At 42.0% G+C, this 72,089-nt stretch overlaps 2 pseudogenes; both read left to right on the top strand.

Annotated features, from left to right (window-relative positions):
- The first annotated feature begins 40,835 nt into the window (after positions 1-40,835).
- On the top strand, positions 40,836-40,955 carry LOC135051954 (5S ribosomal RNA; annotated as a pseudogene).
- Positions 40,956-41,278: 323 nt separating this feature from the next.
- On the top strand, positions 41,279-41,398 carry LOC135052134 (5S ribosomal RNA; annotated as a pseudogene).
- Positions 41,399-72,089: the final 30,691 nt, after the last annotated feature.

The raw sequence follows: 72,089 nt of genomic DNA, 5'->3' as shown, positions 1-72,089 counted from the left end.
TCTTTCTGAGATGGTTCCCTCTTGTTGTGCCTGTTTAAGTATATTATCCAATTCGCTTTTATACTTGTTTGCAGGATCCCTTGGTAACTGGGTATATACAGACATGTCACTGAGTTGCTTCTGGATCTCCTTACGATAGTCGGATATATCCTGGACCACAATGGCCCCGCCCTTATCCGCCGGGCGGATAGTAATGTCCGTATAATTGCTCAATTTTTTGAGCGCTTCGCGTTCTCCTTTGGGAAGGTTGTATCTGGTAAATTTATTCTCACTATTGTATTTATGCATGGAGTCATCAAGTAATCTTGTGAAGCATTTAAGAGATGGATTAGGGACTGGTGGATCAAATGAAGATTTAATATTACTTCTGCAGAATTTTTCAATGGGATCAGGTTCACTTGTGCTGATAGGTCTGTCACCTGTTTTGCCCGTAAAGAATTCCTGTAACCTAAGTTTTCTGCTAAACTGATGCAGATCCTTGCCCCAGTCGTATTCAACATGATGATTAGTAGGGACAAATGCTAGTCCCCTACTTAATACTGAGATCTCATCCGCTGTGAGGATCCGCTGTGACAGATTGAAGACTGGCTCTATGTCTTTTTCCAAGGTGGCCGTCCTACCCCTCTTCGTTTGACCACCCCTTCTTGTGTGGAGCCTTCTATGTTTGGGCCCCCAGTGCGGGTGCGTGCTCCTAAAGGGACAGCTGGTGGATGCGCGTTGTCCTCACTTTCAGATATCACAAAGTCACTGTCACTCTGCGATGCGGGTGTTTCATTGGTTTTCCTGTATTCCCTTCGTCCCCTGTATTGGGTGTAGGGTCTCCTATAATTCCTCTTAGGTTCTCCTCCTGTAGTCCAGCGGTATACACTGTTCTCTTCATAGTCTTGTACGACTTTGGCACGTTTGAGTCTTTTGAACTTGATGAGGTCTGTGCGGTATTTGTCACACTGATTCTGCAACTTCACAAGCCAATCAGTGTGAGCATCTTCCCGTAAAGTGTCAATGTGCATGGATTCGAATGTGCTAATCTTTGTTTTCACACTTTCTAGTTCTCTGGTGGCCTCCTCTATCACTAGTATCATTAGATCGAATGAGCACTTGTTGAGTATGGCGATCCACTTGCGGCAAAATGTTTGATTATATCTGCCTATTGTGGGGGCATTTTTGACCCGGAATCCCCGTGGGATAAATTTGTCCCGGTAATAGTCTGATAAGGTGATTCCATGCAGGGTGAAATCTATCTCCCGCTTTTTCATTTTATACAGGCTTTGATATAATACTTCACATGAGTCTGCCTCTGCACAATATTGTGGATTCTCATCAACCAGAATTTTTTTAATTTGTTCATCTGTAAAACTCAATGTCTCTCCCAGAGGTGGAATGGGTAATGGCAGCTGTGGTTGCGTCATTGTGTCTCGGGAGGGGCACCAGTAAAAGTGTGAAAATAATATATATTGGGTACATACGTTTCCTTGGATGTCCAGTAAAAGCAAGGTGTGTCAATGAAAATTTTCCATGGTGCCTTGAAAGATGAAGAGATGACTTCTTCCAAATAATAAAGCTGAGTCCGGCACTCAATAAATGATTCAATTACCCCGGTGTCCTGATCCAGAAACGGAATTCACAGCTGATGTAGATTTCTAAATGGAACGGCACTCAGAGGCTTTTTCTTTGCAGCAATAGTGTATTAAAAATTTCAATAATACATCAATTCATTATCAACGTTTCGGTGCCGACACGCACCGTCGTCAGGATATGATGCATAGAATCAACATGTAACGACAAACACATACAACATAAAGTGCTCAACTCACCCTCCTAAATACCTGTTGTGATCAACAATCACCTGAGCTCCGGGCGGGTGTTCGGCGCCCTGGCGTGCGGGGGCGCTCGGCAATGACGTCATCCCATTGTACAGACCCTGCTGTAGCTAACGAGGCGCCTGTGCTCTGCGTCAACCCGTCGCGATGAGACGCGTAGGCGTCCCTAGTTACCACACACGCTTGCAGGAGTTTCCCTGACGACGGGTTGACGCAGAGCACAGGCGCCTCGTTAGCTACAGCAGGGTCTGTACAACGGGATGACGTCATTGCCGAGCGCCCCCGCACGCCAGGGCGCCGAACACCCGCCCGGAGCTCAGGTGATTGTTGATCACAACAGGTATTTAGGAGGGTGAGTTGAGCACTTTATGTTGTATGTGTTTGTCGTTACATGTTGATTCTATGCATCATATCCTGACGACGGTGCGTGTCGGCACCGAAACGTTGATAATGAATTGATGTATTATTGAAATTTTTAATACACTATTGCTGCAAAGAAAAAGCCTCTGAGTGCCGTTCCATTTAGAAATCTACATCAGCGGTGAATTCCGTTTCTGGATCAGGACACCGGGGTAATTGAATCATTTATTGAGTGCCGGACTCAGCTTTATTATATATATATATATATATATATATATTTATTTATAATGTATATATTTACTATCTGAATACCTGTGCTTCACTACGGAATTTAAAGAATAATGACAATCTTTGTCAGGCCGCACCTCTGGGCTTCCCCGGATTGATGCTGTCAAAATGCTGGTGCTACGGAGAATAATCTGCCTCCTTCTCTGCCCCGTCCCACCTCTGATTCTGCCCTGCTCATTGCTGTAACTGCTGGTGCTGAGGAGAATAATCCGCCTCCTTCTCTGCCCCGTCCCACCTCTGATTCTGCCCTGCTCATTGCTGTAACTGCTGGTGCTGAGGAGAATAATCCGCCTCCTTCTCTGCCCCGTCCCACCTCTGATTCTGCCCTGCTCATTGCTGTAAATGCTGGAATGACAGACCAAGCTCGGCCTGCTGTATGTTATATATGTTAGTTTTGCAGGCTGACTCTATGTCAAAGGGCCCTAGGTATCCTTGCTTAGCTTCGACACTAAAGTATGCCTCTGCCCCCACCCGTGTGTGCCTCTGCGCCTACTCATGTGTGCATCTGCACTTACCCGTAGGTGCCTCTCCTCTTACCTGAATGCCTATGCCCCTACCCATGTGTGCCTATGCTCCTACCCATGTGTGCCTCTTTCCTTACCCGTGGGTGCCTCTGCCCTTACCCATGGGTGCCTCTGCCCCTACCCGTGGGTGCCTCTGCCCCTACCCGTGTGTTTCTATCATTACCTATAAGTGCCTCTGCGCCTACCCTCTGCCGCTACCCGTGTGTGCCTCTGCCCATACCCGTGGATGCCTCTATCCTTACCTGTGGGTGCCTCTGCCCCTACACATGTGTACCTCTGCCCTTACACGTGGGTGCCTCCTCCCCTACCCATATGTGCCTCTGTGTAAATTGCTCCAGGTATTCCAGAGTTATGTCAAAAACTATGCATTTTTACATGTCACCCCTTTCCCACCCCCACCCCTAGGGGTTCTAGGGGTGTCTTACCCCCACAATATTTTTTTATAGATTGTAAGACATATGTCTACCAAGTTTGGTGTAAATTGCTCCAGGCATCCCAGAGTTATGCTGGAACATACTGTATATATATACATATATACATACAGAACAAACATCATGTTTATATACAGGTGAAACTCAGAAAATTAGAATATCGTGCAAAAGTTCATTTTTTTCAGTAATTCAACTTAAATGGTGAAACTAATATATTATATAGACTCATTATAGGCAAAGTGAGATATTTTAAGCCTTTATTTGTTATAATTGAGAGTTTATAAAACACATATATATAGAAAAAGGGGGGGTACAGAAAGAAGAAAAGGGGTTTGGGGGGGAGCAAATACACAGATACAAGGTTGTTAGGCGTTTTGCCTACCTAGAATCAACAGGCATAAAAAGGCATATAGAAACTTATATACACACATAAACAGAAACATATATATATATATATATATATATATATATATATATATATATACTTGTCAGTGATCAAATACAACAAACAGTTGTGGAGGAAAACAGACTCTTGATAAAACCCAGGTGTAGACACCATACGAATAAGATGTCCTGGGTCTATCATGGTACTGTAACAGACCTATAGGCACACCAGGAAGCCCAGCGGAACGAATGGTCCGATTGGCGGCTGGAGAAGGGCAAGGCTGGAGTCTCAAATTCGTAGTGAGATTGAACTGCACGTTCGACCTCCATTATAGTTGGAATCTGAGCTGTACGCCAATATTGAGCAATCAATGATTTTGATGAAATCAGGATATGGCCTATAACATATTGATCGGTTGGAGAAACACTACCTGGGAATATATGAAGGAGGGCTAATTTAGAGAATGGGGGAATATGAAATCCTAATACATTAGAGATAAGGACGAATACCACTGACCAAAGATTTGTGAGAGCTGGGCAGCACCAGAACGTATGGAGCAAAGTACCAATATTATTACAATTGCGCCAACACATGTTGGAGCTGGATGGCCAGATGGAATGAAGTCTAGACGGGGTTAAATATAGGCGATGGAGAAGTTTGTAGAAAAGTTCAACATGGGACATGCATTTGGATAAATGAAAACACGCATAAAATACCCCTCGCCATTCATCTTCTGAAATCATGCTGGCTAAATCTGTCTCCCATTTTTTCAAAGTGTTTAATTTCAGGGGGGAATAGAGACCAATTATAAAATTGTACCACCGACTTATACCACCTTTAGTGTCAAATCTATCCAATAATACTCGTAACCGGCTAGGGAGGGGGGAAACTCTGTGGGGGGTCATCGTAACACTATGTAGCCAGTGACGCAACTGTAAATATTTATAGAAATCTCTTTGTGGGAGGGAAAATCTAGATTGTAGCTGACTAAACTGTAGAAGGGCTCTATCCTGGAATGCTCCACCTAGCGAGGACAGACCATGGGATACCCATTCATCTAGGTTTAAATTTGGGATGAGGGAGGCTACACCAATTAATGAAAGGTCCGTCGTTGGGAGATAGACGTCCTTCATTTTGGAAACCAATTCGAGCCACGCCTTACGTGCTGATAACGCCCCAGCTGAGCGTGACACAAAACGTAGACCCTCTGATTCCGGGAGCCGTAGTACATCAGCTAAGGGAAGCGGAGAGACTAAGCCCCTTTCTAGAATAACCCAGGATTTGGGGTTATCTTCAACCATCCAAGCACCGGTTTGGGAAAGGATACATGCTATTTGATAGGATCGAATATTAGGGAATGCTAACCCCCCTTCCGATTTGGGGAGTGCCAATGTGGTCCGGGCCAATCTAGGTTTCTTCCCCTTCCAGACGTAATGAATAAACGCTGAGTTAAATTTAGCATACAAGGCCTTAGGAATCAAAAGAGGAATCGCCCTAGACAAATATAACAACTTAGGGAGTACCATTATTTTTAAAGCCGCAATGCGGCCCATCCAGGACACGTGATACATCATCCAATCAGACAGTAACCGAGAAATGTTACTGAGAAGGGGCAAATAATTACTCGATACAAGGTCTGAGACCTTCGGGGTGATCTGGATCCCCAGATATTTTATACTCCTATCCTGCCATGCATAATTATATTTAGCTTTCAATGAAAGTAACTGAGGTGGGGGAAGGTTAATCGGTAATGCCTCCGTTTTGGAGGTATTCAACTTATAATATGAGACCAAGGAATACTCCTCCAACGTCAACTGTAATTGCCGAAGTGATGAGTCTGGCTGTATCAGCGTGAGGAGAACGTCGTCGGCGAATAGGCTAATCTTGTCTCACGGCCATGTACGACCGGGCCTTGCACTGAGCTGTTAGATCGAATTGCTTCCGCCAGGTGCTCAATCGCTAAGCGCAAAGACTAACGGGGATAACGGGCAGCCCTGACGGGTGCCATTGGTGATTTGGAATGCAGAAGAGAGGACGCCGTTCACGAAAACTCTAGCCGATGGGTTCGAGTAAAGCGCTGCTATAGAGGAGAGAGCCCTGCCTCCTATTCCAAGCTTCCCAAGAACCGCAAAGAGGTATCCCCAGTGAAGTCTATCGAATGCCTTCTCCGCATCCAGCGAATGCAAAAGGAGCGGCCGCGGGTACGCGGAGGAGGCATCCAACACATCAATTATCCTCCTGGTATTATCTGGGGCCTGCCTGCCCTGAACAAACCCAACCTGATCACTAGTCACCAAGGTAGGGATCAGAGGATTTAACCTAGTAGCTATCAGCTTCGCATAAATCTTCACATCGGTGTTCTAACCTTGAGAAGTTCTCGGTACAGGGATTTATCCGAAGGGGTAGATTTAAGCTTATTCTCGAGAATGGCCAGCCTGTTCTCCACATCCTTCTGGTGGGCTGCCCTTTGCTTGCGCAACCGGGCCGCCGCTTGAATCGCTGACCCACGAGTGACCGCTTTGAGAGCACACCAGTGTGTGAAGACAGATGTGTCAGACGGGTCATTAGTGGCAAGGTACATGGCGAGTGTTTGAGCTATGGAGGCCTTGGCCTCTTCATTAGAAAGAAGATGGTCTCCGAGGCGCCATGGAAAGGGCGGTGCACCCAACATTATAGGGATCCCATCTAAGGGATAGGGCGGAATGATCAGACCATGCAACCGGCAGGATAGTAGCTTTTTTAATCTGTTGGAGGGTCCATTTATCCGAGAACATCAGATCGATCCTGGAGTATGATCCATGAACCGGAGAATAGAAAGTATAGTCCCTACCAGTGGGGTTTTTGGCTCTCCTGACATCATACAATTCGTATTCGTGTGTTAAATGTCTAAACGCTGCGGAATGGTCACATTTAGATAACGCTTTCGGATAACGGTGCTTGGATGTTTTATCTAGGGTCGGATCTAGTACCATATTGAAGTCTCCTAAAAGAAGCAAAGATCCCGTTAAGCAGGATTGGAGGACGTTACAGAACTTCCGAAGAAAGGGGATCTGTTTGGAATTAGGGGCATAGACTACTGCTAAGGTGACGGGTTTATCATCTAATTTGCCTATCAATATCAGATACCTGCCATCGGAGTCAGAGAGTTGCTTGGTCCATACAAAATTGCAGGAGTGGGATAGTAAAATGGCCACCCCTGCCTTTTTGCTAGGGCCATTGAACATGTAACATATCGGAAATGTATTATTATGAAACGTAGGAGGAGAAGGAGACATGAAGTGGGTTTCCTGTAGGGTTACAATGTGGTCCTTCAACTTAGCAAAGTGGGAGAGTGCTAACTTTCGCTTATTAGGGGAGTTCAGACCCTTGACATTTAGAGATAGTATATTAATCATTGGGAAACACAAAAAAAACACGACTCGGCACTGACCAGTAATAAGCTATTAAAGCGGGAGTGTATAAATGGCCGCATGCTGAGGAGCATATTCCAAAACCTGTTACCTTGTGCTGTCTTGTAACAACCATAAGTTGAGAATAGGAACAAAAAACGGGGGGTAATAGGGCAAATAGAGAGAAAAGCGGGACTAGAAAAAGGAGACAAACCATGCACCGTATAGGTGCACCCTTAGACCACCAAAAGTGGTGGCACATTGGGGGAAGTGGCATCTGCAGCCACCACCACCACTCTAAAAAGACAAAAAAAAAAGGGTAGGAACGGGACTAGGTACAATGGAAGTTGGAATCCCCCGGTGCTCCGCCCCCGATCAAAACAACTCAGGGTCGGGACACCGGAGGAGACACATATCTGTGAAATACATAGCCCATCCTCCACTGACTGCAACCAGAAAAAACAAAACAAACCATGGCAATATGGAGAACAGTTATCAGACAGACGAACCAGAGAATGGAGTACATATAAAACAGAAACAAGAATCTATTCACATAGACAGACCCTGCATTAAACGATAGTATCAATTAGAGTTCGTGTTGCAGTCCGCCAAATAAAGTCCTTGTTTGAAAGACTGAAATACCACTCTTGGGGGATTCCGGGTATACTTGGGTGGCCATCGGAGATCGCCTCTAAGTTCCAGGAAGCTAGAACCCGGAAGCCCTCATCCGGTGAAGAGATGATATTTGTATTACCATTTCGCCTGACAATCAGATGTGTGGGGAAACCCCAGCGGTACTGGATATTTGCCTTCCAAAGAGCTCTTGTGATTTGGGTAATCGACCTCCGGAGTGCTAGCGTAGCTGCCGATAAGTCCCCAAAGACTTGAAGATCTCCCAAGTGTGAGCCCGAGGCATCTGCAGCTCTCGCAGCATGGAGCACCTTTTCTTTAACATGGTAATAATGGAACCGCATGAGAGTGTCCCTGGGTGCGTCCTTCGGGGCCGAACGTGCCTTGGGTAGGCGGTGGATATGGTCTAGCAGGAAATCTGAGAGATGGACTGTTGGCAACAGTTTCGTGAAGAGGTCGGTAACAAACTCTGTTAGGTCGGAATTAGCCACGGACTCCGGGATCCCCCTAATCTTCACATTATTCCGTTGCAATCTATCTTCGAGATCTCCAACTTTACTACGTAGCGCCGTTACCTCTACTTGCAGGTCTTCATGTAAAGAAATGAGGTCATTGTGGGATTTGACCACCTCTTCCAATTTGCGTTCTAAATGGTCAGTTCGTTGACCTACAGCGTCGACAGATTGTTGGCAGCCTTGCAATGCCAGTTTAAATTCTTGCGAAATGTCCGATTTGAAGGAGGCCAACAGCTGCTTCATGGAGCCAATCATCAACGGGGCATCATCCCCCATCCCGGCCGCCAGTACCACAGTCGACGGAGATGGGTCTGAAGAGGAATGATTTGCAGCAAGTGGTTTGGATGCCATATCGGTCACGGGCTTGCCTTTGCCACTTTGCGATGAAGGCGACTGCTTGAAGAAGCTCACCGCTTGGACCCCGGATGAATCTTTTTGACGTTTAGGTGGCATTCCGTCTCAGAGAAAAAGAAGATCTGTGGACGTTGAGCACAACAGACCCGGATATGGTGCTATGTTGCAAGTACTGTCCCGTTCCTAGAGTGCCACATTAAGTATTTATAGACATAGAGAGCGGTGGTGGTGTGAATACATCAATCTACCACGGGGGCATCACATCCGCGTGTCACGGTCGGTCTGCATAAACCTGCGTCTACTCGGAGCCTGCAACAGTGTACGTATTATATATCAGACACGCTGTGGGAAAGGCTTGTAGTTGCGACCAGAGACCCCTAGATGGTGCTGATCCTGCATGAAATATACTGATACAGGGAAATCCTGTCGGTCTGGAATGGAGGGGTTCACAATCTTCTAAACAATGGCCCTCACAGGGGTGTCAGGGGTCATACAGAGGTGGAAGGATCCCAGACTTGGTCCAGCCAAAGGCCTGTTCCTCCCACAGCAGGGAGATCCAAGATGGCCGCTGCGTCTCCTGGCTGGCTGCCCTGTTGCAGACTCCTGCAGCCAGATGTCCTCAAGGCCGGCTGCAGCCCCTGTGTCCGCTCTGGGGGGGGGGGTCTGGGGAGGCTTGTAGGGCTTGCAAGGTGAGCTGTTGGTCAGAGGGGGTCCCGCACCGCTTCCCGGCGGCGCGACCGCGCGACGGAGCTCCGAACGCGGGTACCTGATTCACACGAGGCCCCGGCTTCTGGGAGCGACTAGGCTGCAACCTGCGGGAACAGGCCGAGCTGTTCCCCGGCTCCGCAGCACTCAGCGCCTGGCACAGGGGGTCCCCAGGGAGGCAGAGAGAGCTGATCCAGGAGGATAGAGCCTATATTAACCCCTAAGGAGGCTGAAATCAGGGGAGCTCTGTAAAAACGCTGCTGTACTCCTCCACTGCTAGGCCACGCCCTATTTGTTATAATTTTAATGATTGTGTCTTACAGCTTAAGAAAACCCCAAATCCAAAATCTCAGAAAATTAGAATATTACATAAAATCAATAAAAAAATGATTTTAAATACAGAAATGTTGGCCCTCTGAAAAGCATAATCATGCATATGTACTCAGTACTTGGCTTTTGCATGATCTACTGCCTCAATGCAGCATGGCATGGATTCTATCAGCCTGTGGCACTGCTGAGGTGTTATGGAAGACCACAATGCTTCAATAGTGGCTTCAGCTCTTCTGCATTGTTCAGTCTCATGTCTCTCATCGTTCTCTTGGCAATGCCCCATAGATTTTCCTTTTTCTTTAGCCCAGGTAAGATGCTTCTACCATTGTTTGTTGTTCAGGAGCGGCTTGACAAGAGGAATATGACAATTGAAGTCCATGTCTAGTATCTGTCTGTGTGTGGTGGCTCTTGATGCACTAACTCCAGCCTCAGTCCACTCCTTGTGAAGCTCCCACACACTTTTGAATGGCCTTTTCTTGTCAAGAAAAAAAGAACTGGTCTGTTGCTCAGTGGTCCAAAGTCCTCTTTTCTGATATGAGCAAATTTTGCATCTCATTTGGAAACCAAGGTCTCAGAGTATGGAGGAAGAATGGAGAGGTACACAATCCAAGATGCTTGAAGTCCAGTGTGAAGTTTCCATAGTCTGTGTTGATTTGGGGAGCCATGTCATCTGCTGATGTTGGTCCACTGTGCTTTATTAGGTCCAGAGTAAATGCAGCCGTCTACCATGACATTTTAGAGCACTTCATGCTTCCTTCAGCAACCAAGCTTTATGGAGATGCTGACTTAATTTTCCAGCAGGACTTGACACCTGCCCACACTGCCTACAGTACCAAAACATGGTTTAATGACCATGGAATTACTGTGCTGGATTAGCCAGCAAACTTGCCTGACCTGAACCCACAGAGAAACTATGGGGCATTGCCAAGAGAAAGATGAGAGACATGAGACCGAACAATGCAGAAGAGCTGAAGGCCGCTATTGAAGCATCTTGGTCTTCCATAACACCTCAGCAGTGCCACAGGCTGACAGAATCAATGCCACACCGCTTTGAGGCAGTAATTCATGCAAAAGCCAAGTACTGAGTACATATGCATGATTATACTTTTCAGAGGGCGACATTTCTGTATTTAAAATCCTTTTTTATTGATTTTATGTACTATTCTAATTTTCTGAGATTTTGGATTTGGGGTTTTCTTAAGGTGTAAACGACAATCATGAAAATTATAACAAATAAAGGTTTGAAATATCTCCCTTTGCATGTAATGAGTCTATATCAGGCGTAGCCAGCCCTGGTCCTCGAGAGCTACCAACAGTGCACATTTTCCAGGTGTCCTCGCAGAATCCACCTGTGGATCTTTTAAAATGTGACAGTTAGTAATAACTGCACATGTGCACCTGCCAGGTGAGCTGGAAAATGTGAACTGTTGGTAGCTCTCGAGGACCAGGGTTGGCTACCACTGGTCTATATAATATATACAGTAACAGAGCTAGAAAGAGACACTCTCCTCACATACAAAAACAAAGAAGATACTAGTGATAAATTTAAGACAGTGTTCTTGACACAGTACAGCATCAATAACAAGCAACTAGAGAGAATACTGGACAAACACTGGCACATCCTCTTAGAAGATGAAGCACTGGCAAATACACTTCCACCCAGACCCAAAGTAGTGTATAGAAGAGCCCCGGATCTAAAATCTAGATTATCACACAGTCATCTCAGAAAGTTAGAACCAACACAGAGTACAATAACAGGGGAGAAACTCAGCAAAGGTTTCTTCCATTGCGGAACATGTGCTTATTGCAAAAAGCACAAGAGTAGCACCAAGAAAACAATCAGCTTAGGTTCAAAGAAGACGGGTGAAAAATTTGACATACAAGAACACATATCTTGCCAAAGTAAAGGGATAATCTACCTTATAGAATGCCCATGCCATCTATAGTATGTAGGGAGAACCATAAGACCCCTAAAAACAAGAATATCAGAACATATAAGGAATGTAAAAAAGGGACTAGAGACCCACAACTTATCCAATCATTTCAGAGAGACACATGGGAGCAATCCTGCAGGCATGAAGATCCTAGGCATCAAGCTGGTATCAGCCAATTGGAGAGGGGGGGACTTCACTAAACAAATTAATAGAGAAGAGCTGAAGTGGATTTACACACTGAAGACTTTGAAACCCCACGTCCTGAATGTAGATAATGAGGAGAGGGCAGTGATAATGAGTTAATTATTCCACATCAAATCATTTTAATCTACATGTAATATATACACTATTGTTCACTTTATTCCCGCAATATAATTAATAAAGGGACATCTTACTTTTAAACCATTAAATTGTAGTATAGATTTCAATTTTAGAGCAAACTATTGTAAAATTAAGATACCTAAATAATGTAGCTGTCAACTAAGAAAGGAAAACATTATTATTGATGGCACTCTGCTATCACAGACATCAAGTTCTGTATATATTTTGTATCTAATTTATTTTCAGTTTGAGCATATATGCTATATTTACTTTTCAAGTGAATTCTATTTAATTTATCTATTGTTTACTATTTAACTCTACATTTAATTTTTAATTTTATTTTTATTTCTATTCAATTTATCTTAATACATCTCTGTAATCAGTGTTTTTATTCATTTCTTCATCACTGATACTTTCTGCTATGCCTGTATGACAATTCTAACACACTCCCCTTTTTGATGATGTAATGAGTTTTGGGCACAAAAAGCCCACATCCAACATGGCCACTAAGGACTCCATGACGAAGACCCACACGGGTCGATACGTGTAGGAGCAGCACGAACTGCAGCAGTGTGTATTCTTTTCACTGCACAACCATATAGAAACAGTTGGTATTTATCACAGCCCAGCCGTTTGACGATCAGTAACCCCGGAGGTTTACAGGAAAGAGCCGAGACCGGAGTCACGTGACCGCAAACTCCGTAACCAGGAAGAAGATTCAGCACCAGGAGCCACAGGAACGAAAGTGAAACCGAGTGGAGACGGACGCTGGGAAGCAACCTCAGGAGACGCAGGTAACAGCTCTGTTCAGGGGGAGTGGCGCGGCTGACAGTCCCGGTTGGGTCTGAAAGCCAGTGTCACTTTCCCCGCAGAGACAGGCCCGCTTCCCTTTGTTCTTGCTGACGGACGGCGTCTGTAGTAACGGGCGCTTTCCGGCAGCACAGTCGTAGGTACATAGCTGCCAGTTCAGAGCGGTCAGCATACCTATCCCTTTGAGTTCTTTCCCCCCGTTCATCCACCAGGGGTACCCCGCTCACTGTTATACGCCGCTGGAACCAAGGATCCCTTCAAAGTTGTTCTGCTTCAGTAGACTTTTTTCCACAACAGACTCTTATACTCAGTTGGAGCATTACCAGGCTGGGACTGTGTTAAATATATACAAACACATGCAGATATAGACAGTGATTTCATTCGTGGTGCAAAGCGAGGAGGTGGGACACCATGCTTCATCGCAGCACCAAGTTTAGACTTTACAAGCAGCATTTTGCTTCTTCAAAAAAAAATTTTTCTTATCTTTTCCTTCTGTTCTATTTTCTTTTCGTCCTTTTCAGATATTATTATATTATAATAAATTTTTCTTTTCTCTTTTTGGAAATACAGTCACGTTATTTATATATTTAGTTATTAGACATTGCTAGTGCTACACTCTCAGGCGCAGTTGCATAACCCCCTTTTCTTCTGTTCATGACGTGTGAGGCTGCGGGTTTAGCCTCATTTGCAATTTTGCTGCCACCATCAATACCCTTAATAGGAGAGCGCAGGATACCGAAGGATTGTGCTTATATAATATATTAGTTTCACCTTTTAAGTTGAATTACTGAACTAAATGAACTTTTGCACGATATTCTAATTTTCTGAGTTTCACCTGTAAATAGATTATGACATATATCTGATTGTGTCTTCGTGTTCCTTTTGTTCAGAAAAGTAATTACCTGTGTCACAGTAAAAAAAAATAAGTACCAAGGGAGCATCTCTTTGACAAAGTAAAAAAAAAAAAAAACATATTGGTTAGTGGAGCACTTCTGAGTTATTATTATTTTGACTCATTTGCCCTTATCTACACACTTCTACACTTCCCAATTTGCTTATAAGTACCGCACGCTGACCAATTGCACCACTGGAGGAATTACACTTCCCACTTTGTTAAGTTAGCAGTGTCTGATGTGCCACTTCATACTATAGATATTGTTTTATGTAGACTGTTTTTGGAAAACATATAATCTATTTTCATTTGTAAATCTAAATATGTTAATTTGGGTAATTTGATTTCCCTTATAATAGGGGAGTGGTCTGACCATGCAATACTTCCTGTGTTTTAGATTTGTAATGAGTGTGACTGTTACGGAACTCCAGCACAATCTACGTAAGACCCCTAGAGCTACTGTGAGCGTCTTCTGCCTGCAACAGTCGTTGTTCCCTTAGTGTACGATTCACACACCGGTACTTAGGGTGCCGCTACAGCTTAAACCTGTGGCTGTAGAGTCTTATGCAATTGGCTAGAGACTACTGGACTGGAGGCTGGAGTAATATATGGAGAAGGTCAGACTGGAACACGAAGGGTAAGGTTAGTACGGGAGCCAGGTGAGATACAGTGAGTTTAAATGGAACACTGTGAGGATGGTTTAACTCATAGGCCGAGCACAGGATATATACTGGGAAGCATACAAGAGGTTAATAGCACAGGCACAAGCAAGGTACAGACTGGACAAGGAGACAAAGTCTTCAGGCAGACAGAGTATCCACTAGACATCAGAGTATCACCAGGACAGGCACTAGGTACAGGAACCTGGGACACAGACCAGCAGCTTACACTACAGCATAATCTATACCTGGAAGGGCTTCACAGTCTGAATGTCTTTCAAAATAAACCAGGATCACGTAACAATGACCAATGAATATGTAGACATAGACCAAAGGAAAAATGAATCAGTTACCAAGAGAGCACTCCAATCCCTTATTAAATGTAAAAACTATTTTCATTAGATATGCTTTAAAAAGACATCAATACAATCATTTCACAGAGTAAATGCTATTTATTGCTTAGAAATCATTTTAATATCTGATTTTACAGGTGTGCCCTATAATAAGGCCCTTGCAAGCAGCACGGTGCTAAACGCTCAGCAAAGGGATGCAAAGCAGGTTGGCGCCAGGCTGGGAGAGACACTCTCCCTGCTCTGTATCCCTGTGCTGAGTTCCCCTGCTGATGCCAGCTGCTGCGCATGTCACACTCTATAACAGGCAGCGGCGCCGGCATCATGAAGCCTTCTCTCCCCCTCCCCTGTCACAGACTCACCTCACAGTGCAGTGTGCTGGGCGGATCTAAAAGGGGCAGAGCTACATGGGAATAAGGGGCGGAGCTACACTGGACCAGGCTGCAGCCTGCAACACAGGAGGACGAGCTGCCAGACTTCTTTATGTACTGTAAGTGGCTGGAAAGAGTGAGTGAAAGTGTGTGTGACTATATATGTATGTGTGTATACAGTATGTGTGTGTGTATACAATATCTGTGTGTATGTGTAACTGTATGTGTGTAATGTATGTACAGTATGTGCGTGTGTGTATGTATAAGTGTATGTGGTATATGTGTGACTGCAGCATAATGTGTGTAAGCGTCACTGCTACATGGGGCGTTGCGTCTTGTATAAGCGTCACTGCTATGGGGGCATTACATGGGTAAACATCACTGGTACAGGGGACATTACGTGTGTAAGCGGCACTGCTACAGAGGGCGTTGCATCTTGTATAAGCATCACTGGTACAGGGGGCGTTATGTGTGTAAACGTCACTGGTACAGGGGGCGTTATGTGTGTAAACGTCACTGGTACAGGGGTCGTTACCAGGGACGTGCGGTGAGCTAAAAGGCTAAGGAGGCACTAGCTAGCACCAGAGCCAGATTTACACACAAAATATGAGCCAAAGGGTACATCTGGACATTATACACAGGTGCAGCAATATAAACTTCTGGAAATTTGGTGAGTTTTGATCAGAGATGTGCGGAAAAGATAAGCAGGTGAGGCACTGCCTCACCTGCCATAGACTTTTTACTCCAGAGTTTTGGCTATAAAAATTATTATAATAATGCATATTCTTTGTATTTTTCATATACTTTATACAATCAAAACTCTGGTACACACGTTAGTATGACAGGAAAGGCTGTGCCTCACCACACCACACGTCACTGGTCATTACGTGTGTAAACATCACGGGTACAGGGGGCGTTAGGTGTGTAAGCGTCACTGGTACAGGGTGCGTTATGTGTGTAAATGTCACTGGTACAGGGGGCATTACATGTGTAAGGGTCACTGCTACAGGAGGCGTTACGTGTGTAAAAGTCACTGGTACAGGATGCGTTACGTGTGTAAGCGTCACTGGTACAGGAGGCATTACGTGTGTAAGCATCACTGGTACAGGGGGCGTTACGTGTAAGCGTCACTGCTACAGGGGGCGTTACATGTGTAAATGTCATTGGTACAGGGGGTGTTACATGTGTGAGCGTCACTGGTACAGGGGGCATTATGTGTGTAAATTTCACTGGTACAGGAGGCGTTACGTGTGTAAGCATCACTGGTACAGGGGGCGTTACGTGTGTAAGCATCACTGGTACAGGGGGCGTTACGTGTAAGCGTCACTGCTACAGGGGGCGTTACATGTGTAAATGTCATTGGTACAGGGGGTGTTACATGTGTAAGCGTCACTGGTACAGGGGGCATTATGTGTGTAAGTGTCACTGGTACAGGGGGCGTTGCGTGTGTAAGCGTCAATGGTACAACGACCTAACAGAAGGTCTAGAGAGCATGGTGTCAATTTTTGCAGATGATACCAAATTATGTAAAGTTATAAATGTGGAGGGGGATGCTGAGACGCTTCAGAACGACTTAGTTAAATTAGAAGCTTGGGCAGCGAAATGGAGAATGCGCTTCAATACAGACAAGTGTAAGGTAATGCACTGTGGTACCAAGAACAAAAATAACACCTACCTACTAAATGGGTTAAAATTAGGGGATTCTGTACTGGAAAAGGACTTAGGTGTCCTCATAGATAACAAACTAAGCAGTAGTACCCAAAGTAGGACTGCAGCAAAGAAGGCTAATAGGATATTAGCATGCATAAAACGAGGAATTGATGCTAGGGACGAGAGTATTATACTCCCGTTATATAAATTACTTGTGAGGCCACACCTTGAATACTGTGTACAATTCTGGGCACCTTACTACATAAATGATATCCTGGAGCTAGAAAAGGTTCAAAGGCGGGCGACCAAACTAATTAATGGTATGGAGACGCTGGAATACGAGGAAAGGCTTGCAAGACTATGCATGTTTACACTGCAAAAGAGGAGATTAAGAGGGGACATGATCAACATTTACAAATATATAAGGGGACATTATACAGATCTTGCACAGGACCTGTTTTTGGCTAGATCAACACAGAGAACTCATGGACACTCGCTCAGGTTAGAGGAGAGGAGATTCCGCACAATACGGCGTAAAGGCTTTTTTACGGTAAGGACGATACGTGTTTGGAATTCCCTGCCTGAGGGAGTTGTAATGGCAGACTCAGTCAACACCTTTAAGAATGGGTTAGATAAATTCCTAATGGATAATGATATCCAGGGTTACGGGGCATAGTCACGCATTATGGTTATTATAAAAAAGAGGGGTAAAACGTAACGGCAGTCATCAACTTCAGTCATAATTTTCTACAAAATAATCGTGCATAGGAGACCACAAATAGGTTGAACTCGATGGACAATTGTCTTTTTTTCAACCTTAGATACTATGGTGGTCATTCCGAGTTGTTCGCTCGTTATTTATTTTTTGCAACGGAGCGATTAGGCGCTAATGCGCATGCGCAATGTCTGCAGTGCGACTGCGCCAAGTAAATTTGCTAGTAAGTTAGGTATTTTACTCACGACATTACGAGGTTTTTTCTTCGTTCTGGTGATCGTAGTGTGATTGACAGGAAGTGGGTGTTTCTGGGCGGAAACTGGCCGTTTTATGGGTGTGTGCGGAAAAACGCTGCCGTTTCTGGGAAAAACGCGGGAGTGTCTGAAGAAACTGGGGAGTGTCTGGGTGAACGCTGGGTGTGTTTGTGACGTCAAACCAGGAACGAAACTGACTGAACTGATCGCAGTGGCAGTGTAAGTCTCGAGCTACTCAGAAACTGCTAAGAACTGTCTATTCGCAATTTTGAGAATCTTTCGTTCGCAATTTTGCTAAGCTAAGATTCACTCCCAGTAGGTGGCGGCTTAGCGTGTGCAATGCTGCTAAAAGCAGCTTGCGAGCGAACAACTCGGAATGAGGGCCTATGTTACTATGTACAGGTGGGCGTTACGTGTGTAAGCGTCACTGGTACAGGGGGCATTACGTGTGTAAGCGTCACTGGTACAGGGGGCATTGCGTGTAAGCGTCACTGCTACAGGGGGCGTTACATGTGTAAACGTCATTGGTACAGTGGGTGTTGCGTGTGTAAGCATCACTGGTACAGGTGGGCGTTACGTGTGTAAGCGTCACTGGTACAGGGGGCATTACGTATGTAAGCATCACTGGTACAGGGGGCGTTGCGTGTGTAAGCGTCACTGGTAAACGGGGCGTTACGTGTGTAAGCGTCACTGGTACAGGAGGCGTTACGTGTGTAAGCGTCACTGGTACAGGAGGCGTTACGTGTGTAAGCATCACTGGTACAGGAAGCGTTACATGTGTAAGCGTCACTGGTACAGGGGGCGTTAAGTGTGTAAGCGTCACTGGTACAGGGGGTGTTACGTATAAGCGTCACTGCTACAGGGGGCGTTACATGTGTAAACGTCATTGGTACAGGGGGTGTTACATGTGTAAGCGTCACTGGTACAGGGGGTGTTACGTGTGTAAGCGTCACTGGTACAGGGGGCGTTATGTGTGTAAGTGTCACTGGTACAGGGGGCGTTATGTGTGTAAGTGTCACTGGTACAGGGGGCGTTGTGTGTGTAAGTGTCACTGGTACAGGTGCGCGTTACGTGTGTAAGCGTCACTGGTACAGGGGGCATTACGTGTGTCAGCGTCACTGGTACAGGGGGCGTTACATGTGTAAGCGTCACTGGTACAGGGGGCGTTGCGTGTAAGCATCACTGCTACAGGGGGCGTTACATGTGTAAACGTCATTGGTTCAGGGGGTGTTGCATGTGTAAGCGTCACTGGTACAGGTGGCCGTTACGTGTGTAAGCGCCACTGGTACAGGGGGCATTACATGTGTAAGCATCACTGGTACAGGGGGCGTTGCGTGTGTTAGCGCCACTGGTAAAGAGGGCAATACGTGTATAAGCATTATGTGCGCTGTCCCTTTGTAAAGTATGGGAGGGCGCAAATTTATAGTTTGCAGAGGGGCCCCGAACATCCTAGCACCGGCCCTGCTTGCAAGTGAAATATAAAGAAAATAAACAGTAAGAATAACATGATAGAAAAAGAAAGATCATTTTGTGAACTAAAGATTAATTAAAAACAAGGCTGTGCACCGTCTCCATTCATAAATGTAATAAATAGAAGTCTTTGCTCTCAGATTCTTTGTAACTTATGAATTGTAACAAGTCTTCTATGGTTATACAAATATGCTCCTCTAATGCTAACAGCAGGTGACCTGATATTCTCAACTCTGGCTTCTTCAGCTACTCGTGTTCACTGAATATACAGTAAGCTTTATACTAGCCCTTATATAGAAATATTGTAGAGCTGTTACGATAGACACATTCATTAAAAGTCCATATCTGTCCAGATCAGTATACCAGCAAATAGGTATTAATACCCTTTTAAAGCATATCTAATAAAAAAAAGGGGTGTTTTTTTTAAGAAGGGATTGAGCGCAACCTCTTGGTAACTGATTCCTTTTTTCTTTGGTCTATTTGAATATATGCATTAAACATTGGGTAGCACCAACAGAATACATTCAGGTTTGAATACAATAACACCATTTGTGATATATATCTGTAAGGTCCCTTATCAGAAATACTTATTTACATTATTCCTGGTGCAGGATCTCCTTCCATTGTCAATAAATATGCAATCCAGGAGGTTATACAATTGGTAGATGCCTGCTTGAATTGTTTAGTCTTTCTGATCTGGATATAGCATTTTCCAGGACCGATTAAAACGGTTATGAATCAGTGGGTCAACCTGAAAAAGGTTGACAGTGTCTAGGTCGATACCAAAAGACATGGTAAAAAGGTTGACATGGCAAAAAGGTCGACATGGAAAAGGTTGACACAGGAAAAGATCAACATGGTTTTTTTGGCATTTTTTTTTTGCGTCGTTTATTTCTGTAAAATAACAAGGAACCCCAATTGGTACACTGCGTCCCCTTGCATGGTTCGCTTTGCTCATGGATGGTAAAGTATAAAAAAGTTGAAATTGAAATAAAATTGTAAAGAACTCATGTTGACCTTTTTATGTGTTGGCCATTGCCATGTCGACCTTTAGACAATGTTGACATGTCAACCTAATGTATGTCAACCAATAGTGGTTGACCTATTGACTGTCGACCTTAGTACTGTCTACCTACACCGAATACCCATCTAAACATGAGCCTTCCAAAATCGATTCAAATGAGCTAGCTGTTTTGGTTGCCTTCCAACTGGAGTAATCTAGCACTAAGTTCAAACAAACCTTTAGGCCACCTCCCATAACCAGGGCAGTAGAGTGCCTGGTCGGGCCCAGGTACTTTTCAGGGGGCATGGCCTAACCATAGAAGGTGTGGCCATACACCCTTAGAAAAAATACAGAGAAAATAGAACTTCAAGCACTTCCTTGGCCATAGTGCAGTCCAGCACACAGCAGCCTATGCTTGGCTGAGAAGAACAGCCGCTGTAGCAAGGTAAGGGGGGACTTGAGCCCCTCCATCAGGCCTGGGCCCAGGTAAATAGTACCTGACCCCCCCTCTCTTGGCACCTCTGGCCATAATTAGATGTTTCTCTTGAAACAAACTTAATTCCAACAGAACCCTTAATTGGGTGTTCTGGTTACTAAAGGAATCATTTATTTAATCCAACATAATTGTGAGTGAAACTTTCCTTTTAGAAAAGCAGTACTTGTTGATTGGCAGATATCCTGTGTGTTGAAAGGGAAATTAGTAGTGCCTCATAATGGCTACACATTTTTTTCTTGTGTTTCTGCACTACAGCAGATACATTTCAGAGTAGTTTGTACATTCTAATTTTGGTTCACCCTTTTAAAAATGTATTTCATCACTAAATAATATTTTCTCATGGGCATTTTAACATTCAGCATACAGTATAGAGAATGCCTCGTGAAAGGAATATAAGGCCATTAGCGGTGATGGACAAACACTTATTCTAAGATTGTTATCTGGAGTTTGACTGTAATTGCTCATCTTTTATATTACTGGTATACAATTAGCCCTAGCTTTGCCTGACAAGAATGAACTTACATAATTCAATGAACTTAATAACATAAAATGTAACATTATAAGCATCATAGTAAACTTTCCTCTCCTTGCCTCATAAAAAGACAGCAGCGATAACTGTATGAAGTTAGTCAAAGAAATTATTAGTCAAAGAAATTAGTAAAAAATTATGCAGATACAAAAGCATTTTATAAATTTGCTTATATCTGAAATGTACAGTTGAAAAAAAATGTAAGCGCATAATATACTTCTACAGCAGCAGCCAATGAGATGAATGTATATGTGGTGAAAGAATACAGATGACAATCTTACTGAGATATTCCTTTGTGACCACACCTAATGGCCTTTTTTAATGCAGGATGTCTCAAAAGCAGAGTAGATAAATGATCAAGAAATAATGATGAAGCAAAAAAAAAAAAAAAAAAAAAGGCACACAATGAAGACAAAAGCCCATTTGGCTGTAAAGCTTTGTTAAGGCATCAATGCTGATCTGAACCTTACCCTCAGATTGATTGGGATCAACTCTTACTTTATCCTGCTTCATCCTCATTGTGTTAACCCAAATAACCATTGGATGATTATGTAAGATTGATCCATAAGTATTCACTGTGTAAATATACACAGTTGTTTGCAAAAGTATTAAAGCTGCTAATAATTCAGTAGATTTGTATGCATTATAAATGACACACAGATTGTGGGAGATGGACTAAGCAGTGATAACAGTGGAGAAATGAGTGAGTGAAGAAGTTGCCCATGGCAACCACTTAGCTGCTCTATATACTTTTATAGTATGCAAATTATAAATGAAATGTCAATGCTGATTGGTTACCATGGGCAACTTCTCCACTGGATTACTTCTCTACTCTTATCACTGCTTAGTACTCCCCACCCCCTTATTGTTCCATATATTATTGTTATTGTGTACCTGTAGATTATTAAAATAGATTTTCAAACTCAAAATTCATTATTTGTCTGCATGATAAACACAAAAACAGAAAAATGCTTCTTGCATAAGTATTCAACCAATGAGCTGTGGAAGCTCCAAGTTTACTCAGATCAAATATATTGCCCTAACAATTGGGTTCCCTTTAGCCTCTACCGGTGAAACACTAAAAAAAAAAAGATAACTTGTTTTGGCTAATACACCCACTGATTCAAATAACCTTGGTCACACTGAATCTGAATGAAAGCTTTGTAATTGAAGACACTTTAGCATTCAAAGAAAACGAAAGATAAAAGGAAAGATACAGATATACATGAGATAGGAAAGGGCTACAAAATAATTTTCATGTGCTTTAATATCCCAGTGAACACTATTGAATCAATTAGGAGGTAATATAAACTGCATCATACCACCCATGTACGGCCTAGACTAAGCCAGCCCTGAAAACAACATCTACTGTAATCCAGAACAAGATTGTGAGGGAAACCATAGAAAGGCCAGCTATCACTTTGCAGGAGATGTAGAGTTAGTTTAGACAGGGCCGGATTAACAATGGGGCGGATGGAGCTGCAGCTCCAAGCCTCCCATTGAAAATAGGCCCACAGAGATCCCTGCAGTGCAGTGAAGCCAGTGGTGACAGGAAAAAATATATTTCCTGTCACCACACACAGCAGCGCACTCACCTCCGGCTGCTAATTCACCCCCACCACGGCACTGACTAGTAACTAACCTACCGCAGCCAGTGCCAGTGGCTTTCCTTTCCTGTATCTATCTGAGGCTCCGCCCCTGGGTCCGCCTGAAGCTCCGCCCCATTCATTGAGGCTCCGCCCCCTGCCAATCCAAAATACATGCTTTGCTTATCCCCGCTGCAGCTTCCCAACAAGAAAATGCCTCATGAAAGAGGGGGAGGGGCTGCTGTCTTATGAGAGTTGTCTTCCACACCATGCTCTGATGTCTCCTCTGTAAGTGGTGTCTATGTCAGTAAGTGTTGCATGTGTGTGTCAGTAAGTAGTGTCTGTCAGTAAGTGGTTTGTGTCAGTAAGTTTTGTGTTGTGTGTGTCAGTCAGTAAATAGTGTCTGTCAGTATGTGCTATCTGTGTCAGTAAGTGGTGTGTGTCAGTAAGTTTTGTGTTGTATGTGTGTGTGTCAATAAGTAGTGTCTGTCAGTATGTGCTATCTGTGTCAGTAAGTGTTGTGTGTCTGTGTCAGTCAGTGGCGTAACTCCCGGAGGCAATGGAGACATTTGCCGCCGGGCATTAGCCATCAGAGGGGCACAAAAGAGCAGGCACTGAGGTTATAGATGAATCCATCTATAACTGCTGTGTGTGTAACTGGCGCGCCGCTGACCACTTCAGCAGTGAGCGCTGAGTGGTAGCACACCTGCCGTTGCTGCTGCTGTCAGAGCAGAGTTCCGGGATCTCGTCACCGCCATTGTGCCGCCGCTGTTTCAGAGCCGGCCCTCAGAGTGATGGTGGTTTGGTAGGTAGGGCAGCTCTGAGTCTGCAGTGGGAGGTAGTGTATGTGCCGAGCGAGGCTCGGATGGCTGGCAAATGTAAACACGCCGCTCCGTTCGGGTGGCCACCGGCAGGACAGATCACTAAACTGCTGCCCTCCTCCAGAGCAGGCCCGGCTTTCTCCCTCCTCCAGCAGCTGCAGTGAAGCATAGGTCGGCCTCTCCATAGCAAACACTGTTCCAGTGTCATAAACTCCTCCTCACACTACAGGCCGGGCGGCACCATAGGACAGCATAGCAGCTGGCGCTTGGTGAGCTCCGTGTCCATCGTGGAACCTCCTGCCGCTGGTCTCCTCTTCGACATGCACCTGGATCCGTGGGCCTCCCTATGACACCATGCAGCTCACCACTTGAAAGGTTGGGATTGGACACAGTGCAGTGAGTGACCAGGTAGTCCTGTACCCAGCTACCTCCCCCCCATTCCTGTGTGTTACTGCCCTGTACCCCTACCACTGTATGTGTGTGTGTGTGTGTGTGTGTGTGTGTGTGTGTGTGTGTGTGTGTGTGTGTAACCCCCTGTACCTCCCTTCACCCTGGTGTGTGACCCACCTGTACTTGCTACCTTTGTGTATATGTCACCCTGCACCCCCCTACCCTGAGTGTATGACATTTTGTACCCCCATACCCCCTGTGTATGACACAGTTTACACTCTCCACCTCTGTGTGTGTGTGTGTCACCCTGTACCCCCCTCCCCCAAAGGATGAGTATATTTTTGATCTGTGGGAGGGGTTAAATTGTTTTTTTTATTGCATTTTTCCATGCCCTTTCTTCTACGCACTTTGCTTGGCTTGATACTCCCAAGATAAATCCAAACTGTTGTAAGATTTTTTTTATTAGATTGAGGGATATAGTATGTGGTGACCATTAATGCTGTCTGTAGTATCTGTGGGTCACCAATGCTGTTGTTACAATATGGAGGAGACGATGCTATCAGTAGCATATGGGGGTCACCAATGCTGTGGAGGGCGTGGGGGGTACTTGGTATGAACTTACGCCACTAGTGTCAGTAAGTGGTGTGTGTCAGTAAGTTTTATGTTGTGTGTGTGTGTGTCAGAAAGTAGTGTCTGTCAGTAAGTGGTGTCTGTGTCAGTAAGTATTGTGTTGTATCTGTGTGTGTCAGTAAGTAGTGTCTGTGTTGTGCGTGTATGTCAGTAAGTAATGTCTATCAGTAAGTGGTGACTGTGTCAGTAAGTTTGTGTTGTGTGTGTCAGTAGTGTCTGTCAGTAAGTGGTGTATGAGGCAATTAGTTTATCTGTGTTAGTAAGCGGTATCTGTGTCATGTGTGTCTGTAAGGGGTATCTGTATCAGTAAGTTGTATCTGTGTCAGTAAGGGGTGTGAGTTAGTAAGTATGTATGTGCCAGTAATAAGTGTTATCTGTCAGTAAGTAGTGTCTGTGTCAGTAAGGGGTGTCTCAGTAAGTGTGTCTGTGACAGTATGTGGTGTCTCAGTAAGTGGTCTGTGTCAGTAAGTTGTATCTGTGTCAGTGAGGCATGCCTGTCAGTCATTTTGTATGTTCCAATATGTGGCATCTGTGTCAGTAAGTGGCGTCTTTGTCAGTAAGGGTTGTCTGTGTTATTAAGTGGTATCTGTCACTTAATGTTTGTATCATTAAGGAGTGTATGTATGTAAGTGTGTGTGTCAGTAAGTGTATATCAGTGTGTTTGTGTCAGTAAGTGTGTCTGTCAGTAAGGGGTGTCTATGTCAGTAAGAGGTGTCTGTGTCCATAAGGGCTATTTGTGTCCATTAGAGATGTCTGTATAGGTAAGTGGTGTCTGTGTCAGTAAGTGGTATCTGTCAGTAAGGGATATCCATGTTCAGGGCCATCAGGGGTGATGGGGGACTGCCGGACAGGAGTACCTGGCCTGGGTAGAAAGGGGGGCTTCCTCTGGCTCCATTAGTAGGGCTGACACTGCACTTAAGCTCTGGCCCTGCCCCGCAGAGCTTATCTTCCAGCTTAGATGTGGCCCAGTAACCACCCTCTCTTGTACTCCCAGACAGCCTGGCAGTGTACCATGTGTAATCTGTGGATGCCTGAGATGTCCCTGGGCCAGGACAGTGTTCAGCGGCCAGCATCTTTGTATTAATGTTGCTGCTCAGAGGGGAATGTGAGTGTGTGAGGGAGAATGTCACTGAGAAACAGAGGGGAATGTGAGTGTGTGTGTGTGGTGGTCACTGAGAAACAGAGGGGAATGTGAGTGTGTGTGTGGTGGTCACTGAGAGACAGGGGAATGTTTGGGGGTTCACTGAGAGACAGGTGAATGTGGGGAGGAGGGTCGCTGAGAGACAGGAAAATGGGGTGTCACTGATACAAGGAGGAATGTGGGAGCAATCACTGAGAGACAGAGGGGAATGTGGCGAGGGGGGACGCTGAGAGACAGGTCAATGTGGCCATGTCACTGAGGCAGAGGGTAATGTGGGAAGTGTAACAGAGACAGAGGGAAATATGGCTATGGGGCAGCATATGCATGTATGAGACCATGTGGTTCAGGGGGGGTTATCTATTTTTTCCGTTCCAGGCCCCACAATATCTGATAGCATCCCTATCCCTGCCAGTAAGAGTGTTTGTGTCACTAAGTTGTATCTTTGTCAGTAAGGGGTGTCTGTTATTAAGTATTTATGTGCCAATAAGTGGTGTCTGTGTCCGTAAGTGCCATCTGTCAGTAAGTGGTGTCTGTGTCAATAAATGTTTGTGTTAGTAAGGTGTGTCAGTAAGTGGAATATGTCAGTAAGGGGTGCCTGTGTCCATAAGTGATATCTGTCAGTAAGCAGTGTCTGTGTCAGTAAGAGGTGTCTGTGTAGGTGTCAGTAAGTGGTAAGTATTAGTAAGTCTGTGTCAGTAGGTGGTCTGTGTGTCAGTAAGGTCTTCAGTCTATATCTGTATTTGTGTCAGTAAGGGGTGTCTGTTGGTAAGCGGTGTCTGTCTGCAAGTGTGCCTGTGTCAGTAAGACATTCCTGTGTCGGTAAGTGGTGTCTGTCTCAATAAGTATCTGTATCAGTAACTGTGTCCCATGAGCCCTCAGTTCCCTGTTTGCTCTGTTTTGCCCCTATCTCTGCTCCCCTTTCCCTATCTCCTCTGTATTGCCCCCCTCTTTTCTAATCTTTCTACACTTGCTCTGTTTTGCCCCATCGTTTCTCCCCTTTCCATCTTCTTTGCATGTTGATACAACTCTCTGTATCATATGGCGGTCACTGCTATGCTCTCTGTGTTAGATGCTGGTCACTTAGATGCTCTCAGTATTGGTGGTTACTGATTCTCTGTATTATATGGTGGTTACTGATTCTCTGTATTATATGGTGGTTACTAATTCTCTGTATCATATGGTGGTTACTGATTCTCTGTATCATATGGTGGTTACTGATTCTCTGTATTATATGGTGGTTACTGATTCTCTGTATTATATGGTGATTACTGATTCTCTGTATTATATGGTGGTTACTGATTCTCTGTATCATATGGTGGTTACTGATTCTCTGTATTATATGGTGGTTACTGATTCTCTGTATCATATGGTGGTTACTGGTTACAAATGTTTTCTTGTTATAGCGCCACTATTAAGTGGTTGAAGGTAGGCACTAGCTTTGACCTCCATCGGGATAGCCACACACCCTATTTAGACCACACCCACACTACACTGGTCACACACCCACATCACTAATCACACCACTGCAGCGCTTGTCACACCTCCTGCCGAGGCACACCATAGGCCCTTCTTAAATTTCAGCTCCAGGCCCATGTGGACCTTAATCTGGCACTGAGTTTAGACCAGTGGTTCTCAAACTGGTCCTCAGGACCCCACACAGTTCATGCTTTGCTGGTCACCTGACAGGTGCACTGTGTATCACCAACTGTCACATTTTAATAATCCACATGTAACCTGGAAAACGTGAACAGTGTGGGGTCCTGAGGACCGAGTTTGAGAACCTGTGGTTAAGACTGGAGTGACGATGAATCATTCAACCATATGAAGAGATATGTATACAACTGGCCTGTATAGGAGAATGGATATTAAGAAGCCATTGCTGAAGCATACCAAAGCATGTCTGGATTTTGCCAGAAAACATCAGAGTGATCCAGCAAATTTTATTTGGTCTGATGAGAAATAAATGGAGCTTTTTAGTCCCAATTCAAAACACTACTGTATATGAGGCACAAACCTAACACTGCCCATTCCTCAGCAAACATTGGGCCTAATTCAGACCTGATCGCAACAGCAAACTTTTTTTCTAATGGGCAAAACCATGTGCACTGCAGGGGGGGGGCAGATATAACATGTGCAGAGAGAGTTAGATTTGGGTGGGGTGTGTTCAAACTGAAATCCAAATTGCAGTTTAAAATAAAGCAGTCAGTATTTACCCTGCACAGAAACAAAATAACCCACCCAAAGCTAAATCTCTCAGCACATGTTGTATCTGCCCCACCTGCAGTGTACATGGTTTTGCCCATTAGAGAAAGATTTTGCTTTTGCGATCAGGTCTGAATTAGGCCCATTATCCAACCAGTACAGTATGGAGGTGGCATAATCATGTTATGGGGATGCTTTTCCTCAGTGGGGACTGAGCATCTTCATACAATTGATGGACAGAAGGACTTTGCATAATACAGGGAGATACTGTGTGACAACCTGATAGAAAACTAAAGCTTGGGAGAAAGTTAACCTACAGTATCAGTAAGACAATAATAACATGCACAAGGCTAAAGCAACACTGAGACGGTTGAACAGCAAAAAGGTGTATGTTCTGCAATGGCCAAGGTAACGTCCAGTGGAGAAATAGCCTGTGAGATGGAGCCATCTGCAATATCCTGCTGAGTATGGTTGATGTTCTACAGAGGCAAATATTTAAAAGGCAAAACCAGGTTACCTCTAAACTCCTTTTGTGGTGTGGAAATGACCATGCCTACATGTGGAAGTGAAGATCATAAAATGCAACTTTTGCCCAGCAAAAGCAGATCTAACTTCTTCACAGCTCTGAAACTCAGGTGCAGATCCTTGCGCCTGCTCTGTACTTTATTAGAAATGTCTCCACTTAAATCTTCTCATACTGTACTTTTTGCACATGAAAATTGCTGTCCCTCCTCAAATGCAACTATATTGCTCTGTAAACCTATGCAGCCTGTGGAAAACTAGGCGCACTTGTGCAAATCAAGGATTAGAAGTCTGCTTTTATGACCATTTTACTCTTCATAAATGGCCTACAGTGAGAATTCTTCCAACTAACAAAATCAGTCACCTAAAGCTACATCTCTTTTCTTCTGGGGCAAAAACTGTTTCTATGACACCAAAAAACAAGCATGGCTTTAATGGCTTCAATTTTCCTAAACAAATTCCAGCAAAACAGTTTCCATCGCATACTGCATCTCTTTCCTTTCCTGCATATCCTGGGTTTCTGTTATACTGTATTTCTTTCATACTTACTCTTTTCTAGCATCCTTTTACAGTTTATTGTATACACTTTGACCCTTACTGGATCATCCATTGTATCAGCTTCTCATGACTATACTTGCCCTAAGGAAAGAATCCTAATGTTGGAAAAAAGAAATGGCTTAACCTACAGTAATTGCTGCATATTGAAAGACTGTATTGTAATGGAATGTGTATTAAATGACAGGCCAAATAATGTACAGGTGAAATCCATCTTTTGCAATGTGGAAAATTTAAGCTAACAGAACTGTACTGAGATATAATATGTACTATATATTTTTAACCTATGTTTGTTTTATTTATTCCCTACACAATCTGCCCAGAACATTGCAATTTAAAAAAAAAGTTAGTTTAAAAAATGTTTTTGTTAAAGATGTTTTGTACCATTTTTTTCCAAATATCTTCTTTCTGTATTTTTACGCTTCTCAGCTTGAATAATACATGCAGTAGAATAGTAAATTATTTACTAGGTTGGGCTCACTACCTCGAAAACTGATTTGTGGTAAGTGGATAGTTAATTATGACAAAGAGGTGTAACTATACTGATTAGAAAAAACTGTCAGAATTGTACAAGAAAAAGTACCGATACACTCCATGGGATTTAATCCTAGGAGTATGGGAACTTGAAATACAGCGGTTGTGATTTTTCCTGCTTTCCGCCTATTTCCTGGCCACAGCAAATCCCCTGCAGGCTGTGGGGATATGCTGTCTAATGCAGTAAGCCAATTCTACTGTCAAAAAGTGAGTACTTATACTCTCTTATCCTACCCGGCACTGACTATTCCCTGGCTTGCGCATGTCAGCTGGCCAGTCACATCAGGATTCTCCTGTAGCTGTGGTTAGGCACAGCAAAGGCACCGCCATCTAGGTAAAGTCAGCTGACTAGCTCCAGCAATACACAGTATTCTATGCTGCACATGACTTATACATCCAATCAACTGCTAGAGCTCCCTAATAAAACTGCTTCTTGCCACCTGTACCTTGCCAGTAGAGAGGCCAATCCACGGCCTTTTTTTTAATCCTGGGTATCGGGATTGAAAAATGATCAATCGCGGGATTCCTGGGATACCCGGGATTGGGTTGAAGATTTTAAAATATTCAGTGCCCCCCCATCCCAGCCCCTCCCAGCCCACAGAACTACTCACCATCCACTGGGAGTGAGGGCAGGTGCACTTCCTGCAGGTGGTGGGCAGCGAGGTGCGGTCCGGGCAGCGCGGACGGCTGGCATCAGACTGCGCAGCGGATCTCTGACTTAACATCATGCTGTGCGGTGCGCACGGCCAGGGGCAGGAGGAGCTGGGAGAAGGGAGCTGGGCAGCGTCTGAGCCTCCTGAGGAAGCTCAACGCTGCCCGGCATTAAAAAAACAAGGGGGCTTTCTAATACCAAAATCCCCAGGATTGGAAGCTCCAATCCCAGGATTGAATCCAGGCCAATTTTAGGCCTAAATCCCAGGATCCTGCCGATCGTGAACCTAGGATTGGCTACCCTACTTGCCAGTACAACAAGTCTCTGTGGTGTTCCCAGTTCCTGAACTCCAGCATCGGAAGCATTTACCAGCATTGTTACCTAAGCACTCCTATTCTGTGGTTCAGCTTGAATCAGTGCTCCCTATTCATGGGCTGGAAGTTACTATCTGCTCTTGCTCTAATTAGCAGCTGCCACCAACACCAGTGTGCTGTCTGCACCCTGCAGCTATAATTGTACTTGTTCCATTCAGCTTTCATGCCTCCTGCATGCAGTCTTCTCACTGCATACTACCAATTACCTGAGCTGCTATTGATTTACAAATTATTCAGCTGCTTCAGCAGATACACATGTCACATCCAGTACTCACTTAACACTCACTGTACAAGGTTGCTTAGTATTGCTAGCTGTCAGGCAAATTACTGCCCTTACCTAGACTTTCCTTCTCTCCTACAAATTCATATTAGTTAACTTACTGAGGGGAAGTATCTTTCGCCCATTGCTTCATTCATTCTAGCCATAGTTACTCATGCCCTGCAGTCCCAGCTCTGGGTACATTAGAAACACATAACCTGATATCTACTAGTGCCCGATTGTGGTCTAACCCTTAATTTAGTTGCTCCTGTTCCTCTGCTTTTGGATTTCATAGATGTTGACCCTGGCTCCATCTGACTACCATTCCAGCTCTGTACCCCTGGCTTTGTTTATGATTCTGGTATTTGGATATTCTTTTATTACCCTGATTTGGACCTCTGCTTGATTATCCATGTATTGAACATTTGGTTTTGGATTGACTTTTAGCAGTTTCCCCCATAACTGCCAGCCAATAGGAGCAAACTCCTGAAAGTATATTTCCTGTGCCAACAGCACATATGCAATTTGGTTTTGAGTATTACAGAGATGAGTAAAATTGCATAAATTTAGTGCAAACTGAGGAGGCAAACTGTATTGTTCCAACATTAAAATATTCAAGGTACACATTCTATTTGTCTTCACATTGTATCTGGTTTTCAGGGCCTAATTCAAGGCTGATTGCAAAAGCAAAATCTTCCTCGAATGGGCAAAACCATGTGCACTGCAGGTGGTGCAGATATAACATATGCAGAGAGAGTTAGATTTGGGTGGGTTATATTGTTTCTGTGCAGGTTAAATACTGGCTGCTTTATTTTTACACTGCATTTTAGATTTTAGTTTGAACACACCCAACCCATTTCCAACTCTCTCTGCACATGTTACATCTGCCCCACCTGCAGTGCACATGGTTTTGCCCATTAGAGGAAAATTTTGCTTTTGCAATCAACCTTGAATTATGCCCTCAGTTTGATAAATCTTTAGTATAGTCTATGTATACACTTGGAATTATAGCATCAATGTATTCTGCCGTGTGGGGCTGGGCAGGAAACCTAGGGCCACATTCAACAGTAGAACAAGCAGAATCATGTGCCCTAATACAGGACCGTAATTATTTCTCCGAAAAACTAACATTTTTAACAATATACAGCACTAGGCCACCAGTTCCATTTTTGTCAACTGAGTTATATAATCTTTATTCCTTGTTTTAAACAAAAGAGTAGTTTTCAAGGTTTGTGATGATTTGGAAAAAAACACAGCCATTTACATGTTAGGGGGGAATTCAATTAGCTGTAGTAATTTACTGTGGGCTAACAGACCCCCCCTCCTTCCCCCTGGGTTATGCAATTAGCCCCAAAACATGGGCACTTCATGGAGATTTTGTCTTCCAGAACCTTATCAGGCTCCAGAAATAAAAACACATAGGTCCGTGAACTAGAAAAATTTTTGGGAGGGGCGGGCGCAAAAAATGTGGGCTAACTGAATAGCCTGGAAAAAAATTTGCACCCTCAAATTTGCAGAACAACTCCAAAAAAAATATGGGGGGCTAATTGAATTCCCCCTTAGTTTCTTTATTGGATATTTTGATGTTTCTAAAAGGACTTTATTTATTTTAAAGATACATAAGTCCTGTGGCCATGATAACCTCTGACAAGAAGCAGTGTCCTACAATAATAACTGCTTTAACTCTTACCACAGCATATTAATAATGAATGTACATTTGTAGAGAGACTTATGATTTTATCATGTGCATGTTTAAGAGTTGGTAGGAATATCTGCAAATGTGGTCATTTTGTTTGTAGGGCTGTTTATGAAGCTGATGAGAAACTTGCAAGTCTTCTGACAACGCCATTCTCAAATGACTCGTTATAGTACAGTACAGTAAATGTATATATGCTCTGCATTTTGCTACAGTGATATTTAATAGAATGGCAGAGATGTTAACAGTCTTTAGCTAATAATCATTTTGCAGTAACTAGACAATCCAAACTGTAGTGACATTACACGTTTCTGCTGAAATCAGTCAGATAGTAATAAACTTCAGTTCTGGCATTTTTTCCTATTCTCTTTTGGGTCATTAAAATTAGCCAGTCAATGTTACATTTCACCTTCATTTTATACCTAATCCTCATAATGCATAAAATTGTAAGTTCTTGCCTGTCCGACACAATAAATAGTTTGATAGTGTAGTAAAATATGCGTTTTCTCTATTTATGGGCACAGATATATGGATAGACTTGTATGACAAATCTAATAATTGGCATACCCTGCCAAAGTAATAATTAGAGATGTGTGCATTACCTGATTCATAAGTCAGTAGAAATTTGGCAGAACACTCCTTACCTGGCTTCAAGTAACGAAATGAATCAATTCAATTTGCTGCTCATACACAGTCTAATGACTAAAGGAAGCAAGAATCTGCATTCCATGGAGTAATGTTACTTAACTTGACAATATTGGAATTCATCTAAATCTGGGCAAAATGAAAAGTTCCATCATGCAGTACTAATTAGATGCTCTTCTTGGTTTTTAAATATATTGCTTATTTGTTAAATGAGAATTGAGTATTAGTATATGGAAAATGTATTGAGCTGCCACCTTGAGCAAAGATAGAATGTTTAGAAAGGTGTGGTTCCTAGGTCAACATGAGAATGCCAACATAGTCATGTGCATGTTAACGTTCATCATGTGGACACCACTGAAATGTTGACATGATAGACCACCAGGGATTGTTTGTAAACATTCTAACAGTCACTTACCTTGGCCCTGCAGCTCCAGCAGCTCCAGTGGCGTGATTTCTGGGTCCAAGCGGTCACGTGATGAGCAGTTCTTGAGGAGACATGTGACTGCTCCCAGAAAGTTTAAGAAAGGGCACCTGAAATCGAAAACTTTCACAATGTTAACAGAAGAGGTGTCACCTTAAAACCAACATATAATCAGTGCCCAAAAAAATGAACACTAAAAGTGCATACACACTGGCCAATATATCGGTGGTTCTCTTGAACGGCCGATATATCATGGGTCCATTGTCCAGTGTGTATGACCGATATGTCTCTGAATGCGGTCGTTCACAGACATATTATGTTGCTTTGCAGCACAGCCGATGGCCAATATATCTACCGATATATTGGCACATAGCTGTGTGTGTGCGGGTGGTCAGCCGGTGTGTGTAAATGCCCGCCCAGTTCATGACATCAGTCCGGACAGATCGGGCAGTGTGTATGCTCAACACACTGCCTGGTCCGTCCATAGATATATCTGTAGATAAATTGATCTGCAGATATATCTATAGGTGTGTACCCAGCATAAGGCTGACTGATGAACAAACTGTGTGTTCACAAATTCCTGAGGAGAGTCTAGTGATGTCCACAAAAACTATGTATGTACTCTGACATTGCTGAAACTTTATTTGTAGAGAAGCCCAGGATTCCCAACAAGGTTTAAAGGGCAATGTTAATAGCCAAGGATTCCCAACAAGGATTGAAGAGCAATGTTAATAGCCAAGGATTCCCAACAAGGTTTGAAGTGCAATGTTAATAGCCAAGGATTACCAACAAGGATTACAGAATATACAGTAGGAGGTTGACCTGATAGTCATACTACCCTCCTCCTCCCTCATAAATTTTATTCAAACAATTAAATTAACTAACTAATCAATCCTTCCTTCACTTGCCTTCCACCACATTTATACTCCACCTCCATTTCCCTGTGCTGCCTGTGGCCCTTTCTTTTGAAAAGATTCATTCCGTGGGGTTGTATATTTTATTAAACTGGCATCCTGTTTGACACTGCTGTGTGGCAATGATTCATAGGCAATATGGCAATGTGCTATAGGCGTTTAAACTGCCATGAGTTTGTGCCACTGCTATACTAATTTGTTTAGCTAGCTAGCCTTTGGCCAATATTGGTAAATAATATTGTGAGCAGTCAAATTTTCAAAATTGACTGGAAATGGCTGCAAATGAACGTTATAGAGTTTAATAATACTGCAGGAACAAAAACAGGCCCAAATCAATTAATTTAGCTGTTTTTAGCAATTTAAAAAAAAAATACAGATTCAAAACCAAAACCAAAAACTGGGGGTTAGTGCACATCTCTAGCAGGAATGTCATGCTCTGTCTCTTGTCCTTCAAGAAGAATGTTGGTTATCCACAGCAGGAAGACGTAGATTATGTTAGATTTGTAACATAGTAATGTATTCTGCAAAAGATTTCCCATTTGGATTGAGATTGAATTCACTTTGACAGTCAACTTTCAGACATAACTGACTGGCTAAAACAATACAATACCATGTAAGAATACATTCAGAAGTATTTTCTAGTCCATACTACAATGCACATAACACCCATTCCTAAACAGTGTTTCGATATTGTGTACGACAACTATATATTGTAATTTAAAAAGGAATCTTTCATTTTGTTTGACATCATCACACATGAAAGCCCATGTGTTTTCTTTGTGTCAAAATTGCACTGTGCGGGATATAATCTAGAACACTTAATATGGAGTGAGACATGTAATGTGTCTGAGCTGCTCTTCATAATGATAGGAATTGCAGTGCATCTATCCAGATTGATTCTCAGCAAACACTGTCTGACACGAAACTCCTTGCATTTGTGAACTGTATTTCAGCTATCGTGCTGGTTCAATGCCGGTGAACAGATGTTGAGACCCATTTCAGCAACTCATATGGGAATACATGTCAAAACCTATAGGGTGCATCAAATGAAGCTACTGTACCTTGTAGGCCATGAAAACTAAATGTCTTTGCAAAGATTAGCTGCATAGGGCAAGGTAGGTACTCGAAATGGAAAGGTTCCCAAGAGATCAATACATCTCTGCTTGAGAAGTCACACACGAGATGGTGCTTGTATGGGTCATAGGTAGAGATGATTCAACACAATCAGTTCAGTGTGAGCAGCAGAGTATTTTGCTGACAAGTATACCAAAAGTGAAATTAATGCAACGTTCTATAGAAATAAAAAAAAACCTATGCAATGTTCATCTATTGTTCTCCAACTACATAAAAGAGTCAATTATTCAATGTGTGACGAGAAGAAAACTGTATCCAAATACTCATTAGCTAATCCTACCATTGTCTGATCCGCTGTCTAGTTTTTAATTTCTAAAATATGATGAGACTATATCTAAACATCATCCATATTGTTTATATTGCATACAGAATTATCAGGGACATCGATGGGGGTGGTGGAGCAGTGTAGACTTGCCCCTCCCCCCTCCACAGGGCTCCTCCAACAAGTCCGGACCCACTGTCGTACTGCCTCCACCCCCCTCCCACACACACTTCTCACCAATCAGTGTCAACAGCCTCTCTCCCCACCCCAGTGCACGCTGCTGTGTGCTGGGTTGTGGTGGGTCCAGGAAGTCTTCTTGGTCTGCATGATGTATGTGCGGGTGGTGGAGCAACCACAGTGATTAACCCCCAATCCCCCATATCTGACCATGGATGTGGCCATGTGGAGCCCCCATGCAGCACGTGGCAATGTATATATTGTTTTTCATTTTTATGAGGATACGGTGGCATGACCATGCCTCCACGATTAAACTACACTCCCTGCAGTACCCAGGGCCGGTCCTGTGGATTGTGAAGAGGCAAAATGTCTGAGATTGTGCCCTGTGACTGTGGTTATTACTGACATAGTCTAAACTGCAACATTGCTGCCATTTACTTTACGTTTAAAAGAATGACAAAGAAAAGGAGACATTTGCTCTTCAGCAAAACCATGTTGCACTGCAGATTAGGCAATTTAAAATGTGCAAAGATATTTAGAGTTTGGAAGTGGTGTGTCCTAGCTTAATAATACAAGTCATTGTAAAATCTACTTACCTATACTCTCTGACAGTCATGAATTAACTAGTAGTTTCCCAGACCCCCAGAGATCCCCTTCAGCATCATGTCCATTTCCTAGTGTAGTGTGTAGGATGGAATGTGTAAGAGAGTCAGAGAGACACTCATCAGTGTGCAGTCCCCTGTGTGTGGTAGGTGTCTCTACAGAGAACCAGCCATTTCTTGAGAAGGAGACAGGCACAGTATGGTAGCCTTTCTTCTACGCGGAAGAGGCTGCTGAGAAAAGCACCCAAAATACCTCTTCCTCCACAAACACCAAAGAAAGGTAAGAGATGATGTGCAGAGGCGTAGTAAGTGAAGAAGGGCCTGTGTGCAGCCTCCGTCTGGGACCCTTCCTCTCTAGCGGGCAGCATAGTAGACTCTGAGCACTACAGTACCAGGAAAATAGCACGTGATCTCTGTAGTGCTTCTGCTGCCGACGTGGTGCAGGGTGTGCATTATAAATAACGGTGATGGTGGGTGGGGGAAAGATAAAAGTATATAACAAAAGAACAGACGGTGAGGGAGTTATATATGACAATGTGGGGGACAGGAGTATGTGTGACAAGGGGACAGACAGGAAGCTTAATATGCAGCAAGAGGATTCTGTAGTTTTGGAGTATAATGCTTAGCAATGGGAGCGTTGGAGTCATACCACTGCAAGTATGCAAATCATCCATTGTTCTCCAATCTCTCTACAGTCCTCATCGACTCAATTACAACAGCCAGTATTAGGATTTGCAGAAAATGAACATTGGTGTGCATGATACTCATACACAGGACATGGGATCATATACTGACTAGAACGTACTGTAGCAGAGCACAAAGACCAGCATGGTTCATAATGACGAGCTGTTATATAATGTCAGTGATCAGGTGGTCATGAAGGGAAGATTTACTCTTACAGGCATTGAGTAATAATACAAAGTTCAATAGCAGCACCTCTGATAAACCAGATGTACCACAGAGCTACCTTCAAAGCATAGAGCTTTAACAGTAAGTACTTACAACTTTATTGTACTGTACTTATGTATAACTATATGTACAAATCAGTGATGTGCGGTGGGGTGAGGCAGGTGAGGCAGAGCCTTTCCTGTCATACTAACATTTGTGCCAGAGTTTTGACTGCGTAAAGTATATGAAAAATACAAAAAATATGGTTTAAATATCTTCATTGCATTATTCTAATAATTTTTATAGCCAAAACTCTGGAGTAAAAAGTCTATGGCAGGTGAGGCAGTGCCGCCTCTGCTGACCTTTTCCGCACATCTCAAAACTCACCAAATTTCCAGGAGTTTATGCTGCTGCACCTGTGTATAATGCCCAGATGTACCCTTTGGCTCATATATTGCATGTAAATCTGGCTCTGGTGCTAGCCAGTGCCTCCTGTGCTATTTAGCTCACCGCACGTTCCTGGTACAAATGCCATTTATATACTAATACAATTTCAAATATATCCTTATACTTAGATTGGTCATTACTGTGTAATTTATTTTATTTCATACTATATATTTAATATATAGGATACACACACACGTCTCTGAAATCACAATTTGGCATCACACAACAATAACATTCTAATATAGTAAACATCCCTTTGTAAGAAAAGTATTATAATAATAATAATAATAATAATAATAATAATAATAATGATGATGATGATGGTGATGGTGATGATGAAAATTAATTGTGCCTATCTCAATATTTTGTCATTAATTTCTGCTGGAGTACAATGCACAATGTCAGACTACAATGAATAATGTACATTGTATAACAACGAATAACGTACATTCATTTCAAGAGCTGATGTTTCTTGGAAACCTCTGTATATTTATATTGTAATAAGTAAGAGTCACAAGTAGAAAAGGTTTAATATTCCGTTTTGGATAGCAGATCGCTTTATGCAGCCTTCATAAGGGCTTTATTTAAATCAAACAATAAAAAACTATTTTATAAAAACAACTCATAGTGATGCCATACACTGGTATTATCCAAAGGGTATATTATAGCCTGCACAATACTGCTGAGAGCTCTAATCTCAAGCTCTGTTGCTACAAAGTGGAATGAATGAGACCAGTTACCCTTTCATACTGGTCGCTCCGCTGATTTATCCCACCGCTCCACTTACAGTATGTATGTACATAGATGCATGTCTTGATGATAGACATGATAAAATGTGAGTTGATCAATAATATTTTATTAACCTCATCATTTTAAAGATAAATGTGAACCAAATAAAATTAAGTGGGCAGAGAGTTCAGCGATCCTTGAATTACTGATATATAAAATCAAATCGAAATACTAAGATACAGAAGTCTAGTTCTTCTTAAGCACAAAGCATCCTGATTGTGAAAATGACTACATAAGAAAATCAAGGTCACTCATGGTACAATGTTAACAAAAAATGAAAAGCAAACAATCAATTGTCTATTATAAATCTCAAGGCAAGTATCAACTGTACAATGTCTTACATAGAACAACAATGTCAATGCAACGTTTCAACTAGCTATTGTGCAAACTGTATAGCATCCATTGTGACAGTGTATGAAAAGACGGCTACATACTATATGCACATAATGCAAGTAGCCTATATATGATGCTCCAATATTAAGCTGTCTTGGTGCAGTATCTAGTTACAGGTATCTGATCTGGCAGTTGTAATGCACAAGCAGGGGTGTTTCTAGCCAATTCGGCTCCCAGTGGGAACACATAAAAATGCCCCTTCCCTCCCATAATCATGAAGGGGAGGGGGCGTGGCCAAGCAGCAAATGGCCATGATCTTGCTGAAATGAGCTTGGTCTTGCAGGAAAATATCCTTCAAAGTATCCTTCAAAACTGTCCTCTCTCAGGCGGCGGCCATTTTGGGAGGGACATTTTCACAATGTTCTATGCGGTCGGCCAGACCGCACAGAATACTGCACACAATGGCCATGGGCCAGCACCCTGTGTGATTGCACGGCTGGCACGGCCCTAGAAACGGCACTGTGCACATGCACGCCCATCATGCTACGTATAAGCAACTGACCACTATCGATAAGGGTACCGAAATCCGAAGGATTCCTCTTTGGGAAAGTCTGTTATATTGTAGCCAAAGGGCTTCTGTAGCTAACACAATCAAAGCAATACTGAACTTGCTACTGTATATGTGGTCAGATAACAGATCACATTGAAAACTATGAAAACTGTTCTCCTGAACAAACTAATGTGCAAAAAGACTAAACTATATAGTATTTATTCTGACAGCAGGTGAAATAAGGACTACATATAGACATAATGCAAATAGCCTAGAAACATAAAAACATAAGTATAATTACCATTCTTAAAATACACTAACTCTGATGATGTGGTCCCTTTAGTGGGAGCATTTCAGTACAACACCTGTCATTGCTATACTAGTACGTTCTAAGTACAGAGTAAACAACATAGTGACATATCAATGTACTGTACACTAAGATGTCTATAACCAAATCAATAATAACGCAATCACTGACAGTCTGCTGCTGTCCTGCTTCCGATGTCGCAGGACCCATGCACCTGAATGACCCCCATAGCAAGCACTCATGGCCTCCAACCTGTGGAGCCATTCAGATGAGAATAAGTTAGAGGCAGAGATTTATCAAATCTTGGGTAGACATAGAGGGAGCTGTATAATGCTTTGGAGAGAGATAAAGTAGAGATAGAGATAGGGTACCAACCAATCAGGTTCAGTAGTTCAGTATTAAAATAAAATAAAAATCTTTTTAGCATTTGTCTGGTTTAATGCATAGGGGTGAATAATTATATCTCATATACTATTTTGTAAATTCACTGCTACACTTGCAGTTTGTGCAATTATATTTGGCACCAATAAATTGGTATAATCTGATACGGCCGTTCTGGTGCCCCTAGGACCTTCTAGGAGTGAAATGCAAGTCCTAATTGTGCACTTTGTGTGGTGTCAAAGAATTTTTTCCCACACAATAGGCCGTCACTCATGTGTGTACTTTTCTTGTGGCTGATGTGTCACATGGTGACTAAGCCAGGTGGCTGCACATAATCTAATTTTTCTGTTGACCATTGTACCATATATGTTTACAAATCCTTAATATATAGCGGTTAAACTATATATACCTGGGTGACTCAAGAAGGGTGAGTACAATATTTGCGGTCATACCTCACTGGAGATGCCCAATCTCTTCTGACCTTGGAAGCTAAGCAGTGAAAGGCCGGGTTAGTAATAGGATGGGAGACCACCTCTGAACACCCTGGTACTGCAACAAATTGACTCCCCAATACAGTGTCACTTATACATATATTATTGGGTACTCGGTTTTCACATGACTAATGATTTAATTTTCTGCATCTAGTGAAAGGCAAGTCCTAATTGTGGACGTTGTGTGGTGTCAAAGAATTTTTCCCACATAACAGGCCTTCACTCATGTGTGTACTTCTCTTGTGGCTGATGTGTCACATGGTGACTAAGCCAGGTGGCTGCACATAATCTCATTGTTCTGTCGACCATTGTACCATATATGTTTACAAATCCATAATATATAGCGATCATACTATATATACCTGGGTGACTTAAGAGGGTGAGTACAATATTTGCGGTCATACCTCACTGGAGATGCCCAATCTCTTTTGACCTTGGAAGCTAAGCAGTGAAAGGCCGGGTTAGTAATAGGGTGGGAGACCACCTCTGAACACCCTGGTACTGCAACAAATTGACTCCCCAACACAGTGTCACTTATACATATATTATTGGGTACTCGGTTTTCACATGACCAATGATTTAATTCTCTGCATCTATAATGATCCATAATGGATATCTGCAGAATAAATGATGGTCACATACTACATGAGTTTCAACGTGCAATGATGAATTATTTTTGGTACCACAGCTATTACTTTCCGGCAACTGGTAGATTGTGATATGGATATCACGCATGATTTATAATCTTTTTTCATATTTTCGCGAAGCTTCTTTATTCATACTCAGATACTCCTTAAATCCTATTTTATGATTTACTTATTAAAAATGATTTTATCAGTATCAACATGTCCTCTAAATTAGAGTGCTCCCAAAAAAGAGTCTACTTTCCAATACTTCTCTGTTTTGTTTTTTTTGGCTGTTAAATTTGACTCTTGGGAGCACCACTGAAAGCAACAAGCATTGGTACTAGGACTGATTATCCACACACATTTGGTTGCTATATCTGGAAGCAATTCAGTTATAATTCAGTTTTTCAGGGGTTACTATCTACTTGATTAAGGACTTGTGCGGTTCCCACTATTTCTCTTCAAAAAAGGTTCAGTATTTCTACAGCTGATTGGTTGGTACTTTAGCTATCTCCACTTTATCTCTCTCCAATATTTGAAAAATCTTCCCTTAAATGTTGCACAACTCTTCTGGGGGAAACTACAGATAGAGCCACGCTAGTTGTCACTCCATCTGTGACTAGTTGTGCCTGCCTGAGCGCACCTAGTCACTGTGAGCGTCTCCGTCTGAACGGGTGCACGTGCCCGAAAGGAGACGCTCCCCATTCACGTGCCCAGACAGAGACGCTTACAATGGGAAGCGTCTCTTTGCACTCCAGGCATGACTAGGCGGACGGATCGCCTTGTCGCGCTGGAAGTGCACGCCTGCGACTAGGCAGGCAATGATAACAGAGGTTCCATCTGTAAGTAAAGCAGATAACCAGCATATGGGTTTTTTGGTGTTAAGTCATGGTGGAAAAGCAAACTGGTGAACCTGATGACATTTATAGCATATTGTGCAAGTGATGTATGGAAAGATTCACCCCCTCCAAATATTTTAATGGGGACACCAGTTGAGCTCCTGTTTAAATGAAAAGAAATCACTTATGTGAGAGAGCGCAAGCAAATTTTAAACAATTTTATTTTGTATTAAAAATATATAAAAAATTTTTAATATAACATCATTATATGCATGAATTGCTAAATGCCTTTGAAACGTAAGATTGCTATTTCAACACAATAAAACTACCATAGATTAGAACCATGTGTCCATTATTAGTGGATTGATTGACACCACCTGCCACTAGTTTGCAGGGTTATCCACTCCGTTCCTTTTTTGACACTTTGTGGCTAGAATACAGTCCAATGTCCCGCATCGACAGATTCTAAGCTTTTTATCCACAGTAGTGTTATGTTATATTGTTACAGGTGGAACTTCATATATTGTGTCTCTTATTCATGAATTTATTATAGCGGGTATATCCATGGTTAGATTCAAATGGTGTAGATTATATTCATAGATAAACAGACTTATATTCACCTGCAGGGATTTCCTCTCTAGAAACCCTTGACACTTAGATGGTATTGTGTCTGGTAGTACAGGGATGATAAGGGATTTAGAGGATATATCTCACCTCACCATTCACAGATGTTACTGTTGTCGCTCTGTGTATACCCGTGACCGGTCACCATAGATTTCTCCTTGTTGCTGTATTCCACATAGAGCTAATTGTACACACCCGTGCAGTGCCCAGCAGGAGCGGAGAATCACAAAGATGATCACTGTTAAAGCCGCCCGGCTTTCCCCTTAACGGAGTAAGAGATCTTACTGCAGGGTATCCTTAGGTCATATGGCACTCAGCTCACGGCAGCACGCCGCTGGATTTTCCCTTTCTGCTGGCGCCGTCTGACTCCTCTTTACCCAGGCAATTGAGAGCTTTGCAGTGTAAATTTGATCCTCCAGGTGCACGGCCAGGATGTCTGTCTCACAGTTCAATGCAGATTGTTCCAAAGGCACTAGCAGAATGCCCTTAACGCGTTTCTCCGTTATGATATTGTAACGGTTTCATCAGAAGGTAACCATCTATACTGAACACACCTCTATTTAAAGGGAGTCTCCTCCAATCATTAGCTTACACTCATTATCGGAGGCAGGTGTGTTTCAAATGTATACAGGTATATGCAATATGTGGTTAGCTAATTAGCTCTATCCTATAATGTTTGTTGGGAACTACTCCCACAAAGAACATAATACAAATCAATCATATTTTTAACACACAAATTGTGTAAAGCACATGAATATAACATTATTCCTTGCATTACATTCACTAATATCATTTTTCTATTCCATTAGTATATAATAATAATGGCAACACGTGAGAAACATTTTTAACGATCTTTAAATCTATATAGATTATCACACCAGCTATCTGCTATCGGCATAGCTTCATGAGGAAATACACGGACTACCAACCTATCGACCTGGGTTCTAATCCCACATCTGACCATATTCAACCACATAGACTTAAACTATATATAATTCTTATTATTTAGGCATATCTTATTTTTAATATAAACCTTAATCCTTCCACTCCTGGAGTGTATGCTGTAAAGAGTTTTAACCATATTTAACCGGTATCCTATATTCCTCATATAAGCACTTGCCCTGCTTTCTATGGACATGTGTCACAATCTATCTATATGCTTAGTAAATATATAGAGACAGATATAGACAAAAGATATATCCCTCTGTATTACAGGAGATCTTATATATAAACACACATAATATCATAGATATCTATATGTATGTTCTATGGAGACATAAAAAACCGGAAGAGAAAGGGACCAAAAGAAGAAACCAGGGGAAAGCTTAATAGAAAAGAAAAAACCTATCAGGAACATACCCTCATATCAGTACTAGGACTAAAAACCTAGTACTCTTCACCTTTCCCAATACTGTATCATATGTTGTTCATTTCTATATTGTCATTAAGGCCAAGAGGAGACAAAGAACCCAATGAGAAGATCCAGAAAGCCTCTCTCCTACGGAGATGATTGAACCTGTCCCCACCTCGGTCTGTGGTTGGAACATGCTCAATTCCCTGTACTATCACCCCATTCATATTTCCCTTATGTTTATTCTGAATATGTGTGGACAATGAGTGTGTCTTTACCCCCTTAATAATGTTGCGCCTATGCTCTAGGAACCTTACATTCAATTTTCGGGTTGTACGTCCCACATATTGAATTCCACATATGCATGTTATAAGATAAACTACATATGTGGTATTACAGTCAATATGACCCCTAATTTCAAAAACCGTATTATAAGTGTTTGAGTGGAATTGTGTATTATTAAGCCCTATGTATTCACAAGTCATACATCCTGATCGTCCACATCTGTAGCAGCCTTCCTTTCGTGGGATGGAGCTAAGCCAAGTGTCTTTTGATTTTTTGCTTGGAGCAGAATTCACATAATGACTAGGTGTCAAAAAACTCTGGAGACTCCTCGCTTTCTTAAATACAATCTGAGGTTCTGTAACCAGTAGTGGTGCTAGTATTTTATCCGCCTTTAGAATGGACATGTTCTTTTTTAATAGATATTTAATTTCACTTGAGCTAGAGTTAAATTTAGTAATAAACCTAAGCTCAGTGCTTCCACAATCTGTGCTCTTGTTTTTATTGTTTAGTATTAGAAGAGAATCTCTATTTTTAGATTTTGCCTGCCTTTCCGCTTCCTCCAGAATGTCCTCAGGATACCCCTGTTCGCGAAGTGCAGCCGTGAGGTTCTGTGCTTGCTGATCATAGTCTGCAATATCTGAACAATTCCGTCTATGCCTCATATACTGGCTTCTTGGTATATTCCTAAGCCACGGTTGATAGTGGCAACTGGAATAGTTCAGAAATTTATTGCAGTCTACCTCCTTTTTATATGTCGAGGTAATAATATTACCATTCTCAATTTTGATGGCAATATCCAGAAAGGAAATATTAGTGCAGTGTATAGTGCTCGTGAGTTTTAATCCAAACTGATTAGTGTTTAAATATTCCACAAAACGCTTGGCCGAACTAAAGTCACCTTCCCAAACAAAAAACATATCATCTATGTACCTGCCATATAGCACCAGGTCCGCCCCATATGGGCCTGACCAGATGAGAGTCTCTTCAAATAGGCCCATATACAAATTGGCAAAGCTAGGGGCGAACCTGGTGCCCATGGCAGTACCCAATATCTGTAAATAATATTGTGCATTAAAGGTGAAATAATTGTGAGTAAGGGTGAAAGTGATGGCATCCAAAACAAACTTAAGTCTGGCCTCACTCAGGTCAACATCTTGGAGAAGGAAGCTTTTTATCGCCTCTACTCCCCCTTTGTGTGGAATGTTCGTGTATAGTGACTCTACATCACACGTAATGAAAATAAATTTATCCTGCCATACTATAGATGACAATAAATTCAAAAAATGCATCGAGTCTCTGATATATGACCTGAGTGTGGTCACATGTGGCTGTAAAAAAGAATCAATAAATAATGATAAATTTGCAGTGAGGGACCCAATACCAGAAATAATCGGACGCCCGGGTGGTGCAGTGAGGGATTTGTGAATTTTGGGCAAATGATAATAAGTGGGTGTTACAGGGTGTGAATTAAATAAAAAATTAAATTTCTGTCTAGATATTGCCCCTTCTGCACACGCCTCTTCCAGGAGCATCCTGAGTTCACATACGAAGGCAGATGTTGGATTATATGTTAATCTAGAATAGAATTTCTTATTATTAAGCTGTCTATAAGCTTCCTCTTCGTATGTACTCTTGTCCTGCACTACTGTACCTCCTCCTTTGTCTGCATTTTTAATTATGATTGATTTATCCTCCATTAAATTTCTAAGTGCATTCCTTTCTCTTTTATGTAAATTGTCCCTCTTTTTGTTATTTCTATTTCTCTCTTTATTTCTATCACAGATCTCTTTTAAACCATCCAGAGTTACAGTGTAGAAGGTTTCTATCATCCCACTTTTGTGTTGCATAGGGTAGAATTCGGATTTTTTCCTAAATATATTGTTATTTTCCCGTCTTATATCAATAAGTTTCACTGTTTCATTACTCTCCTGTTCTAATTCCACAAGTATCTTTAAGGCTGCTTGATCAGCTCCATCTAAAAGGACAGGAAACTGATCTGTTTCTTTTAGCACTTTATTAGCAAAGTACCGCTGTCTGCATAAATCTCTAGTGAACCTATTTAGCTCAATGAAGAGCTCAAATAAATTAGGTTCCTGTGTGGGAGCAAATTTAAGACCCTTTGCGATCACAGCCTTCTCGCTTTCACTTAAATTTCTGGATGATAAATTACACAACCCTCTATTCCTCAATCCTTTCTTGCACTTTTGGTGACGTTTCTTGCTTCCTCCTCTGCATCCTCTGTTTCGAAACCCTTTCTTTTGGGCGAATCCTGGCTCAATACTGCGAACCTGTTTCGACCTTTCCAGATGGGATATAGATCTTTCTCTAAAAAAGAGGACCCAGAGGAGGCACCTAGATTTTCTTTAATTATATTGGGAATCTGCTCCTTGGTCTTAGGTCTTGCCCCCCCACGATTGTACTCTGCATTAGGACGAATACCTCTGGGGTTCGTTTGTGGATCTTGTTTTCTTATAGGGTTTTTATAGTTAGTATATCCTGATGGATCACCTCTTTCTTCAATTAGTTCTCTATCCTTTCCTTGTTCTCCATTCTTATTTCTCCTGACTGTCTTATTTCTAAATCCATAATTCCCTTTGGGATATAGGTTTGACAATTCCTGTCCTGGATGGTTTCTATATCTTCTATTATACGATCTTACTTCATTCCTTTCATAATCCTGTTTATCTCTAGTCAGTTTTTGATTTTTTGTCGATATTAACTGCTGTTCAAAGGTTTCAATTTTCTGGTTAAGTTTATATTCAGAGTCCTTGAAATCAGCTCTTATATTGTACGGTTTCAATAAACTCTGTATTTTCTCTATCTCCTCAGCTACCTCCTTTACCTTTGTATCACGGTAGACAAACGCAAGGGAGTCCACAAATAAAGTGGGTCCGGTGCGTTCCTGTGTCTATATAATTGTATTGTGTATCTTTTATCTGAAGTTTGTTTTGGGCAGCAGTATATGATGGCAACACATGAGAATATTGAGGAAAGGAATACAAGGAGAAATCTCCTTTTGACTAATACCCTGAGTAGAGAGAATATCTCAGGGGAAGCCAACCCATTGGATATGCATCATTTGTTCTTTAGATTGGAAACATCACTCATGACAGAAACACGTCATTGGTTAGATAAAATGCTTTTGCTAAAATACAAAAGAGAGAAGATGATTCCAAGGGGGCTTAGAATTTTTAAAACATGTTCCTTCAAGGATAATGTGGATCTAGAGGAGAAATGGAACGCAACATTGGATAGCTGCTCCCTTTCTCTAATAGATCTTCTTATTGTCTACCGTGATACAAAGGTAAAGGAGGTAGCTGAGGAGATAGAGAAAATACAGAGTTTATTGAAACCGTACAATATAAGAGCTGATTTCAAGGACTCTGAATATAAACTTAACCAGAAAATTGAAACCTTTGAACAGCAGTCAATATCGACAAAAAATCAAAAACTGACTAGAGATAAACAGGATTATGAAAGGAATGAAGTAAGATCGTATAATAGAAGATATAGAAACCATCCAGGACAGGAATTGTCAAACCTATATCCCAAAGGGAATTATGGATTTAGAAATAAGACAGTCAGGAGAAATAAGAATGGAGAACAAGGAAAGGATAGAGAACTAATTGAAGAAAGAGGTGATCCATCAGGATATACTAACTATAAAAACCCTATAAGAAAACGAGATCCACAAACGAACCCCAGAGGTATTCGTCCTAATGCAGAGTACAATCGTGGGGGGGCAAGACCTAAGACCAAGGAGCAGATTCCCAATATAATTAAAGAAAATCTAGGTGCCTCCTCTGGGTCCTCTTTTTTAGAGAAAGATCTATATCCCATCTGGAAAGGTCGAAACAGGTTCGCAGTATTGAGCCAGGATTCGCCCAAAAGAAAGGGTTTCGAAACAGAGGATGCAGAGGAGGAAGCAAGAAACGTCACCAAAAGTGCAAGAAAGGATTGAGGAATAGAGGGTTGTTTAATTTATCATCCAGAAATTTAAGTGAAAGCGAGAAGGCTGTGATCGCAAAGGGTCTTAAATTTGCTCCCACACAGGAACCTAATTTATTTGAGCTCTTCATTGAGCTAAATAGGTTCACTAGAGATTTATGCAGACAGCGGTACTTTGCTAATAAAGTGCTAAAAGAAACAGATCAGTTTCCTGTCCTTTTAGATGGAGCTGATCAAGCAGCCTTAAAGATACTTGTGGAATTAGAACAGGAGAGTAATGAAACAGTGAAACTTATTGATATAAGATGGGAAAATAACAATATATTTAGGAAAAAATCCGAATTCTACCCTATGCAACACAAAAGTGGGATGATAGAAACCTTCTACACTGTAACTCTGGATGGTTTAAAAGAGATCTGTGATAGAAATAAAGAGAGAAATAGAAATAACAAAAAGAGGGACAATTTACATAAAAGAGAAAGGAATGCACTTAGAAATTTAATGGAGGATAAATCAATCATAATTAAAAATGCAGACAAAGGAGGAGGTACAGTAGTGCAGGACAAGAGTACATACGAAGAGGAAGCTTATAGACAGCTTAATAATAAGAAATTCTATTCTAGATTAACATATAATCCAACATCTGCCTTCGTATGTGAACTCAGGATGCTCCTGGAAGAGGCGTGTGCAGAAGGGGCAATATCTAGACAGGAATTTAATTTTTTATTTAATTCACACCCTGTAACACCCACTTATTATCATTTGCCCAAAATTCACAAATCCCTCACTGCACCACCCGGGCGTCCGATTATTTCTGGTATTGGGTCCCTCACTGCAAATTTATCATTATTTATTGATTCTTTTTTACAGCCACATGTGACCACACTCAGGTCATATATCAGAGACTCGATGCATTTTTTGAATTTATTGTCATCTATAGTATGGCAGGATAAATTTATTTTCATTACGTGTGATGTAGAGTCACTATACACGAACATTCCACACAAAGGGGGAGTAGAGGCGATAAAAAGCTTCCTTCTCCAAGATGTTGACCTGAGTGAGGCCAGACTTAAGTTTGTTTTGGATGCCATCACTTTCACCCTTACTCACAATTATTTCACCTTTAATGCACAATATTATTTACAGATATTGGGTACTGCCATGGGCACCAGGTTCACCCCTAGCTTTGCCAATTTGTATATGGGCCTATTTGAAGAGACTCTCATCTGGTCAGGCCCATATGGGGCGGACCTGGTGCTATATGGCAGGTACATAGATGATATGTTTTTTGTTTGGGAAGGTGACTTTAGTTCGGCCAAGCGTTTTGTGGAATATTTAAACACTAATCAGTTTGGATTAAAACTCACGAGCACTATACACTGCACTAATATTTCCTTTCTGGATATTGCCATCAAAATTGAGAATGGTAATATTATTACCTCGACATATAAAAAGGAGGTAGACTGCAATAAATTTCTGAACTATTCCAGTTGCCACTATCAACCGTGGCTTAGGAATATACCAAGAAGCCAGTATATGAGGCATAGACGGAATTGTTCAGATATTGCAGACTATGATCAGCAAGCACAGAACCTCACGGCTGCACTTCGCGAACAGGGGTATCCTGAGGACATTCTGGAGGAAGCGGAAAGGCAGGCAAAATCTAAAAATAGAGATTCTCTTCTAATACTAAACAATAAAAACAAGAGCACAGATTGTGGAAGCACTGAGCTTAGGTTTATTACTAAATTTAACTCTAGCTCAAGTGAAATTAAATATCTATTAAAAAAGAACATGTCCATTCTAAAGGCGGATAAAATACTAGCACCACTACTGGTTACAGAACCTCAGATTGTATTTAAGAAAGCGAGGAGTCTCCAGAGTTTTTTGACACCTAGTCATTATGTGAATTCTGCTCCAAGCAAAAAATCAAAAGACACTTGGCTTAGCTCCATCCCACGAAAGGAAGGCTGCTACAGATGTGGACGATCAGGATGTATGACTTGTGAATACATAGGGCTTAATAATACACAATTCCACTCAAACACTTATAATACGGTTTTTGAAATTAGGGGTCATATTGACTGTAATACCACATATGTAGTTTATCTTATAACATGCATATGTGGAATTCAATATGTGGGACGTACAACCCGAAAATTGAATGTAAGGTTCCTAGAGCATAGGCGCAACATTATTAAGGGGGTAAAGACACACTCATTGTCCACACATATTCAGAATAAACATAAGGGAAATATGAATGGGGTGATAGTACAGGGAATTGAGCATGTTCCAACCACAGACCGAGGTGGGGACAGGTTCAATCATCTCCGTAGGAGAGAGGCTTTCTGGATCTTCTCATTGGGTTCTTTGTCTCCTCTTGGCCTTAATGACAATATAGAAATGAACAACATATGATACAGTATTGGGAAAGGTGAAGAGTACTAGGTTTTTAGTCCTAGTACTGATATGAGGGTATGTTCCTGATAGGTTTTTTCTTTTCTATTAAGCTTTCCCCTGGTTTCTTCTTTTGGTCCCTTTCTCTTCCGGTTTTTTATGTCTCCATAGAACATACATATAGATATCTATGATATTATGTGTGTTTATATATAAGATCTCCTGTAATACAGAGGGATATATCTTTTGTCTATATCTGTCTCTATATATTTACTAAGCATATAGATAGATTGTGACACATGTCCATAGAAAGCAGGGCAAGTGCTTATATGAGGAATATAGGATACCGGTTAAATATGGTTAAAACTCTTTACAGCATACACTCCAGGAGTGGAAGGATTAAGGTTTATATTAAAAATAAGATATGCCTAAATAATAAGAATTATATATAGTTTAAGTCTATGTGGTTGAATATGGTCAGATGTGGGATTAGAACCCAGGTCGATAGGTTGGTAGTCCGTGTATTTCCTCATGAAGCTATGCCGATAGCAGATAGCTGGTGTGATAATCTATATAGATTTAAAGATCGTTAAAAATGTTTCTCACGTGTTGCCATTATTATTATATACTAATGGAATAGAAAAATGATATTAGTGAATGTAATGCAAGGAATAATGTTATATTCATGTGCTTTACACAATTTGTGTGTTAAAAATATGATTGATTTGTATTATGTTCTTTGTGGGAGTAGTTCCCAACAAACATTATAGGATAGAGCTAATTAGCTAACCACATATTGCATATACCTGTATACATTTGAAACACACCTGCCTCCGATAATGAGTGTAAGCTAATGATTGGAGGAGACTCCCTTTAAATAGAGGTGTGTTCAGTATAGATGGTTACCTTCTGATGAAACCGTTACAATATCATAACGGAGAAACGCGTTAAGGGCATTCTGCTAGTGCCTTTGGAACAATCTGCATTGAACTGTGAGACAGACATCCTGGCCGTGCACCTGGAGGATCAAATTTACACTGCAAAGCTCTCAATTGCCTGGGTAAAGAGAAGTCAGACGGCGCCAGCAGAAAGGGAAAATCCAGCGGCGTGCTGCCGTGAGCTGAGTGCCATATGACCTAAGGATACCCTGCAGTAAGATCTCTTACTCCGTTAAGGGGAAAGCCGGGCGGCTTTAACAGTGATCATCTTTGTGATTCTCCGCTCCTGCTGGGCACTGCACGGGTGTGTACAATTAGCTCTATGTGGAATACAGCAACAAGGAGAAATCTATGGTGACCGGTCACGGGTATACACAGAGCGACAACAGTAACATCTGTGAATGGTGAGGTGAGATATATCCTCTAAATCCCTTATCATCCCTGTACTACCAGACACAATACCATCTAAGTGTCAAGGGTTTCTAGAGAGGAAATCCCTGCAGGTGAATATAAGTCTGTTTATCTATGAATATAATCTACACCATTTGAATCTAACCATGGATATACCCGCTATAATAAATTCATGAATAAGAGACACAATATATGAAGTTCCACCTGTAACAATATAACATAACACTACTGTGGATAAAAAGCTTAGAATCTGTCGATGCGGGACATTGGACTGTATTCTAGCCACAAAGTGTCAAAAAAGGAACGGAGTGGATAACCCTGCAAACTAGTGGCAGGTGGTGTCAATCAATCCACTAATAATGGACACATGGTTCTAATCTATGGTAGTTTTATTGTGTTGAAATAGCAATCTTACGTTTCAAAGGCATTTAGCAATTCATGCATATAATGATGTTATATTAAAAAATTTTTATATATTTTTAATACAAAATAAAATTGTTTAAAATTTGCTTGCGCTCTCTCACATAAGTGATTTCTTTTTTAGTTCAATATTGGTATAAACTTCAGGATACTGAGTGGGAGCTGCAATTAAATTTTGAGTGGTGGTGAATAGCTAATCTCTGACACTGCATGTGAATACACGACTGCGCCTGAATTTATGTTTACACACGGACGCAAGGGAGTCCACAAATAAAGTGGGTCCGGTGCGTTCCTGTGTCTATATAATTGTATTGTGTATCCTGTTTAAATGGCAGGTCTTTGGCTACCAAATAACATTTTTTTCTAATGGTTATACTGTTATACAGTAGTAGAGCATATAGAAAATGGGGAACAGATCACAAATCATTTAGTCTTGCCTTAATAAGACACTAACATTGTATGTTATGTAGAGATTCATAATATCGACTATGTATGTTGGCAGCATAATGCCTGCATGGTCTCTATGTCGATTTTTAATGTATCAGCATTCACAATGTTGAAAATGATGTTGTAAATGTCAACAGTCAGAATGTTGATAATGATGTTTTAGGCAAAACCTAACCCTAATCTAACCTTAATTGCTGTCGAACCATAACTCGAAGTGAAGTCACACCCTTAAATCTTGTGTCAACATTCTAAATTGCAACAGAATGATTACATATCTGTCAATGGAATAGTACAGTAGCTTCATTCCAGGAGTATATCCTCAACCTCTTTGTGTTGTATCTCTCCAAACAGTGTACCACAGTTGTTCCTTAAAACAAGTTAACATATAAACAAACTGATAGAAGAATTCCCTTCTTTAAAAGAGAAATACTGTATGATGGTATCTAACAATGGACCTAATTCAGACCTGATCATTAGGCTGCGTTTTCATACAGCGGGCGATCAGGTCTAAACTGCGCATGCGTATGCACCGCAATCTGCAGGCGCTTTGCACAGGTACAAAGCGGGTCGCCGCTCAGTGATCGATTTGTGCGAAGGATCCATTCGCACGGGCGTTTGCAAGGAGATTGATAGGAAGAAGGCATTTGTGGGTGTCAACTGACCGTTTTCTGGGAGTGGTTGGAAAAACGCAGGCGTGTCCAAGCATTTGCAGGGAGGGTTCCTGACGTCAATTCCGGTCCCGGAGAGGCTGAAGTGTTCACAGCAGCTGAGTAAGTCCTGGGCTACTCAGAGACTGCACAAAATCTGTTTATACATCTCTGCTACACCAGCGTTCGCACACTTGCAAAGTGAAAATACACTCCCCTATGGGCAGCGACTATGCGAACACAGGACTGCAAAAAAAACCTAGTGAGCAAACAGGTCTGAATTAGCCCCATTATACAGAGCTGCATAAAGATCTGTTAGTTTCCTATATCCAATATAGGGTGGGAATAAATACAGAGATTGCAAGATAAAAAACAAGAAAACATAAAACCTACTGTACCCAACAATGAACATAGAGGACAGTTTGAAAATGAATAGTCCAAATGCGGGAGAGGTTGACAATTTAGGCACAAATGGGCATGTCAAACTCAAAATCCCAACCGGGCCGAATAATCAGGATGTAAGTCTTGTATGGGACACAAGAAAAAGAAAAAGTATTACAGTATATGCAATTTTCAAAGGTTTGTTAGAAACACCAACAATAAAGTAGAATCATAGAGATGATAAGTATGGGGACATAAACAACTTTAATAGTGTGAGCTGGGAGCGATGTTATTCCTTCTCATATCACTGTGCAGTCCCCTCTTCTCTATATGTGAATAATATCACATATCAGTGTGAGCTGTGTTATTACCCCACATACTATATATCACTGTGCGGTACCCTGTCCCCTATATAATAATAATTTCACATATAGTGTGAACTGGGAGCTGTGTTATTCCCCCTCATATTTTAATGTGCAGTCCCCTCTCCTGTACAACACATATCAGTGTGAGCTAGTAGAATGTGTTACTTCCAGCTTCCCTCTGTCCCTCCAGTCCAGTCACATGCCCCCTGGTATCCCCTCTTGCTCCTTGTGTCCCCTCCAGCCACAAGCCCTCTGTGCCTCCTGTGCAAGCTCGTTGAGAGACATTTTTCTATCCAGATTCCTGAAGAATCCTCTTGCAATTAGGGCAGCTGTGTAGACAACATGGTAGTTGGGCACACACATACACTGCGTGACGGCTTCAGTGCTAATGGCACTGAGCAGGTGGCATGCGGCAGGGGCAGAGCTTTGCAAAGGCAGCCGGACACGCGCAGCAGCTCCCCCTATGGACATTTCCCCATCTCTATCACTATCTGCTCGCGCATGTGCAGATCGGTAAATGATCTAAGCTTCGATCACGCAGATGTGCCAACAGTACCTTATCCAGCAGTGGCGGTCCGCATTCCATTGTTTTAAAAAAGTCAACTTGGGCCGCAATAGTTTGCATTGTGAGCCGCATGCAGCCCACGGGCCGCAAGTTTGACATGTCTGATGTAGATTGGTAGATGCACATGCACAACTAGGTCCACTGGTGCTGAAAGATCTTTATGTGTGAAAATCCTTAGTGAGAATGTCCATAGTTCTTATTCCTAAGAACCGTATATCTACATCAGCATGTTCCCAAAAAAGAAGGGAGAAAAAACACAATAGTGTAATAGTGCAACACCAAAGAAATTATATGTGCAACACTCTGTAAAAACCATACCAGAACACACAGTCTAGTTAAATAAGTAGACAGTATTTGCATGAGGAGGATACAGCCATGTCTTTCCTGATAAGAAGCCCACTGCACCTTCCTGCCATCTCTGTTCCTGGTAGTCCTCCAACTTCCTCCAACATATATGATATTATTGAAAAGAGACTCTGGATAGTGTAATACAGCTTTTATTAAATACATAAACACATAACATAAAAAGTGAAAGAAGCTTGGACTCTCACAATGTGGATATGTCTACCAAGCAAGAGTAGACAAACAGAGCATTGTTGGTAATAAAACTATGCACCTTCTGAACCTATGTGGGCGTCCACTGGATCTAATATAAATGTCCCCCACATGTCCTTCTTACTAACGTGTTTCAATACCTAGGATGGTATCTTTTTCAAAGTATCTGGAGGATACCTCACTTAACTGATATTTATACCCCTCAAATGTGCAAGAAATAAGAGTGGTAAAACATATTTCCAGACATGGAGCTCTTGACCACTAAAGCATATATACATAGAATGTCCAAAATCCATATCTCATGTCTGGTGTTATAAACAGCCTCCACAGGCTCTCCATACATTAGTGGTTTAATTGCTCGCCTCCGAAGCACTTTCTGTTCAAAACTGGAAGTCACAGCCACCATTTGCATCCCATTTGCATTCCACTGGCATCACTTGCAGTTGACATACTTCCGATTTAGCGGATCTCAGTTTAGAAAACAAGGTAATATTCTATGATGTACTCAGTAATAGCGGAGGCCATTTTGGAGTAGATTTCTTGTGTACATTTTCTAGTAGATTTCTTATGTCCATTATAAAGAACACCACTTTCATGAAGCAAAAACTACCAGTGCCCAAAAAACAATAACAATAAATAGATTAAAACATACATAACAATACAAGTAGTAATTATAAAAACACTATAAAAGCAATACCTATGGGTACAATGCAGCTGAATCTATCACATGCACCATTTAAGTTTAACATTTTTATTGATACCTAAATGAGCTAATGTTTTAAAATTATAAATCATGTTTATCTCACATTTAGCCATTTTTGTAGCCAGATTGCATCCCCTTGAATCCATGACTACTTTTTCAATGCATTGCACATGCACAACTGACCACTATTGATAAGGGTCCAGGATCCAAAGAATTCCTTTCTGGGACATTTGTGATATTGTAGCCAATGGGTTTCAATAGATAAAGCCATCATATGCTTTACTGATTTTGCCAGATCACAGACCAAATAGAAAACTATGAGGATTGCTCTTCTAAAAGAAAATAGAGGATGTCTACTTTGCTGTGGATCCGATACATATAGTTTGTTTGTGGAAGACTTACAGCAATTATCCTTTGATATGTCTTGCCTGTAGTATGTGGAATAAGGCCCTTTAATTTTAATATCGGAAAAGAGAAGATTTCACTTTAGTCTCATAAATAAGTTGTAATGGGATATAGTCAGGATCCCATTGGCCAGAATCCTGATAGTGGAATCCTGATGGTTAAAATGGCAAAAGATCCTGATGGTGAGTATTAAGGTTAGGATAAGGGGGGTGGTTAGGGTTATGCTGGGGGTGGGGGGATGGTTAGGATTAGGCTGCAGAAGGGGCAAGTTAGGATTAGGGTTAGAATGTTCACTGTGATCTGTCGGCATTCTGATCATTGGGATTCTGACTGTCGGGATCCTGAATGCAAACATTTTATACCCAACCCTCATCAGATGGCCTGACAGGCTAACTAGTGATTTATGGGTTTTTTTTATATACAGTATTGGAGCCTGCTTGGCAAGAAACTTACAAGTTTCTTCATTGACCCATACATTTTGGGCAGATAAGGAAACACATGTCCACTGTTGTTTTAAAAGACATAGGAGCAAAGCTGGATAGAATGTACTCTAAGTATCACAATCTGACAAGTTCCTCCTAATATGTACATCATAAATTAAGAATTAATATTTTGATCTATGACCAAACCAACTATGTAAGTACATCTTATAATCATTATATGCCTCTTAAACTCAGCATAAATTATGCAATTATGGGGCAGATCTGCTGATTATCAGCTCATCAGGCAGATAATAACACAACCAATCAGGGATGGCTGGACATGAAAAATCTTCCAACATGTTCAACTCATCCGATCATCAGTCGGCCGCAACTTGCAGTGTATGCCCAACATCTCCCTGTTCCTCCACAGCTGAGGAAAGGAGAAATTACTACTGTTCAGGGGAGGAAAGCAGATATTGAAGCCATATACAGTACACTGTGCGCAGGTCCGGTGCAAACAATAAATTTGTGTCCTCCCTCCCATACATAATAAAGGGACAGTGTGCCCCAAAGGGGTGTGGTCTCACATGGAAGGGGCGTGGCCACACAATAGTACCCCCAATTCAAATTACGCCCACACAGTACATCACAATTTTATTCACATTATACCACATGTAGTGCCCATGATTCATATTGCCCCAAATAGTAATGTACCTAATTCACATTATGATACACAGTAGTGCTCCTTATACACAATACCCACACTACTAATACAGGTTGAGTATCCCTTATCCAAAATGCTTGGGACCAGAGGTATTTTGGATATCGGATTTTTCCGTATTTTGGAATAATTGCATACCATAATGAGATATCATGGTGATGGGACCTAAGTCCAAGCACAGAATGCATTTATGTTACATATACACCTTATACACACAGCTGGAAGGCAACTTTAGCCAATATTTTTTGTAACTTTGTGCATTGAACAAAGTGTATCTATAGTCACACAATTCATTTGTGTTTCATATACACCTTATACACACAGCCTGAAGGTCATTTAATACAATATTTTTAATAACTGTGTGTATTAAACAAAGTTTGTGTACATTGAGCCATCAAAAAAACAAAAGTTTCACTATCTCACTCTCACGCAAAAAAGTCCGTATTTCGGAATATTCCGTATTTCGGAATATTTGGATATGGGATACTCAACCTGTATACACATAAAGCCCACAGTACACATAACGCCCACAGTAGTAATGCCCCTTACACATAATGCACACAGTAGTCGTGCCACACAGAACATCAACAGTAGTCGTGCCACACATAATGCCCACAGTAGTCATGCCACACAATGCCCACAGTAGTTGTGCCACACATAATGTCCACAGTAGTTGTGCCACACAGAATGCTGCCCACAGTAGTCGTGCCTCACAATGCCCACAGTAGTCATGCCACACATAATGCCCCCAGTAGTGGTGCCACATAACGCCCACAGTAGTCGTGCCACACATAATGCCCCCAGTAGTGGTGCCACATAACGCCCACAGTAGTCGTGCCACACATAATGCCCACAGTAGCTGTGTCACACAGAACACCCACAGTAGTCATGCCAAACAGAATGCCAACAGTAGTCGTGCCACAGAAAGCCAACAGTAGTAATTCCACACATAATGACCACAGTAATTGTACCACACATTACACCCACAGTAGTCATGCCACACATAACGCCCACAGTTGTTGTGCCACACAGAACACCCACTGTAGTCATGCCACAGATAATGCCCACAGTAGTCATGCCACACAGAATGCCCACAGTAGTCGTGCCACACAGAATGCCCACAGTAGTCATGCCACACAGAATGCCCACAGTAGTCGTGCCACACAGAATGCCCACAGTAGTCATGCCACACAGAACGCCCACAGTAGTCATGCCACACAGAATGCCCACAGTAGTCATGCCACACAGAATGCCCACAGTAGTCGTGCCACACAGAATGCCCACAGTAGTCATGCCACACAGAATGACAACAGTAGTAGTTCAACACTTAAGATTCTATTTACTAAGCCTTGAACAGAGATAAAGTGGATGGAGATAAAGCCACTAATTCAGACTGAATTGCTGCAGTAGCAGCGATCGCAGTCTGAATCTTTTTGTGGAGTGCGCACGAGCAGCACCTGCACTGCACATGAGCACCCCGGTAGCCCAGTGAGATGCTATCTGCATCTCTGGGCTGCAATCGCCTCTGCCTGATTGACAGGCAGAGGCGGTTGCGAGGCAGGAGGGGGCGTGCCAACAGAGGCATGTCCGTGCCATTGGGCGGGTGGGCCGCGGCAGCTGTGTGACGTCACACACAGCCACTGTGAACTGGGGTGTGGCCTGTAGCTCCCTGCCAGAGCGCAGGAGCTTCACTGGCAGGGAGCTACTCACCAGGTACAAAAGCATTGCCGCTGTGCGATGCTTTTGTACCTGTGCGGGAAAGGTAGGGCCTGACCTGCAGGGCGAACTATCCCTGTGCTGGGTGTCCCCCAACATGTCAGAATAACTGATCACAGATGTGCTAAATTTAGCCCCAAAGTACCAGCCAATCAGCTCCTAAATACCATGTCACAGGCTGGGTTTGAAAAATGACTGGAGCTGTTTGGCTAATACTTTATCTTCGTGCACTTTATCTCCATCTTAGGCTTAGTAAATTGCTTCCTTAATGCCCCTTACTCTAATGTCCACAGGAGGAGGGGAGAGAGGGGGGAGTGCTGTACTTACCACGCAGAGTGCTGTCGACTCCGCTGCCAAAAGTGCAGCAGTGAGTAGGAGGAGAGAAGAGGAAGGAGCTGGAGAGACCGAGCTGGAGCCACACTTCATGCTGCCGGCGTCTGCCGCAGTGTGACAGATGCAGCAACAGCTGGTAGCCAGCAGCAGCAGAGCAGGGAGAACGCCCCTTCAGCATGGTGCCTCCCTGCTTTACAGAAGCTGCTGAGCGGCTAGCGTGGGCTCTGACTGTGAGATATCTCACAGTGTATGGCTGTGATATCTGATGAGCGTCAGGCTGTCAGATAACATGTCTGACAGACATTTTATCTGACAGTGTATGCCCAGTTTTAGTCAGATCCTTCAGAGTGAAACATTTCTAGTTGGATTTAATTCATGCACTTGCTTTTGCAACTTGATACAGTACATTCTTTAACTGTTTTATCCAGACCTTGAATCTAGAGTACAGATATGACAGTTGAGAGAACTGAGTTTCTACTTTCATTAACTGATATAAGTTCTATATCATTATCCTTAAAAATTCTTGTAATATATCACTCATTAAAAAACATTTAAAGATACCAAGGACACAAATGACGTGTGCATATTAATAATAGAAATGTTATATGGGGATAGCGAAAAATTTAATAAATAAAAGACCCATACAACTGAAAACCCTAATTAGCCATCTGTGAGGCTAAAAGCCAAAAGATCCAAACTGGGCCTAAACCTGCCCTCTCTTTTCACCTCCAACCCCAGGACCCCAATCCGGTTCTTACCAAAAGCTCTCAGCAGAGCCAACAAAAATTTTCCTGGGCTTTATAAACACATACTGTAGGTAAGAAACCTGGGGCAAATATACCTGGCTTCCACCACTATTCTGGTGAGCTTATAACAATATAATATAACATAATTGATAAATTGTTAAATACTTTTGTCTAAAAAAAAGTTCATTGTTAAACATAAGCTCTTGTCACATAATTTCCTATCTCAATATTGCCTTCAATTATACAACTACTGTAATCTTGTAGAGTGTGGCTACAATAGCATTAATCACATATTCCTGTTTTGATCCTAGACCTGAATATACCAGCTTCCCCCTTCTTCATTTTTAATAATTTTTAGTTATGAATAATACTGGAAGTTAAGTGATAAGTTATCTAGAACAAACTATAGCAATCTATTTCTATAGTAGCCTCCTTTCCCTTAAAGTTAGACACACCAGGAAAATACTGTAGATGGCCCTAGAACTTCTACTCCAGCTAGTAGAAGCTTATGACTAGTTAGATGTTACAGAATTTATACAGTATTTTATGAGTTGGCAAGATACTAAACCAAGTCATATGGGTATATTTACTAGGGAGCAGGTTTATAGAAGTGGAGATGTTGCCCATAGCAACCAATCAGATTTTACTCATCATTTACCTAGCACCTTCTAGAAGATAATAGTTGGAACCTGATTGGTTTCTATGGGCAATACCTCCACTTCTATAAACCCGCACCTTAGTAAAAAATACCCCATAGACTTTATCTGATGACATACTGTGGCATTTAGAAATATAACCCTTATGGCATCTCAAAAAGGTTATCTTACTCCCTTGTTGTTCTGCACACTTGAAAAAATAAAAATCCCAGCATGCTTACTATTTAACAACAGGGGAACAACACCAATACAGTTACCACACAGTATATTTGATCCTCTACAATATATAATGCTGATAATGTTGCCATTCATTGGTCAAACATTGTAATAAGTCCTCTGAAAAAGACCAATAAGCAAAGGCAAAGTATATAATAATGTTGCTTGACTTATCAGACATATCTTGCACAAATATTATGGCAGGTTGGTATGTTTTGGATATGTCATGATATGGGTAAAGTTACAGATGTACTTCACAGTTATGTGCTTCAAGATCATACAATGAGTGCTTGCAATATATGAAACACCCACATTCCGGGTAATTCTGACTGCACATACTGTAAATGACAGCACTACTACACACCAAGTTTCAAGCTAAATGTAGACCACCAAAGTTTATACTACAATATAAATTAATATGCTAACTATCTCAAGCCATGGTCAAGAGCTGAAGATGATAAACATTCCAGGATCAGCGCTGACATCAAGCAAAGTGTAGTCAAGACAAGCCAGTTCAACGACAAGTAGCTAACAGGAACACAGGTCACTCACCGAAGTGGGAACTACAGCATCACTGGTGTGGGTGGACAACCAAGCAATCTAGGACTAAAAAGCTGAGTGCTGTCATTCAGCTGGCACCATTTAACTAGGGGAGACAGGGGTGGCGCCAATAATATAGGAGGATTCTACTGAGGTTTCCCTGAAAACTGGTGCCACAGCCGGCAATGCCACAACAGGCAGTGAGGTGTTTAAAACCCTGAGGTTGAGGTGTAAGTCACCCCATACCTTTTAAGAAACAAGTGATTGACACTTGAAGGAGTTCTAATTTATTCCTAGTGATTTGGGCACCTATGGTGTGTAAGGGGTAGAGTTTTGTACATGTTATATGTGGTTGACAAATTGCATCATTCATCTTCTCCTCTGGAATTTCACTCCTTCCCTTTTTATATTTTCTTTGTGTTGTTCTGACATTTGGGCTGGCAGAAAAAGCACTTATTTGTGTATATGGTTTTTTTAATTTGTTGGGTGCACTTTCCCCACAAATGATGATGTGTTAGGCCACTATTGTCCTGACCGAGAAATTGGATTCCACTCATCTGGGTGTGCTTTTTGGTTCTGGGAGAGAGTGGAACACCAGTGATTGAGTTATTGTACAGTATGCTAGTTATTGTCTTGCTTTCCATTTTGTTTTGTCATCCACCATACTAACAATTTTAATAATTCAGTTACAGTAGATATCAAAAATATATTTGATACATTTTTTAAAGCCAACTCCAGATGTGATGTGTCACTATTTACATGAAGAATTTAATAGTTGTATATTTATTAAAGGAAGGGGCCAAGTGACGGTACTTTAGAGAGTTTAAAGAAAAAATATACCGGTGTCCATTGTCAAGTTTCGGTAGCTACATTGGCAAGACTTCTAACAATTTTAAAATGTTTACATTTTCTAAATGTTATTTACATAGACTTTTTATAACACATTCTATTCATGGGAATTAAAAGCTTAATATCAAGTATGTTCTTACATTTTTACCGAATGATGTTCAAAACAAATGTACAATAGCAACTTTCTTCTAAAACTATAGAAATCACTAACCACGAATTATATAAAAAGGACACTTGTATTTCTTTGTGTTCAACATATAATGTACTGTTCACTGTTACAGTATATGATGTTCTGTTTAAATAATGGACATCATCAGGGACAACAGCACAGATTGCTAGATTTGATATTGTACATACACTTTTCTTTATTTAATTCAGCCTTTGAAAATTATTCAAGTGTTTTAAGTTATCTACATAAGTTGCCCTTGGTGAGTGATATTCTCATGCAGTGTTTATTACACAGTGACCTGTGTCAACCCCTCAATTTCTACACTATAAATCTTGTAAGATTAGATTTACAAAGGTGACTTCTCATTTTCATTTCCACTTTTAAAACTTGTCAAATAAATTGATGCATTTTTTTGCTTTGGAAGAAGTTTATCGTTTTAGAAGGTTTATATTAATTGCATAGATATTCTTAGTAAGACTTAGTAAAATGTATATAATATAAAATAATATATACGTGATTTTAAAATATGTTTATTTAAGATGGTCAGTTTGTGCTCTGACAGCATCGGGGTCTAATAGTGAAGTAAATATTATAATAACCATTTAATAACTATTTATAACTAATTTCTTTAATAAACCACTCACAAATGTAATTTCCATTTCTATTCTACATTCACAGTAAAGATGTTGCTTATACTTAGAATATTAAGATGCACAATAGATGTAACTTATGGCCCATACACACGGTGAGATTCGGGCTTAGCCTGATCCTCACTATGCGACAGGGGCTAGGTCGGCATCGCAAGCACATAATGAGTGTGCTTGCGATACTGACTATGTGCGATTTTGGCTAAGTGTCAATTTTGACTATCTCTTCTATAGAGATAGTCAAAATTGACTTGCCTGCACAGTCTATCTAGGCTTGCGAAGCCGACCGCGCGGGGCCGCGCATCGGCATCGATTCGGGATTGCAAGGTGTCTTTCACCATGCGATCTGCACGATTTTGACTATACAGGTTGAGTATCCCATATCCAAATATTCCGAAATACGGAATTTATTTTTTGAGTGAGAGTGAGATAGTGAAACCTTTGTTTTCTGATGGCTCAATGTACACAAACTTTGTTTAATACACAAAGTTATTAAAAATATTGTATTAAATGAAGCTTAGGCTGTGTGTATAAGATAATATAAGGTATAATGAAACATAAATGAATTGTGTGAATGTACACACACTTTGTTTAATGCACAAAGTTATTAAAAATATTGTCTAAAATTACCTACAACCTGTGTGTATAAGGTGTACATGAAACAGAAATACATTATGTGCTTAGATTTAGGTCCCATTGCCATGATATCTGATTATGGTATGCAATTATTCCAAAATACGGAAAAATCCAATATCCAAAATACTTCTGGTCCCAAACATTTTGGATAAGAAATACTCAAATGTATAGTCAAAATCGTAAGAAAATATCTCACCATGTGTACACACCATTAGGTGTAACTTCATATAAGATATTTTGTATCATACTAGCATTAATATTCAATGGAAAGCCTTACACATAATATATAAAATCATGTACCACAGACAGTATAACACATAATCACATTTCCTTTACTCTATAAGCATAAAATACATTGCTTTGTTTGCCTGTTTTATATTTATGTGTGCATACTTTTATCATTGTGTGTGTATCCAAGCATGTACTGTATGTGAAGAGGACGGGGAGAGAAACTGCATTTAGATGTATCCAGCACACAACTATAGAAGTTACGGCACAGACTCCAGTTTCATTATATTAACCACCATTTTGAATGCCAACAACTCCATTTTGTTCAAAAACTCTCTTATCCATGCAGTTTACTGTCTCTGAACTTCACTTAAAGAATTGCCATCACTATTGTCCAGTGTTCCTGACACCAGTTAGCTACTGCAAGGGGCAGTTGAGAGAGCCGCAACCTTTTGGACATTCTGCAGTGCAGCCCAAACTTCATTGTTGGAGTCCCTGGTGTGTTTGCTTCTGTTTGTGTGCACTTGGACTTGTTGCTCTCATATATTTAGATGTCACTCTAAGCAGGATACAGTTGTAAAAGTCAGGTCAGTGCAGAATACTCTGCCAGAGTAATAAGATCTCCTGTATATCAGTGTGGGTTATACGTACTTCTGTTTTACCTGGTTATTTATTTTTTTCTAGCCTGCCTACAAGCAACCCCTGCCATTCTATGGCAATTACTAATTTGCTTTATGTCCTGACCTTGAGTCTGAGTTATCTGCTTTGGCTCTTGATCTGTTCAGATTATGTTTTTGTCTCACCCTTTAAGTATTGCCCTATGGTGTCTGCTGCCGTACAATTTCTATCTGAATGCTACAATTGAGCAAAGAAGTTGTATTGCAAGCCCATGACTCTCCCACGACACTCCCATGAGATTGGACAGTTTCGGACACTCACATGGTCTCCACCTAGTTACCGCTAGGAAACGCCCATTTCACGGAAAACATGATCTGTTGCTGGACAAATCAATCTCTTCACTCCAGTGAGATCCATCCATGGGCGCATGACTGACCCAGTAAAGTCGCCAATTTCTTCCTTTGACACTTACATGGTATGTTGGATTCCACTAGCTCCATCCGTATTTCCAGTTGCTTCCAACTCAGGCATGATATGTATAGTAGTTTCCATTGTCTGGAAAAGTCTTGAAATGGTTATTTTATTCATTTCCTAAAGGATTTCACTGATTTCTTCCTGAAGTTGGATCTATGATACCAATATAATACCTGTACAGCATACTGTTGAATACCATCAGTAGTAAACTCAGTTTATGCCCAATGCCTTTTTGCAATTCACAGGGTCAATGCTTTACAGCACTCAGTTCATCAGGCCTGTACCTGTAACATACATCCAAACTATCATACATCATAAGGCATAGGATATTAATGGTCAACAGCAAAGAATAGTTTGTACTCTGGCGCAATCAGTGTCAACCCAATCAAGATCCCCTAGATATTCGCCCAAAAACAGATAGAAAGACAATAAATTCAAAAAAATGGGACTAGGTCAAAGGCGCCACTGAAACATGTTAAAAAACTTGTGTATGAACAGGATTGAATAATGACACATAAAGTACCAATCTATACGTCACATGTGTTCATGAAGAGTCTTCAGTCCTTTATATCCTTAATGAATGTTACAGACGCTCGGGATTCACATAAAAAGGGAAAATAAAAATAGATACAATGGGTGGTATTGTTTTAAAATAATATGACAGTCTCGTGATTAATCGGAAATGGAGTCATAAAGTGCAATGATCCTTGATAGATGATATGGATAGTAGCTCGCCAGCACTTTGACAGAAGTTGAAGACGTACCGAAAATCACATAGAAAATAGGACTATTACTATTTTCATATTATTTTAAAACAATACCACCCATTGTATCTATTTTTATTTTCCCTTTTCATGTGAATCCTGAGTGTCTGTGACATTCATTATAAAAGACTGAAGACTCTTCATGAACACATGTGACGTATAGATTGGTACTTTATGTGTCATTATTCCATCCTGTTCATACATACGTTTTTTAACCTGTTTCAGTGGCGCCTTTGATCTAGCCCCATTTTTTTCAATTTATAGGATATTTATAGGTTGATGGAATTTTGAGCTATATATAAGAGGACAAAGAAAAGGTCATTTAAGAACCTTAGAATATATATAGCTCAATACTTCAGAGTTGCATGAATTGACCTTTATTTCACCTTTCCCACAGCACAGTGGGGGTCATTCCGAGTTGTTCGCTCGCAAGCTGCTTTTAGCAGCATTGCACACGCTAAGCCGCCGCCTACTGGGAGTGAATCTTAGCTTCTTAAATTTGCGAACGAAAGATTCTCAAAATTGCGATTACACACCTCTTAGCAGTTTCAGAGTAGCTCCAGACTTACTCGGCATCTGCGATCAGTTCAGTGCTTGTCGTTCCTGGTTTGACGTCATAAACACACCCAGCGTTCGCTCAGACACTCCTCCGTTTCTCCAGCCACTCCCGCGTTTTCCCCAGAAACGGTAGCGTTTTTTCCCACACGCCCATAAAACGGCCTGTTTCCGCCCAGAAACACCCACTTCCTGTCAATCACACTCCGATCGCCTGAACGAAGAAAAAGCCGTGAGTAAAATACCTAACTGTATAGCAAATTTACTTGGCGCAGTCGCAGTGCGAACATTGCGCATGCGCACTAAGCGGAAAATCGCTGCGATGCGAAGAAATTTACAGAGCGAACAACTCGGAATGACCCCCTGTGTCTGTCCACAACCTGCCACCATTCTGGGCTTTGGAGCTACCACTATAAAAACACAGTTTATGGGTCCAGCTTTAAATGTACAGTACAAGGTAGAAAATAGGATTTTAATTACCTACCGGTCAATTCTTTTCTCGTAGTCCGTAGAGGATGCTGGGGTTCCATTTAGTACCATGGGGTATAGACAGGTCCACTAGGAGCCATGGGCACTTTAAGTGTTTAATAGTGTGGGCTGGCTCCTCCCTCTATGCCCATCCTACCAGACTCAGTCTAGAAACTGTGCCCAAGGAGATGGACATACTTCGAAACAAGGAAATACACAGATAGTGGTGAGATTCACACCATATCACACATAACAAACGGAAAGCCAAGCTAACCATCTTGAAATAATTCAGCAACAACTGAACCAACAATACTTAACCAAGCAACAATGCAGGAAAACGAAGCACTGGGCGGGTGCCCAGCATCCTCTACGGACTACGAGAAAAGGATTTCCCGGTAGGTAATTAAAATCCTATATTCTCTTAGGTCCTAGAGGATGCTGGGGTTCCATTTAGTACCATGGGGATGTACCAAAGCTCCCAGTACGGGAGGGAGAGTGCTGAGGTTCCTGCAGAACAGATTTACCAAACTTTAGGTCCTCAGAGGCCAAAGTATCGAACTTGTAGAACTTAGCAAACATGTTCGACCCTGACCAAGTAGCTGCTCCGCAAAGCTGTAAAGCTGAGTCACCCGGGCAGCCGCCCAGGAAGGACCCACTTTACGAGTAGAGTGGGACTTAACAGATATTGGACATGGCAAGCCTGCCATAGAATAAGCATGCTGTATAGTAAACCTGATCCAGCGAGAAATTTTCTGCTTAGAAGGACACCCAACCTTGTTGGGATCATAAAGGACAAACAGAGCGTCTGATTTCCTGTGACGAGAAGTTCTCTTCACATAAATTTTCAAAGCCCTCCCAACATCCAAGTACTTTGAGGTAATTGAGGAGTCAGTAGCCACTGACACCACAATAGGTTGGTTGATATAAAAAGCTGACTCGTCTTGCAGATGCCAATGCCAACAGTGTGACCACCTTCCAAGTAAGAAACTTGACGTCCACTTCCTGTAAACAAATCCGATTGCCGGAACTGCAGCATCACATTAAGATTGCAAGGTGCCGTAGGAGGCACAAAGGGTGGTTGGATGTGCAGAATCCCTTTCAAGAAAGTCTGAACTTCAGGGAGAGCAGCCAATTGTTTCTGGAAGAAAATGGACAAGGCCGAAATCTGGACTTTAATGGACCCCAAGCGTAGGCCCACATCCACACCTGCTTGCAGAAAGAGGCAAAATTGTCCTAGTTGAAACTCCACCATAGGAAACTTCTTGTATTCACACCAAGACACATACTATTTCCAATTCCGAAGGTAATGTTTAGACCTTATTCCCTTCCTAGCCTGTAACAGGGTAGGAATTAAATTTTTCGGAATGCCCGTCCGAGCTAAGATCTCGCGTTCAACCTCCATGCGGTCAAACAAAGCTGCAGTAAGTCTTGATAGGCAAACGGCCCCTGTTGTAGAAGGTCCTCGCAAAGAGGAAGAGGCCTAGGATCCTCCAGCAGTAATTCTAGAAGATCCGTGTACCAAGCCCTTCTTGGCCAGTCCGGAACAATGAGGATTGCCTGAACTCTTGTTTGTTTTATTAGTTTGAGAACACTTGGGATGAGTGGAAGTGGAGGGAACACATACACTGACTGGAATACCCACGGAGCTACCAGTGCATCCACCGCCACTGCTTGTGGGTCTCTCGACCTGGAACAGTACCTCCGAAGCTTCTTGTTGAGGCGAGAGGCCATCATATCTATCTGAGGTACACCCCATCTGCTTGTCACCTCTGCGAACACCTCCAGGTGGAGCCCCCATTCTCCTGGATGGAGATCGTGTCTGCTGAGGAAGTCCACTTCCCAGTTGTCCACTCCCAGAATGAAGATTGCTGACAGTGCCTCCGTGTGCTTTTCTGCCCAGAGGAGGATTCTTGTTACCTCTGACATTGCCACTCTGCTCTTCGTTCCGCACTGTCGGTTTACATTGCCGTTACATTGTCCGACTGAACCTGAATGGCCCGATCTTGCAGAAGATGTGCCGCTTGTAGAAGGCCGTTGTATACGGCCCTTAGTTCCAGAATGTTTATTGGAAGGATGGATTCCAGACTTGACCACTTTCCTTGGAAGTTTTCCCCTTGAGTGACTGCTCCCCAACCTCTGAGACTTGCGTCCGTGGTTAGAAGCATTCAATTCTGAATCCTGAACCTGCGGCCCTCGAGAAGGTGAGAAGTTTGCAGCCATCAGAGGAGTGAAATTCTGGCTTTCGGCAACAGGCGTATCCGCTGGTGCATGTGAAGATGTGATCCCAACCATTTATTCAGGATATCCAGTTGGAAGGACCGTGCATGGAATCTTCAGTACTGTAGAGCCTCGTAGGAGGCTACCATCTTCCCCAAAAGGCGAATGCACTGATGAACCAATACCCGGGCTGGCTTCAGGACCTCCCGGACCATTGATTGGATCACCAACGCTTTCTCCACTGGTAGAAATACCCTCTGCACTTCCATGTCGAGTATCATCTCCAGGAAGGGCAGTCTTCTTGTAGGCTCCAAATGTGACTTTTGAAGGTTCAGGATCCAACCATGATCCTGGAGTAGTCGAGTTGAGAGAGCAATACTGTGTAACCTCTCCCTGGAAGATGTTTTTATCAGCAGATCGTCCAAATATGGAATTGTCTTCAACCCCTGCTTGCGGAGGAGTAGCATCATCTCTGCCATGACCTTGGTGAACAGCCTCGGTGCTGTGGAGAGGCCAAATGGCAGTGCCTGGAACTGACAGTCCAGCAGCGCAAATCTTATATAAGCCTGGTGAGGCGGCCAGATTGGGATGTGAAGGTATGCATCCTTGATATCCAGGGATACTAGGAATTCCCCCTCCTCTAGACCTTAGATAACTGCTCTCAGAGACTCCATCTTGAATTTGAATTCCCTCAAGTAGGGGTTCAATGACTTTAGGTTTAATATCTGCCTTACCGAACTGTCCGGTTTCGGTATCACAAACAGGTTTAAGTAATAACCTTTGTGTCTTAGGTGAGGTGGAACTGGAACAATGACATTTGTTTGAACCAATTTTTGAATGGCTTCCTGTAGGATAGCACTTTCTGTCAGTCAAGCTGGTAAGCCTGATTTGAAGAATCTGTGAGGTGGGAGTACTTGAAACTCCAGTCTGTACCCCTGTGCAACAATGTAGGAAAAAAAACTGTGTTCCCTAATGCACACCGAGTGAATAATATTGCTATATAATAATGGTCAGATAATACGGAGATCTTAGTTGCGTATATCTGCAGATATAGGGTTAAGCCCCCAGGCCGATCGACAAGGCTTCTCCGTCACTGGGGGTCCCTAATACTAGGTATGGGCCCGGGGTGCAGGACCCCACAATGTCGGCACAGGTCGGCCACCCCAGGTCAGCACACAGGTGAAAATTAATAGGGGTTAATAAGAAGCACAGAAGTGCTATGTAAGTGGTGTGATTAAAATAATATATACAAAGTGATAGGAAAAATAATAAGTGTTAATAAAGTGTTAGGGTGTGCCGACCTGCAGCCGCCCACCCATACCGACACAGGGGCCACTGCACCCCACACCCACCCCATAAATAATTACATATATATATCTGGGTTAAATTCCCAGTGTAAGGCCACATGGTAATGGCACCTACAGCATCTGAGAGCCAGCTTACCTGGGGATACCCCTGGCTTCCCCTATGGCACTACTAGAGTCAGCAATCCCTCCTAATGCTGACCCATTTGTGCCTCTCTATATACAATACACAAGGTGGAAAGCTGCTCAATCAGATTGTAATGTCACTCAGGTGCTAAAAGGGGAGGGGTAATTCTGTGTAGGAAAAAAACTGTGTTCCCTAATGCACACCGAGTGAATAATATTGCTATATAATAATGGTCAGATAATACGGAGATCTTAGTTGCGTATATCTGCAGATATAGGGTTAAGCCCCCAGGCCGATCGACAAGGCTTCTCCGTCACTGGGGGTCCCTAATACTAGGTATGGGCCCGGGGCGCAGGACCCCACAATGTCGGCACAGGTCGGCCACCCCAGGTCAGCACACAGGTGAAAATTAATAGGGGTTAATAAGAAGCACAGAAGTGCTATGCAAGTGGTGTGATTAAAATAATATATACAAAGTGATAGGAAAAATAATAAGTGTTAATAAAGTGTTAGGGTGTGCCGACCTGCAGCAGCCCACCCATACCGACACAGGGGCCACTGCACCCCACACCCACCCCATAAATAATTACATATATATATCTGGGTTAAATTCCCAGTGTAAGGCCACATGGTAAAGGCACCTACAGCATCTGAGAGCCAGCTTACCTGGGGATACCCCTGGCTTCCCCTATGGCACTACTAGAGTCAGCAATCCCTCCTAATGCTGACCCATTTGTGCCTCTCTATATACAATACACAAGGTGGAAAGCTGCTCAATCAGATTGTAATGTCACTCTGGTGCTAAAAGGGGAGGGGTAATTCTGTGTAGGAAAAAAACTGTGTTCCCTAATGCACACCGAGTGAATAATATTGCTATATAATAATGGT

The sequence above is a fragment of the Pseudophryne corroboree genome, chromosome 2 (genome assembly GCF_028390025.1).
Source record: "Pseudophryne corroboree isolate aPseCor3 chromosome 2, aPseCor3.hap2, whole genome shotgun sequence".
NCBI classification, from domain to species: Eukaryota; Metazoa; Chordata; class Amphibia; order Anura; family Myobatrachidae; genus Pseudophryne; species Pseudophryne corroboree.
The sequence above is the reverse complement of the archived record's forward strand: the minus strand, read 5'-3'. Positions and strand labels throughout refer to the sequence as shown.